The sequence below is a fragment of the Rattus norvegicus genome, chromosome 5 (genome assembly GCF_036323735.1).
Source record: "Rattus norvegicus strain BN/NHsdMcwi chromosome 5, GRCr8, whole genome shotgun sequence".
Lineage (NCBI taxonomy): Eukaryota > Metazoa > Chordata > Mammalia > Rodentia > Muridae > Rattus > Rattus norvegicus.
This window is the reverse complement of record NC_086023.1, coordinates 94,277,448-94,349,536: the sequence shown is the minus strand read 5'-3', so window position 1 is coordinate 94,349,536 and position 72,089 is coordinate 94,277,448. Positions and strand designations below refer to the sequence as shown.

Here is a 72,089-nt window from a genome sequence, read left to right as displayed (position 1 = left end):
CTCTCTTCTCTCATTGAACCTTTCCATGTGGAACCCCATTGTGTGGATGTCTTCTGGCTCCATAACGGATAACTTACAACTTTCTTCTTTGTTCTTATAAAATCCAGTTTGAACCAATGTCTTTTAGGTCAGTTCAGTGGCAACCTGACACTTTTGGTGTCCATTGTTTTCCTCACCTGGGTACTCAATTGTCCTGCTCAGCACGTTATTTGTTGTGCTCAGCCAGCCAGAAGCAACTTTGCCTTTGGTCTTCACAGTATCTTACACCTCAGTCTGCTGTGTGGCTAAAAATCCACACTGTCCTACACACTGGAGGCGTGAGTTCAGCATATATACCCACTGCAAGTATCTTATTGTTTTGTCTACTTAGATGATGGCGCTCCCCATGCCACTTTTCTCTTTTTTTTTAACCAGTGTTTTCTTTTTTGTTTGTTTGTTTTTGTTTTTATTTTTGTTTTTTCTCTATAAAACAGAAAGTGAAAGGAGAGTGGAAAATTATAATATCCAAGTTGAAAGGTTATACAGACATTCCTGAAACATTACCGTTTAGCAAGTAGCAAGTTGCCCTAAAAAGTTAGAATCCTCCCTCTCAAAGATATTTACTGTTCAAGTAGATACTCAGAGGAAGAAGAATGAGTTTTATTTGATTTTAATTGGTGCTTTGATAGCAGTCCCCTAAGAAGTTAAGTGAGGAAAGATCAATCAGTTTGACTATGAAGTTCACAAGCAAACTTTAAAATAAAACATGAGTGTTTTAGAAGACCACTTCAGCATAAATAAAGGTAAGACCTTCACTGTTCAATAATTTACTATTGATTGCTTCTGAGAGTACGGGCAAGCATGCTGGAAAATGTTCTTAAGGATGTATGAAGTGCCTCTCCAGAAATCTTCAGTGTTCTTCAGGGAGCTGAGAACCACCTGATGACACAACATATATAGGCACAACAACTTATAATATGTCAGTTGCCATGAAATGGACATTTTCTATAAGTAGGTGTGGAGAAATCTAAGTCTGTGTGTTACCATAAATACTGACTTCTTAGCACAATTGTTGAGCTTGTTTAGTTACATTTAGAAACCAAAAATGAAATTACAAATAAGTTACTAATGCCACTTTTAGCTAATTTCAAATTATTGAGATTTACACTATAGTTCATAGATCTTAAATCACAATATTTAATTAAGTTATAGTTACTCATACTAACTGCCTCTTAAATGAAAATTAAATGCTACCATGTGGCATATTAAAAGATTATCACTTTTCCTATTAGATCACTTTATTGTTGTAATTTATCCTTATTGCTGGCAAGAGTATTTATCGTGTCAGGAGATATGGTAATTTGTAGAACACTTAAAAATAACTATATAACAGTTATATTGTTTTATTTTCTAAAACCTGGTCTCTGCATTTGTTTGGTATTTTACCATCCAACTATCTTCAGAGTCCATTTATCACCAATTTAAAAATATTGTTATGATTTTCCTTGGGTTGCACATGTGTGCACATACACATTTATGCATATATACGTGAATGCATATATGTATGTATGTAATATTTGCATATACTCCCCTCATGAAGCTTGTGGGAGGGTAGCTAAATTTTTTTTTGAAATCTGAGACTTAAGAGTTTACCAACATTCCAAAGAATACTATTATTTCTTTAATCCCCTCCTCCATTCTTACATCTTCTTTTATGTTGGATTGTGGAGACTGGGCCTCAGAATGTAGAGTTATCGCTCCATCTCCCTTTATTTTTCTCCTGGAAACGGGTCTGGGATGACCAGGATGATGTAGAATTGATGTAGGAATAATGAGGTAATATAATTAATACTCTAAATGGTTTATCAATAGGGGTGCTTAAGAAGTATAACATTGCATAAAGTAAAGTTTAGCTAAAGGAAACTGTCTGCAAAAGTCTGGAAGATAAATAGGATATCGGTCACCTTGTTAGAAACTATAGAAATGAAAATTATGTATTATAATTGAATCTTGGAGTTGAAGATGAACTTTCTGCTTATGTTTGTACAGCAAGATTTAATTCTGCTTAGGCTTCATTCCTATATGGACAGGAAAGAAAGAAAGAAAGAAAGAAAGAAAGAAAGAAAGAAAGAAAGAAAGAAAGAAAGAAAGAAAGAAAGAAAGAGAAGAAAAGAAAAGAAAAGAAAAAAAGAGGGAGGGGAAAAGAGGAAGGAAGGAAGGAAAAAAGAAAGAAAACTTCACCAAAAAAGGACAAAACAAAACAAACATACAAACAAATTCAGACATTACACCTATCCTCATATTAAAGAACTTTCTCTCAATAGTGTCACAATTCACAACCACCCTTAAGTCCGGATGTGCTGTTAAGTCACCTGCATTCTCTCTTATCAGAAGAAGCATAACTCTGTTAGCTAAACAATATGTTTTCTGATTAAAACTTACATCTGCCAAGTAGCCAGACTTACAGTCTCCCATCCCTGTTGAAATTATTCAAAGTGTAACTTGAGACAGGACCTGAAAGATATAGGGATAACAGCAAATGTAAAATGCATAAGCCTAAGATATATGTAAGTTAGTAAAAAGTCTTCTATTCATGAATGACTCCTCTTTTAAGTATTATTCAGAGACAGAAGAGTGCCACCATTAATGAGCTTTCTCCTGATTTTCCTGAGTGTGTGGAGTAGATTCTCCCTGGATGTGAGAAGTGAGGCATATTTCTGTATCAGAACTACATATAGAGTCAAGCTTCTTATTCTCATGCCTCCATTTTACAAGTGCAATGATTATGGAGTTCACGAGAGTACTGGGCTTACAAACTGCCTTGTTACTGCTCACACTTCCCACGGATTCAAATGATACCACTTCTCACAAACCATCAAGACACTGGTATTCTGTGGTGAACAGGTGGAACCCAGGTGTGACTGGTTAAAGCAGATCAGGACATATGTTGTGATTTAGTTCAAATATCCAACCATAGGAGGGCTACAAATTTTCTTGCAGACCTCAGGGTGCCACCATAGAGATAAGTGTTTCAATGCTGTAAGTGGGATGATAGCTCTATGGACTAGAATGCATAATCAACTATCTACAATGGCAGAACTCACAAGGAAGGGGCCGGCTGGTTTAGAAAATTAGAAAAGCATCCTAATCATCTTAAAACTTTCTGTGAGGGATAGAAGCCATTTTTATGTCTTTGATATCTTCCATATTGCCTATCTCTGTAGCTGGCCAGTGAAATGCAATCATCTATAACTAAATTTGCTATATTACAAGGAATGATAGTGACATTTAAAAGGAAAGTTGGTTAGATTCAGTATAATGCTATTTTAGTGTAGGATCAAGTTCCACTTAAGAAAACTCAATTCTTGGGCACGACTAAGAGCATGTGCTGTTCTTCCAAAGGACCTGAATTCAGTTTCCAGTATCCATGGTGGTATAGACTCCAACCACTGATAACTCCAGCTACAGGGGATTCTATACTATTTTATGGCACCCTCACGTACATAACACACACACACACACACACACACACACACACACACACACACACACACACAATGAAAATAAATATAAAATAAATTTATTAAAGATAACTGAATTCAGAGACATCAGTAAAAATAGGAGATCCCAAAGAAATGCTGTAGTGTGCAGGAGGGAAAATCAAGTCAAACCCACTAGAATGGACACACAACTGACTTCTAACACAGTGTCCATTTCTGGAGATGTGGCTGATATAGATGTACAAAAGAAGTTGTCACACTATGTATACTCCAGTGTTGCAGAGACAAGAGGGAATGCTAGAGACTTTGATGACCATATGTATGCAAATTTGTTCTACAGGAAGTAATTATTATTAACCATGAGTAACTGTATGCAACAGTTTTCTTATTTTTAATAAAATCACACAAGTTGATATATTTTCATTGAATATAACAAAATGGCAAATAATCTGAAATTTTAAAAGCACTTATACGATCTAATACTGGCAAACAACATGAAGTACAATCCTGCATTACTCTTGCTCTGTGAATAGCCAGCTAGCAGCTTCCATTCTGTCATGTCTAATGTATCACTTTTCTTCATTCCCCAAAGCTATGCAATAGATCTTCAAGTCTACTACTGATCTTTATCCATCATTTCTCTGTATTGCTTCTAGGTCAATGGCTTAATTTCCTTGAGTATTTCATTCCTATCCAGAATACCAAGAATCCATGGAGAATTTGATTGAAAACCTATTCTTACAATACCAAAGCCTAGAGTAACTCCATATGACTCATATTTTCCAAGTACTTCCACACCAGTTGATCACTCACGTTACTCTATTTACATAGAAAATTTTCCTATTCTTATCTTCATCTGGTAAATTTTTAATTGGTTTCCTGGTGTCCTCACCATTAAAGATACCATAAAGATTTCACCAAATGCTCCATTAGCATGTCCCTTTTCTTTCTTCCCATAGCTTTACTAGTTATCACTACATCAGAGTATAAATAAGTATTTATGTATCTTCTTCTATCAGACTGTTGATTCCTTAAGAGTATAGCTTTGTCTTTATCATTACACTCTTAGGCCTAACAGATTGTCTGGAATTTATGCTATTTTATGAATAAGCAGATAAATCCAATATTAAGAACTTGATATTTTCTTGACAAAGCACAGATCTTATAAAATATGAACTATAACTTTGTAATATACATGAGATATATTTTTATGTAATAAGTGATCTATGCACTATGAGAAGGTTTACATCAGCTAAGAGATAGCAGATGGGCTACAAGAAATGCATGCCAGGAACTGGACATTACAGACATATGCTGAAACAATTTTGAAGTGGAGCTGAAGAGGAATGTGAAACAATCTTGGCTTTATGGCAGAAAAAAGAGCCAAAAGAAAAATGCACATACAACATTTTGAGAGTTCAAAAAGCTTGTGGAGTTTTATTAATGAAAGCATCTACAGCCTGTGAAGTGGTACTAGAAATGCTTGTGAATTTTTAAATGTATTAATATAATTCTACTTAGCCTTCCTATTTGTTTCTTTTAATTAAAAAGGCATAATATTGATACAATATTTTGTTGGTGTCTATTCTTTGTTTAAGAGATGCTGGCAGGCAAAATACAAAAGGTTATATAATAGAAGAGAATTACCAACTTTAAAAGCTAAAGGCCACCACAACAGCAAGATGTCCTAGGATTCTGAGAAAGTCAGTAATTGGCAAGCGCTTAAGAGCACAAGACCTTGAAGGCTTCAACATATCTTGTGTAGTGATTTGAATAGAATGGCCCTCATATAGTCAAACTATATACACATGTATGTAGTACATATAAATGTATATAGACACACTAGAAAGTAGCACTAGTAGGAGGTGTGGCCTTGTAGCTTTCTAAGGACTTTGTATGTGTTTGTCCACTAACTTCTCATAATAATCCTATGATTTATGCATTATTATTAGTCTCACTGTTCAGAAACAGAGGAACTAAAATACCAGAAAACTTATAAAAATCTATCCACTACTAGTTACAGACAAAATTAAGATTCAAGAGAGGGCTCATTAGTTCTTGAACACATACACTAAACCCACTTCATTATGAGACAAGAAAAGCATCAAAGATCAGCATTTTCTTGCTGGCTTTAGAGTAGGTTTGGATCCTGGGCATGTTTCCAGAAACCATTCATGATTTTCCTTGGTGGATAGGACTTTTACCAAAAATGAGAACCATATGTGCTCAGACATGTTAGAACTACATTTGCTCCATTTTCCTTGGAATGAGTCCCATAGAATTCCTGCGTGGTTTAGTATTTGAGTGTAGTTTCCTATACTTTGGACTTAAAAGCTCAATCTACAATTTAATCAAGATGAGGAGAGAACTTTGTCTGTATACCCAACTCCCCATGACCTTTTGAAAAAAAAACAAATATTCATGTTCCTTACACCTGATGTCGAATAATAATGAGCTCTAAATACCCACGGGGCTTGTGATAATGCTCCCAGACCCTGGCTGGTTATATCTCTCCTGTTGGGTCTTAAAGTCCTGTCTCCATGCTTCTGTAAACAATTGGCTCTAATTCTTCTATTAAATTTTGTGTCTGGACTTCTGTTTACATTGCTTTTTGGCTTTTCATAAGCCAGTGGACTCAGATTTGCTGTTCTCAGCCAGGTATTTTCCTGACAGAATTCACTTTTAGTCTTTCTACTTTAGAACACATGAAGTTTGTTATTCCTGCCTGCAATTCAATCCTTTATAGTATTCTTTGATCTTCTCTTTATTGCAGTCCTAGGTTAGGAATATGTGAGGTCATAAGAAAGGAAGTTCCTAGCTTCCATGAGTCATCTCTAGCATGATTGGATTGTGACAGTGAGACCCAGCCAGTGTTTTAGCAACCATAAAAACAAAAAACAAAAACTCAAAATGTCAACAACAATAACAACAACAAAACCAAATGGGTATACAGTTTCCAAAGAACCAAAGGAAAAAATTGGATTACCTCACTTCTAAACTGAGACAACAGTAAGGAAGCATTTAAGAATTGTTTAAAAACCAGCAATCAGACAGACAGAATTGAAAGGTAAATCTATGTAATGTGAAAGCAATCCTGGCCTTGCAGGATGGGGCACAGGAGACAGGTGCCCTAAATATTAACAGTTGGTTTTTCTAACTTAATACTATAGAGTTTTCCAAAGTAAATATTATATTGGGGATAGCTGTCTCCTAAACCATGAGACTGTATTTTTGGTACAATGGTAACTGCTATGCCTAGTGTGTTCATTTAAAGAATAGCAAACTACAATTTGCATGTAATCTTTCAATAGTCAATGAATTAGAGTGTAAGCTCCACAAAGGCCTTTCCTAGTAATAATTTACTTTATCTTTCCCTTTCCCCTCCTGTATTATTAAAAACTAGTGGAAGTATATTGATATTCATTTTTAACTCAGATGCTTATGATTCACCTGATAACTACTAATTCTCAACTATTTAGCTAGAGAAGACAGATGAATCTAGAAAACACCTTGAATAGATGTTGCTAAATACAGAATCCCAGAAGTTGTGACTATTCTTTACCTGTAATAGTCATTCGTTTGTCACACAACTTTTTACTCTAAACTCCTCTCATTAATTATGAAAATTTTAAAAATTGAATGAAACACCCAATGTTTAATACATTTATATACCAAAATTCTGAGAGTCAAAACATTGAAGATCAAAGTCTTGAAGGATAATAGTGTCAGATATTGATATCCTTGAAGCTACAGTTTCTCAAACACAAAGTCTATAGAAGAAAAACTAGGTTATGTCAGAGATTGGACGTTGAATTCTGAAAATAGCTCAAGACGAAAAGTATGTCAATGATAAAAACCTGAGTTTAGAAATGTATAGTCTGACTTCACGAGTATCCTTTTTACTTGGTGAAATTTCTAGGATCATTTAATGAATTAAAAGCTTATTTGCCTGAAGAATCCGATGAAGTAACTATTTTAAAAAATAATTGTGCATTCCATAAAGTAAGAAGATACTATGGTATTGCTGACATTTATGATTATTTTTACCATTTTTAGAGTCTATGTATTTATTCTGCATTCTCTACAGAATAAGGACTGACAGTTTATAAATAATTGTAAAGAGGTTTCATTAGAATGACTTGCAAGGTTGGCATGCAGTTAGCAGAGTAATGACCCTTTATGGACTGGGGAACCAGAGAACCAGTAGCTTCCTAGTCCATGAACAGGATATCTCAAGATGCAGCATGGTAGTCTTAATAAGAATGGACCCCATAAAGTTCATACATTTGAATGCTTAATTACTAGGGAGAAAACTGTTTGCAATGATTAAAAGGAATAGGAGGTGTGGTATTATTAAAGTAGTCCTGGCCTTGTTTGAAAAAGTATCTGCTGGTAGGCTTTGGCATTTTAAAAGCACATGATAGTTTTAGGCTCTCTTTCTCTCCCTATGGATCAGGAAGTAGCTCTCAGGTTCTTCTCTAGTACCATGCCCACCTGACACCATACTTCCCTCCATGATAATGGATTATGTCTCTGAAACTGGAAGTAAGCCCCCAATTAAATGCTTTCTTATTATGAGTTGCCTAGGTTATTATGTCTCTTCACCTTAATAAACCAGTGCCTCAGACACATGGGGTCAATAATTCAGTCCCAGTCTTCTAAATCTGAGAGGCTGGAAGTTCCATAGAGAGTCACTAGAGTGAAAATACAAAGAAACTAGAATCTGCCGTGATGCTGGAAATATTGGCATGGCCTGGCCTGCAAATTTTTCTGTTTTCCAGTTGTATTTCATTTCGACTTTCAGACTATTATATAGTGCTACTTAGATCCAGGTCTCTCCTCCACAGTTACTGTTTTACATATAAGTTTTCTCTGGAAATTCGTTGAAAGGCACACCACAAAGTATGCAGAACTAAGCTTTCACATACCTCAGTAAAATCATTTTGAAAAGATTAACCATCATGCATGGTATGTGTGTTAATACATGTGAAATAGAATTCTATATAACTTAAACAACACCATAACATATCACAGAAATGAGGCTTTCAGTAAAGAGTGCCCACAAAATGGTGTCAAAGTCAAAAAAAGACTTCCAAAATGAGAAACACCATATGAACTGTGTTGTAAATATATTCTGCAAGAACAATTAATGACTCCCACTCAAGCAGTTATCATGATTCATATTTGGAAAGTATAGTTCTTGATTACAGAAGCTTACCAGCTCTTACAGACTCTCTAGTTTCTACATTCTAGCACAATAGGCTTTTTCATAGTCTTTGCATTTTCGCTTCTAACTTTGGTTTAGTTTTTTTTTCCTACTTCAGATTATCAGTTAGAATTTTTTTTGCGAGTGTGTGCACATATTTTTTATCTTTACATCATTGACATAGAGAAATGAAAAGAATTGAATTTTATTTTGCTAAGTGTAGTTTCACAAATTTGGCTTTAGAAAGGTATATCATTTGTAATATTGAGTTGGTATTTAAGTATGCTACGAAAATAAAAATATTAAGAGTTTCTCAATAAATAACAAGATTTCTTCTTCATATATCTGCATTTGTAAAAGAAAATTTCTTTAGATCTCAGGTTTTTTTTTAATTACTCTCTATACAGTAATTGGATATGACAGCTTTGGATTAAAATCAAAAGTCTTAAACTTTCAATAATATTGGTTATGAAGATGTTTGCATAGACCACAAATAACAGTGATGTGTTGATGGTTCTCATTATGTGACCTATCTTATGTTTACTGTAATATTTATAACTATTCTACCCCTGTGACTATTGTTGATGGTCCTCGGTGTCACCTCTATAAAACACGTGTGTTTACTTGATAATTTTGTGTAATAACCTTGGAAATCTATTGTGTTGATATTTGTTTCTTAAATTCTCTTTAAATATAAAAATTTTATTTAAGATAATTTTCAAGACCATATTTCCAATATTTCTTCTTCTTTTTAGTTTTAATTTTTACTTATTTACTTTATTTCCTGTTCACTGCCACCTCCCAATCACCCCCTCCCACAATCATTCCCCCATTCCCCCATTCCCCAATTCCCTTTGCTTCTGAGTGGGTGGGGGTCTGCTGGGTATCCCCTCACCCTGGCACTAAAAGTGTCTGCAGGGATAGGCACATCGTCTCCCACTGAACCCAGGCAAAGTAACTGCACTAGAAGAATCCATCCCAAATACAGACAACATGTATTAAGATAGTCCCCATTTCAGTTGTTTGGAACTCACATAAAGAACAAGGTATACATCTGTTACATATGGACAGGGAGGCCTAAGTCCAGCCTGTGTCTATTCTTTTGTTGGTGGTTCAGTTTCTGAAAGCCTCAAGGTTTCAGCCTCTGTTGGTCTTCCTATGGAATTCCTATGCTTTTTGGAGGCTGCAATCCTTCCTCCTCTTCTTCTGTAAAAGTCCCCATGCTCCATCCACTCTTTGACTATGGGTGTCTGCATCTGTCTAAGTCAGCTGTTAGGTGGAGCTTCTCAGTTGACAGCCATGCTAGATTCCTTTCTGTCAGCATAACAGAGTAACATTAATAGTGTCAGGGATCGGTGCTTGTCTATGGGATGGCTATCAAGTTGGGCCAATTATTTATTGGCCATTCTCTCAGTTTCTGTTCCATCTCCTGTCCTTGCCTTTCTTGGAGACAGCATACATTTTGGGTTTTGTGTGTGGGTTGTATCTCTATTGTTCTACTATGGTTCCTGCCTGGCTACAGGAGGTGGCCTCTTCAGGTTCTATATGGCCAAAGTTGTGATTCACAGATAAGGTCACCCCATAGATTCTTGGGTACCTCCCTTATTCCAGCTATCTCTCATGTCCTAGAGATAACCACCCCCCACCTCCTGACTCCTATCATTTGCAGATTTCTATTCATTTTCATGGCAATTTGGTTATCTCCTTTGTCTGTCCTCACATCTGATCCTGAAATGTCCCCCATTCCTCTCCTCATTCCCTCTCAATATTTATTCTTAGAGATATTTCTCTTTTGAGATGTCAATATTCAATACTATAATGAATTTTCTGAATTATATCTTAGAGAATTATTTGTAACCCTTGATAAAAATCCCATGAAATGGTTTATCATAAAAGATTTATATAAAATAAATCTTGCATTTTTAAAATAAGAAAACCTGTTAAAGTTTCCAAAATAAATACATTGTTTTTTCTTAGCAGTGATGTCCAGAGGTAGATTTTTAAGCATTGCTTTGCCTAAGAATTAATTCAATGTTATCACGACTTGGTTTCTGCTCATCTTGTAATATAAAAGCTCTCTTCTTGTTCTTATAGTGACTTCATATACATATGTATATATATATATATATTCATAACTTTATTGATGAGAGCTTCTATCTTCCACATAATATCAGAAACCATGCATATTATTTTCATTGACCTGAGTCAGGTTCACGAATTGTAAACACTTGTGGCAAGGTGAATGGGACACAGACTACACAGTTTTATGATAAGAATCTACTGCAAAAGTAGAAATAGGATCAGTTCTGCATAGCTACATGGACTAAAACAATGGAATATCTTGTTTTGTTAATAGTACAACAGACACTATTCTTTAGCAAGGGAACATTTTATGCACATGTTGTATTGACCACAATAATAATTACATAATAGAAAATGGAAGCCAATGAATTACCCTAGATGCTTAGAACACATGAAACTCAAGACGGATGATCAAAATGTGAATGCTTCACTCCTTCTTTAAAAGGGGAACAAGAATACCCTTGGCAGGTAATAGAGAGGCAAAGATTAAAACAGACACAGAAGGAACACCCATTCAGAGCCTGCCCCACATGTGGCCCATACATATACAGCCACCCAATTAGACAAGATGGATGAAGCAAAGAAGTGCAGGCAGACAGGAGTCGGATGTAGATCTCTCCTGAGAGACACAGCCAGAATACAGCAAATACAGAGGCGAATGCCAGCATCAAACCACTCTACTGAGAACAGGACCCCCGTTGAAGGAATCAGAGAAAGAACTGGAAAGCTTGAAGGGGTTCAAGACCCCGTATGAACAACAATGCCAAGCAACCAGAGCTTCCAGGGACTAAGCCACTACCTAAAGAATATACATGGACTGACCCTGGACTCTGACCTCATAGGAAGCAATGAATATCCTAGTAAGAGCACCAGTGGAAGGGGAAGCCCTGGGTCCTGCTAAGACTGAACCCCCAGTGAACTAGACTATTGGGGGGAGGGCGGCAATGGGGGGAGGATGGGGAGGGGAACACCCATAAAGAAGGGGAGGGGGAGGGATTAGAGGGATGTTTGCCCGGAAACCGGGAAAGGGAATAACACTCGAAATGTAAATAAGAAATACTCAAGTTAATAAAAAAAAGGAAAATGGAAGCCAAGAAATGTTACAGCATTTGCAGAAAGCAATGGTTCTTTATAGTTTTGTCTTTCTCATCAATGATTTATGTTTTAGTAAATCTGTAGTGAGAAACTCCCCTAGTTAAGGGAAAAGTCTAACTTGTCTGGATATGTCCTCCTAGCTTGGTGTAAAATGACAGATTCCCTTTTTCTAGCAGGGCTTCCCCTTCTTTGACCTGGTCTGGGGAGACAGATCCATGACACCCTCTACCTGACTGAGGAAGATAGTGTTTTGCAAATCTACAAGTTCAACTTCCTCTTTTCCTATAAGTTCACTGTATTTTAAGCTCCAGCAAGAAGATTTTACATTCACCCTGAAAGTTCCTTCCCACTCTCCATGTTTCATATATAGCCCTTGTCTACCCTGAATAAATTGTTTATTTATTCACACCAGCTGTTTCACTGAAGATCATCTAAGAGAGTCATTTCATTGCATATCATCTAAAAGAGCTGCAACACTAAAATCCTTGGGGAGAGCCTTCTTTAGAGAACCTCCTCCCAGCCAAAACGGATTCTGCAGACCCCACCTATTCCAGACTCTTCTTCATTCTTCCAGCCTGCTATTTAGTGGTACCTGGACATCCTGAGGAAGAAAAAGGAGGACACAGACCAGCAGAACCACACCTGGACCCCAACACACATAGCACAAATTTGAAATAACCTGAGAATTCACATTTTTAGTAGATTTCTGGGTGATACTGATGTTCATCTCTTCGTGGTCCTGACACTTTGATCACTTCCCACTCTAAATAATGTGTTAACTCTTTAAGTTTCACTAAGTTTCTGGTATGTTTCTAAGATTTAAATATATTTTATTTACTCTGCTTCATAATGTTAGGGCTTAGTAACTATTTTTTTCCTGTTGTAAACTTTGAAAAAGCTAACAATTATGAAAACTGTTGTACCAAAGATACATGTATTTAGACAATATTAAAGTTAGAATTGATATTGAAATGTCTCCCTGAGTACACGTTACTAGACAAAGATCTAGAAAGATGGCAATGGCCTAGGTAAAACAGATATCCACTGGCATGACACTATCAGGCTACCTATTCACTATGTATTTTGTATGTATTTGTATTCAAAAATTGCCAGTTGTACATGTGTTAGCACATACACTTGAGAGGCTGAAACAGGAGGGTTTCCATAAAATACAGACCTTCCCTATAGCTCATAAAGAGATTTATGAACAACTCTGAACTACATACAGAGATCTTATCTTATCCTGTCAAATCTGTTACCATTTCTCCAAGATGATCTGTGTTATATATTCTAAGTACTTAGAAGCAAATAAAGTGGTTATCAAAATTAAATCACTTCATGCTACTTTGTATCCAAGACTGGAATTGAGACTATACTAACTGCAAGGAAGGATGCCCTTCAGACATTTCTTATCCTTTAGCCCCTGTTGGAGTACATATTTTTAATATCCTATCAAGTATATACTAGTCATAAGCCTCACTGTCTTTTAAAGCTAGTTTTAATACAAACAGTACATTCTTAACAAGAAGCTAATACACACATTTACATAAAATTTTGTAATATGAAATAATGCTCAGGAGCAATGAACCTTAAATCATTGATTAAGTTTCCTTTATTTGACTCAACTTTCCTGGGCACTTTTTTACTATCTCCTTAATTTCTGTAAAAAAAAATGATTGATATTACTACTTGTAATATAAGCTATTCACCTAGCATAGGGGAATCCTAGTTTCCTTAGGTTATTTGATTTCAAAGAAGAAATTATAATGTCATATCATGGCAGATTCTTGCTGCAAGCACAACTGTATGATTATAAAAAGAGTCATGTAGTCTGTAATTCTAGCCTCCACAAAGCATGCAGTTTAAGAAGGATAATGATAAAAGCCAGATATGAGAAAAAGAGAAAAAGAAAAGAAGTACCATTGGGAATTTCAAATGAACTGTGATTCAATTTCAAGAACTCCAGTCATTCAACAAAGAACTGTTTCCAAATGTTTCATTCAAAAGTCTCTGTGATAAACCTTGTAGGGGAAGAAAAGAATTGTGAAGTCTAAATATTTTCCTCAAAGGAAGACTGAGCTGGTTAGAAAATTAATGAATATATTGTAGGTAGGTTTAAATGCCCATAAGTAGTGAAATCTCACCTTACCTTCCTAGTTAAGGTGATAGCTATAATATACTTACAATGATATTTAAGAAGAGAAACAAGTTAATAAAAACAAATTTACTCCTTATGCAAATAGTTATGAGGGAGAGCATGTAGGTTTTAGTGTAATCCAGGCTACAGAAACTTACCTGCCATTTCCAAAGCCTCTAGAAACTTATATTGGGCAAGAGGTAAGGACAAATCAGAAAGTTATTCTATGCCCAGGGTCTACTTAAAAGGAAGAAAACGCAAACTATAAAGGTAGCAGGTACATTGTCTTAATTCTAATGACCAGAAAAAATACATATTATTCCTGTTCATCGTCATTGAAAGCAATTTCATTTTGCAGTCTTAAGTAGCAAAAAAGAATATACATAATGGGGTTTGTAAGGAGGCCAAAAGAAAGTGGACAATGGATATTGTGAACAGATAACAATGTGTTAGTAGTAATATTTTTATGTTATTTCTTTTACATGATCACCACAACTACCCAATGACATAGATATTTTATATCCACTTTTTATTTTACAGAACTTGAGGTTAGAGAGGTTAAGCAACTTGTCTGAAGTAATTTGACTTACTAAGTAGCAGAGGTGGTATTCAAACTTCAATTTTAGTCATGACAGGGCTTTCAACAGTGCATAATTTTTATCATTTTAAACATACAAATGGTTATATTATGTAGGATGTTGGAATAAATTCATCTTTTAAAACATATTGGTATTTTTTAATTATTTTATTTTTTTACATGCCGAAAGTCGCTCCATCTTTCCTGGTCTCCCATGAGTTCTTCACTTCTCCCCCCACTTTGCTTCTGAGAGGGAGCTCATCCATCTACCCATCCACCTATGCCCGCTTTATCCCAGTAGCATCCCCTTCCCTGGGGCATCAAGTTTCTACAAGACTAAGAACATCCTTTGCAACTGAGGCGAAACAAGGCAATCTTCTGCTATATATATGGTGAGAGCCAGAGACAAGCCCCTCTATGTCTCTGCATGGTCTTTCCTTCAATCTCTGCTTTATTTTTGTCCCCGAATTTCCTTTAGACAGGAACAATTCTGGGTAAAGAATTTTGAGGACAGGTGGATGGTCCCATATTCCAAATGGGGACCATATCTATCTCCTGGAGATGGTCTTCTTAGGTTGCATCTCCCAACTATTGGGCATTGCTGCTAAGGACATCTCCATTGAGTCCTGAGATTCTCTCTTATCCCTCATGTCTGGGACTGTCTAGAGGTTCCCCTTGCCCCCCACCCCAAACTGCTGCATATTTCTATTCATTCTCCTGGCCCTCTGGGCTTCTCTCCTGTCTCCCACCACACCTGATTCTGTCTCCCCATTCCCCTTCCCTTCTCCCACCCAGATCGCTCACTTTTTCTACCTCTGGGAATTATTTTGTTTCCTCTTTTCAGTGGGATTGAAGTATCCACAGTTGGGTCTTCCTATTTGTTAAGCTTCATATGGTCTGTAAGTTGTTTCAAGGGTATTCTGAACTTTTTGGCTAATATCAACTTATTAGTGAGTACATACCATGTATGTCCTTTTGGGTCTGGGTTATTTCACTCAGGATAATATTTTCTAGTTCCATACATTCATCTGAAATATTAATGATGAATTCTATCATATCATTGCTAGCTAAAGCTGGTCTTCAATAAAAACCAAACACAACTGAAAGCCCACTTATGGAAACTGAACAATTCTTTATTCAATGATAACTTGGTTATGGAAGAAATAAAGAAAGAAATTCAAAAACCTTCTAGAAGGTTATGGGACACAGTCAAAGCAGTGCTAAGAGGAAAATTCATAGCACTAAGTGCCTTCATATTGGTATTTTTTAATGGTAAAAGTGTGTGCATAAAAGCTGCAAAAAGGCAAAAGTGTATCTCATGACCCTTATACCTTGAACAGAGAATCCTTTACTTTGTGATATCTTGCTTCCTCAAAGATTTTTATCCACTTTTCTATTAAATTTTGAATTAAAATGCAATTGCATTGTTTCTCTTTCCATTTCTGTGCTCCACTCTTCCATGTCCCCTCTTGCAAACTTTTTTTTCCATTCTCACTTCCTCTCAAACTGACAGCTTCTTTTTGATTGTTACTGCTATACTATATTAATAAGGCGCGCATGCATGCACAGACACACACACAGACACACACACACACACACACACACACACACGAATTCATTAACACACCTGCTGATACCATTTAGTGTACCTTTATGTGTATGATTTCAAGGCTTTGCACTCTGTATTGTTTAAGGAATTAAGATATTCAGAGGCTTATCCATGGAGAAGTTAACTGTTCTTCTCTCAGCAGCCACTGATGTCCTAATGATTCTTTGACAAAAGATGGGACCCCATGAAATTTTTTCTCCCACATTAGCATGTATACTGATATTACCTTTTATTGTTGTGGTTGTTGTTGAGGTAGCCACAATTTGGGAGTGCTACGAGTGTAACTTCTCTATCATTTCTAGAAGACATAATTTCATAGCAGACTTCTTGGTATTTTGGCTCTTAACTCTTTCCATATCCTCTTCCACTATGTTCATTGAGCATTAAGTACAAGAGTTGTGAAATACATTTATGTATGTTGGGTCTGGGCTCACCATGGCCTATCAATCTTTGCATTATTGTAATTGATTTGTGACAACAAGACCAGATGATAAAACATTTGTTTCTGACATTCTGACTATCAGGTTGCTGAAAAGTTAACCCCAAAGACATGAGAATATTTCTAGGAATTTCATGATGGAAGAAAATCAGTAAAGTAGTTGTAGGGAAATTTTTCTTCTGAATGGAAGTTTTCACACAGTTCTAATAACTTATATTCTCAGTTTACCAGACAAGACTGAAGGCCAGACAGTAATGTGTCAGTTGGGGCTGAGACCACACCTTAACTGAAACTGCTTAGGTGTGCATTTCAATTTTCATCTCATGTCATAACCAGAGACAGACTCAAAAGGTATGTTGGATCTCTTTGTCTCCCTACACAATTATAATTCTACTGTTTTTGCTTTCCATTATCAATTTGGCCCTTTCAATAATTAATTTCCTTATTGAGAATTGGTGGCCAGACCTGACCTAGAGCATAACCTCATAGGCTAAAAACATTATAGTCAAATGTGTTTTTCTGTAATGGTCTCCATTTGTTGCAAAGGAGAATCCTCTTTGATAAGAGTGAGAGCCACACTTATCTCTTATAATGCAGTTTGTTGTCTAAGATCCATGACTTCACTTGCCTTGCCTTGGATAGATAGTTAACTAGGTTTCCCAAATGAAGCATGATTTTCCTCCTATTAAGTGAGCCTTACATTCAATAACACAGCTGCTATTTACTGTTAAGATATGAGTACTACTATTGTACATTTATGGACATAATGCTGGGCTGGTCATTTTTATATTACCTGGATAGGACTGGGCTACTGTTTTCCTCCCTTACCAGATTCCACAGTAATTTCTTATTCTATGAAAGCTACAGCCCCAGTCCTATGCCCAAAGTAGCCCAAATCCAGCAATATGAAATTTCTTTTAACATCTGTGAAGCATTCAAGAACACCAGCAATATATATATATATATATAGTTTTGTGAGTCACTCTGACTACAGGATTCTCGGATTCTCCTGGCTGGTACTGGGGTTTTGTTACTGTCTTTTCTTGTGGGAATCACTTTTAGCCCAAGGGCCATAGTTAATGTAAGCTATATACTTATGTGTACCTTCTCCCTACAACCCTTTCTGTATTGACCTCTCTCTCCAGACAGAGCAGCCTCCCCCATTTTAAAGTTTTATTGACTGCAAATGAAGTGATACTATCATAATTTGCAAGTTTCTAAGTTGACAGTTACTTGATCACCACAAAGAGGAACTGCAGTTAAGGAAAAACCTAGCTGTCAGCAAGAGTTGAAACTGTAGCTGAGCCATGGATATTTACAAAGATTATGGAGTTGTTTTTATTGTCTTTTTATTTCACAAATACAATTTGATTGCTACTGCCTTTGTTATACACCCTCTCTTAAATACTTGCCACCATGTGATAAAACTAACAAATATATATATATAGCCCACACAAATATGGGGTGGTGGACCATGAGAGGAAGCCAAATAAAGTTGAGCTAGGACTTGAAGCCCCAAAGACCCAGAACTGAGGTAGGAGCTTCACCCACTCTATATATTGGAACTCTTGAATCCAGGCTTCTGTCAGGTAGCCAAAGCCCACCCCCCATAGAGAGAATTGTGGCCATCAGTCATGTAGGGGCAATGCCCACAAATCCTGCCTCGTGTAGATGAGGCATCTCAGTCCAAGCTAATAGGAAGCACTTAATGTCAGACCCAACCCACTCCAAAACTGTAATAAGATCCTATCCAGAAGCAATAAAGATATATAAGAATTACTCCACAGTCTGAGAGCCTCTGTCACAACAGAGCTGTAGAACTGCCTGGGAAGAGACCACTCTCCTGAAGCTTTCATCACCAGATGCTCACCTGAACTCCACTTGCTGGCCAGCCTGCTCAGCACAGCCACTACAAGGTCACGGAGCAACAGCGGCTGCCAGAGCTGTGGCACCAGACCAGTTGAGGCGGCAGCAGCAGCAGCAGCAGGAGAGGCAGAGGAGACACTTCCCCCCTCCCTGATCATCCCTTTCCCCTTTGCTTGAACTCTTCCACCAACTGGGCCAGAGGTCTGTCTCCATGGATAGCCTCCCGTACACAGACTGACACAAGAGGACTTTTCTGCTGCCTTCTATTTAGAGATTGAAGACATGACAAGAACCATTTTAAGCCTAAAGGATACTGAACACTTTCTAAGGTTTACACATGACAGTTAAACTCAAGGGCTCATGACATAGCAATAGGTAGAAAAACTCAGTACACAATGGGAAGGAGTCATTGTCAAAACAGATACAAAAGAAAGATTATTGTATATATGTTGGTTTTATATATGTTGGTTTTATATGTGTTAGTTTTGGGAGTCCTTAAAATAATGCAAAATGCAGAAAATGGCTTATTTTTTAAACTAGGGAACTCATGCTTCAGCTTGAGAATGAAGCTAAACAGCTTGCATTCAGGACTAGAAGCAGTGATTAGCTTGGACTCCCAGTGTTCACAGCCTGTCCACAGCTGGCAAAATACCAATCCGTGGAACAGCAGCTGCATACACTAGCAGCTCTGTCATCTCACTGAGGAAGGAGGGGCATCAATGTCTAGTAGGTGACAGTAAGCCTGACATCTGGTCATTTATCATTTGAAAAATTTTAACAAACAAAAGAAACTATAGTGGATGTTTAATTTTATAACTGTTTAGCTGAAAGAGACCATCAGTTTTTCATCTCCACAATTTATACTTCCAGAACAGTGGCCAGTGATCTGGAATGATAGTCTCTGTGACAATGATACTGTTTTAATACTAATATATTAGTAGATATGTGCATAAATTTTCACTTTCCTCTCCCAATTTCTTCCCACAGATACTACTCTAAGTAAGAAAAATAAGCAACATTATTTACTACATGACTTTCTTCAAAGATCTCAAATGTCATAAATGTGATTTTTTCTGGGAAGTTATATATAGGAAAAAAAATCACATGTTGTCAGTGACTGTGGGGACTTCTCTGAAAGTCAAACAGTTTTATCAATAATTGTATCCTGATTTTTCTCTTCCATTTAATGCTCCATCCTAACTCCAGGGTCTACCTTACCTCTACTATGAAATTACTGGATGGTCCTCCTACAGATACATTACAGGTTGGAACTTTTAGTTTAGACTGACTGACCTAAAATAGTTCTCCTTAAATAAAGATCAGAAACACTTAGATTTAAATGAAACTTCATACTGAACAGTTACCCAGGAAGCCATGTTAGAGCCATTCTCAACTTGTGTCCCTTCTGAGATTTGTCCTACTTGAGATATGGGACACAAATATTAGAAACAACATTTTCTATGGTATTATAATTCTTTTCCTGGGGATATATGAAAAGGTATCTATTCACAACATAGAGAGAACCAGTGACAACTCGAAGTATTGGTGCAACCAGATACCAACTTTCAAAATCAATGAGGTTATTGGGGTTACTTATAGGAGTCTATGAGAAAGGTTACTTAGAGGTATTTTCATAACCCAAAGCTGTTTCACTAAAAAGCCCAACTCTGAAGAAAAAGCTGTACAATATCTCACAGGTAGCCTGTGTGGTTTTGGGAACTTGTCTTAGCTACTGTGCTATTACTATGAAAAAATACCATGGGGAGAATAGCAGCAGGCAGGCATGCTGATAGAGCAGTAGCTGAGAGATTATATTTTAGCAAAAAGTTGAAGGCAGATAAAAGGAACTACTGGGGTTGGTGTAGGCTTTTGAAATCTCAAAATACATGCTCCAGTGACATATCTCTTCCAAACCTCATAATTCTTCCTAAATAGTCCAATCGGAAACCAAATATTGAATATATAGACCATTCTCATTTAAACCACCTTCTGCTTTTTAAGTGGAAGTAAGGCATTAACTTAATTTCATCTGAAAATACAATAACTTTTACATTGCATCTATAGAAGACATTCACATTACAACCTTGCAAGATCTTCAGGATATGTTCAGTTGCCTAGACCATTATGAGTGATAGAACTCCTCTAGGGAGAAATAGATGTCAAAGGATAGAGAGACTATTTTATATTTGTTATATTTCCTTTCTTTTTAGATCTTTAAGATAAAACAAACTGTATCATCTTCCTCATTTAGGGATAAGTAAATGTGCTCTGATAACCTTGGGAGGAAGGAACATCCTCTTGCATTGAATATTTCAATTTGAAACTTCCTATAAAGATATACTGGGAACTTCTAGGTGGAAAATCCTCAGAATGTCACATCCTAAAGGAGCAGCATCCTGTGGGGACAGTGCTGTGAGATCATTGGACCTCTGCTGCTTTCCTAGGACAGTCTTTTTTTTTTACTTTCAGTAAATAGGAGCTTGGATTCAGGCCCCCATACCCCACTTCTCTATCTAGATTTTTTCCTTTCTCTGGTCTCCAAACACCTCAAGAACTGACCACACCAGTTATAAGGAGAGAGAAAAAACTAACAGTGTACATGCCTAGGAGATGCTCCAGCATGGGGCCAAGTCTGCTTGTCAACATTCCTTATTCTCCCATTAGGCACATGTCTACTGTGGCCTTGGGGAAGCTCAGGTCCTAGGCTGCTTTCTTACTTGGGGAGTCACAGGTCCAGACTACATGCTTTCTTGGGGAGCTACGCTGGCAAATACAGGTTTCTGTGGAGGAGATATTGGAGATTCTAGGTCTGAAAATACAGCAGGGAGGCTTAGATCAGAGTATCTAATGACCTGTCAGTGGTTCTCAACCTTCCTAATGCTGCAACCCTTTAATAGGCTTATTGTGTTGTGGAGACCCAAACAATAAAATTATTTTCCTTGCTACTTCATAAAGAAAAGAAACCTCCTCTTTAAATAGCTTTCATCCAAAATGGAGAGTTTCAATTCAGAATCTCCTGGATCTTAATGATGTCCCATCCAGACTTAATGGTTCATGTCTATAATTTCACTACTCTTGCTTGCTACTCTTACGGTTTTTCACCCCCTTTCCTCAATGGTTTTCAGACTTAGAAGTTTGTTATAGAAATCCAGTGATGGCTGATCATTAAGGAACAATGCCGTAAGAATCTCCCATTTTCTGGATCTACACAAGTAGATATCAGTTGCTGTGACACATTATCTATTGCAAAAAGGAAGTTCTCTTCCTTGGCCAATTTCAGCTGACAGCAACAATGATCTGTGGACATAAATAAAAATGTTTACATTGCATTTTGACAGGCACAAATAGGATTCCCCAGAAATAGGATCATTCTGGCATTTAGCTAACAGCAGCAGTAGCATAGCCTTTATAGTTTAAGCAGCCTCCAGGGCCTCCCTGAACAAAAGGTTCTACAGAGAAATCAGAACTTTCACCTAGTAGTCTGTGGTCTTTGGGAATATCCTTTTCCACTAATTTATGGTGTCTTTTTCAGTTAGTATTTTAATAACCTATTCCTTCTTTAAATTAGTCCAACCTCAGCAAGGTAGCAATAAAGTAGACTGAAGTACCACTCTATCCAGTAGTCTTCAAACAAATTCTGCAAATACGCATTTGTGAAAGGACTACCTCTGTTACTGTTAGTTCTCTAGGGATTCTTGTTTAGGACCCCTTGGTGATGGCTTTCTTTGCTGCTTACTTGCATGGGAACAATTGTAAGAGGCCTCTGAAATTATTCACACAGTCACAGGCTTATTAAGATCCCTCACTGAAAGGCATAGTCCTTGAACATTCTATTTCCTAGTATCTGTGGCACAAGTTGACTTGTATACATGTTTTGCCATAACACCTGTTATATTTAAAACAAAACAGGCTCATAACCAATCCCTGACCTCACATGACTTAGAAACATGTACAATACCATACAGGAATATTGGTAGGATTTGGTATTTTCCAACTTTGCTTTTCTGTGCTTTGAGTTTATATAAACCTTGAGGTAAGCAGTCTTTAGGGTAACTGATGGGTAGATGGCCTATATTCTAGCACCTGTATAATAAATCCATTTTACAGAAGACAGGTAAAATAACACATAAATGTCTCAGACTTCTATACCACGACAAACAATGAGACTGTGCAATTATCTTTGGGGGAATACACTGAATGTATACTATTAATCATTCTAAGTAAAAGAAAGTTATTCCTTGGATTTCTGCAGATAGCCAATCATAAAACTGCATTTTAAAAAAGCCTAATAAAATATGATATAACTTGTAACATGTTAACAAAAAAGGTCGTGTTGGGCACAGTGACATGGACATAGTAACTATATTATTTAGATATTTAAAATTTATGGCCACTCTTCAGGAGGCATCTGTCTTTTCCATACTGGGTTGTTGAAAGTGCTTTGGGCTAAGCAAATAAGCTTTATGCTTTATAACTACTTAATATTTTCTTTAATTTGTTATTATTTATTTATTTATTTATTTGTTATTTTACACTCCAGATTTTATTCCCCTCCACGTCAAACCTCTGACTGTTCCATAACCCATACCTCTTCCTTAAACCCCTTGATTCCACGAGAATGGTCCAACCCCTTCCACCCCTACTCCCCCAGACCTCTAAAATTCCTGCGGCTTCCGATCTCTTGAGTGTTAGGTGCATCTTCTTTGATTGAACCCAGACACGAAGGTCCTCTGCAGTAAAAGTATTGGGGCCTCATACCAGCTGGTATATTCTGCCTGGTTGGTGGTCCAGTGTCTGAGAGATCCCAGGGTCCAGGTTAATTGAGACTGCTGGTCCTCCTATAGGGTGGCCCTTCTCCCAAGCTTCTTCCAGCTTTTCCCTAATTCAAGCAAAGGGGTCAGCAGCTTCTATTCGTTGGTTAGGTGCAAATTTCTGCATCTGACTCTTTCAGCTCTTTTGTTGAGTCTTTCGCAGGGCACTTATAGTAGAGTCCTTTTTGGGAGTGCTCCATAACCTCAGTGATAGTGTCAGACCTTGGAGTCTCCCCTTGAGCTAGATCCCACTTTGGGCCTATTGCTGGACCTTCTTTTCCTTGGGCTCTTCTTCATTTCCATCCCTGCATTTCTTTTAGACAAGAAGAATTATGGGTCAAAGTTTTGAATGGGATAGCAATATCATACCTTACTAGATGCCCCATCTTTCTGCTGGAGGTGGGCACTACAAGTTCCCTCTCCCCTCTGTAGGGTATTTCATTTAGGGTCTCTCCCTTGAATCCTGAGAGTCTCTCACTTCCCAGGTCTCTGGTACATTCTGGAGGGTCCTCCCAACCTCCTACACCTCAAGGCTGCATGTTTCCCTTCTTTGTGCTGGGCCTTGGGGCTTCAGTCCTCTTCCCCCACTCAATACCAGATCATGTTCCCCTCTCCCCAGACACCTATCCCCTTTCCCTACCAGGTCCTTCCGTCCCTCCTTGTGCTTGCTTTCTTCTCCCTCGCAAGTGGGACTGAGGTGTCCTCACTTGGGCACTTTAGCTTTTTAACCTTTTGAATTCTGTGTACTGTATTTTGGGTATTCTATGCTTTTTTTGGCGGGGGTGGTTGATATCCCCTTAGCGTGAGAACATAACGTTCACTTCCTTTTGGGTCTGAGTTACCTCACTCAGGATGATATTTTCTAGTTCCATCCATTTGCCTGCCAAACTCAGGATGTCCTCATTCTTAATAGCCGAGTAGGATTTCACTGTGTAAGTGAACCACACTTTCTGGCAATGAAACACTCAACCTCATTGTATCCTATGTCTTTTTTCCATTGTAATAACCCATTTATTTAGACAAGGTCTCTTTAGATAGTAACCTTGGCTTCATGTGATTTTCTTACTTCACATAGAATTTTTGAGGCAATCTCTAGAGCAGCTTTCTGATATTCTTTTCCTTTATGTAATACACTCTGATACTTTAAATTTTCTTCTTAACGTTCAACTGTTCTAAAAACATCTTTATAATAGTAAAGTGGATATGACTCATCAAAGAAGTGTACTACTTTATTTCACACAAAAGGATACCACCCAGGAACTACCATCACCCAACAATTTATCCAATAACTTAGCCTTAGTTGCATTTTAATACATGTATCAAGGGTCAGGAAATTGCTGACATAGGAAGAGGAAAAATACTAAACACCACATGGAGGAAGGGTGGTCTATTAGAATTTCCCCAATAAATATTCCCATCCTTTCATGTCTCAGCATCCATTGCATAGACCAACTAATAGGTTGACAAATATTATATGAGATAAATAAGAATAAATATCATAGAAGATTAATCAGCCGAATGCTTTATAGGAATACTCTATGAGATAAATTAAAATCAGGTTTTCCTTGGGTCTCTGCATCTGTTTACATCATTTGGTGGATAAAGTCCCTCTCATGACAGTTCTGCTAGGCTCATGTCTGCAAGTATAGCAGAATATCATTAATTAGTGCCAGTGGTGGGCTCCCTCTGATGGCATGGGTTTCAAATGGCCAGGTATTGATTGGCCCTTCCCTCATTTTGCTCCATCTTTTATCACTGCACATCTTGTAGGCAGAACGAATTGTGGGTATAAGCTTTTGTGGTTGGTGTTCTAACCCCTCCATTGAATGACTTACATAATTATAGGAGATAAACTGGTAATAGAAGTTGAGGCTTCATATCTCATACTGCTAGGAGTCACACCTAGGGTCACCCTCATAGATAGATTCCTGAGAGTTTTCATTGTCTTACATTTGTAGCTCATCCCAGCAATGTGCCTAACCTGTGTCTGACTACATTGCCTGCCTTTAGATCCCATTCTGTCATCTGGGATGACTCTGACTTCAACAGAAGATGTTCCTAGACTTACTGCAGCTTGACATACTAAAGTGGTAGATATCTGTGGGAGCCCTCCCCGTTTTTGAGAAAGGGGAAAGGAGGATGGGGTATCATGAGAGAGAGACTGGGAAGAGAAGATGGAGGGAAAGCTACAATGGGGATGAAAAGTAAATAAATAATTAATGAATAAAAAATGTTGGGGCAAAAAAGTCTATTTATCTCATTTTCTGTATGTAAAATTAATTTATCTCTCTCTCTCTCTCTTTCACACACACACACACATACACACACACACACACACACACACACACACACACACACACATATATATATATATATATATATATATATATATATATATATATATAATACAGTACAGGACAAAATAATATAACAGTAATGAGTAGATATCATTGGATGGCAGGTCCCCATGGAGTTCCTTCATTTCTACATGTCATCTAAGTGAAGTCAAGGTAGCTTCTGTCTCAGACAAGCCTTCCAAGGACTATATATGGAAGCCTTGGGAAGCAGAGGTGATTATCTTTCTGATGCAGATATCAGGTGTTTCTGATCAAATTTAAGGCAGATAATGTTACTGTTGATCAGAGACTGGGAAAGCTTGCCCGTGGCCTATTATAAAGCTTCTATCTCACTAAACCTAGAGTTACTCACTCCATACTGATTTAAGTCACATTGTGTTGCCTCAACCTCTCTGAAATGCCACTGTAGGACTGGAAGAAAACCCAGGAAATCACAGGAAAACTGCAAATCCATGAATAATGCATTTCTGTGTCAGGTACTGGCACTTGTTTAGGTGGTCTGTAAAGTAAAACCACTGTTACATTACCCTATTCCTGGTGAGATATAAAGAAATATCTAATCACCCCAGACACGCCATGAACAACTGAACAAAGCAAGGATACCAGTGGGAGTTGACTTGTGAGGCAATGAATTTTGCAGAGGTTAGGTTAGGCGAGGTAAGGTTAGTTAGAGGAGAAGAAGTGATTCAAAGACAGTTTCATCACCAAAAGTACACTCCGACATGGCGGTAGCCCACGGACCTGGGACAAGGAGCACACACACTGTACAGTGTGCATGCTGCTAAACAGTTTGGAGGCTGTATATTTCAGAAAAGCAGGTAGTCTTAGCCTCTTCAGGGTAACTTACTGATCTCTGCTTCTTCTGGGAAGCAGACTTGGTCTTGACTTCTTTGAGGAGACTTTTGCAGTCAAGCTTCTTCTGGGTAGCTCAGCTTATCTGAGACCATCTAGCATATGTTCTCACTGAGTTAATTTACTTTGAGAGAAGGGCCTAGTGAATCATGTCAGTTTAAAGAACTTTCTGAAGCCTTTGAGTTGTTGAGTTCCCAATATCCTTGCAGAGTAGAATATTCAACATTATTTTAGAGCACCCTGTGTTCTAATGAATTTCCTTCCATGGTAAATGGTTTGATCCTTATGGACACTACTGCACAAAAATTGCCTATCATTCACAACCTTAACCACATCTTTGCTGTAGTTTTTTCCTGCTATGTTATATTCATCTCTTCTTCAGAAAATATGTAGTATTAGTCTTATTTAGAATCACAGAACTTATGGAATGTCTGTATTACAGGAATTTATTGTAATGATTTGCAGTCTCCCATCTAACTGATCCAACAATGGGCAGCTGTGAAGAGAGAGTCCAAGAATATTGTAGTTGATCAGTCCCACAGGGCTAGCTGTTTAAGCTGGTCTTCTATATAAGCTGGAATCCTGAGGAAGTAGGTTCCAACAAATGTGCTGACAAGTATGTGCAGGTGAAGATGGGGGAGTCGTCCTCTTCCAATGTCCTTCTATAGGTCTCAAGTAGAAGCTGTGACCCAAATTAAAAGGTGTGTGCCCCCACAACTGGATTTGGTACTTGCTTTGTCCCAATCTGACTTTGAACTCAGAGATCTAGTTGCCCCAGTGTACTAGGATTAAAGGTATGTACTATCTTTTCTGGACCTATGCTTTCCATGGCCACTATGCATCAATATCTCCATGTTAAGGTCCAGGTCAGAAGCCTTAGTCTCCGAACCTCAAGATCTGGATCACTGGTGTACCCTCCATTCCTGGATTGTAGTTTATTCTAGATGTTGTCAAGTTCACAACCAGGTATAGCCTTCGCATGTGTTTCCACTCATTCTTTTTCTGATCTTATATAAATACTACTTTAGTACTTACTAAAAAAGTCATTGTCTGATTGTCCCATGCCTTACTCATCTTTGAAATATTACCTCATAGTATTAGATACATGATTCATAGACAGACTCTGGTGTATTTCGTATAGCCAAGAGAAGCTCTAAATGATGCTGACTTTTGCATGTGACAAATACTCTATCAACTTCTTATCAATGGATGGCACTACAAACTATATTTGTCTAAGCATGGTTTCAGCCATCATGACACTCTTGTACAACTTCTTTTGTTTCTTTTTTTTTTTTTTTCGGAGATGGGGACCGAACCCAGGGCCTTGCGCTTGCTAGACAAGCGCTCTACCACTGAGCTAAATCCCCAACCCCTTTGTACAACTTCTTATCTGTGCATTGTTCCCGGCAACATCATATGGAATGACCCAAAATTGAAAAGTAGTAAGAGATGAAAGCAGTGTGTCTGATTGTTGACACTTCAGGAAAAAAGTCCTGATACATTTCAGTGAGTTTTCAAATGTCTTTGCCTATACTTCAGGAGAAATACAGACCTGAAATCAGCTATTCTTACAAAAACTGCATCACTATTCCCAAGACTTGCATGTTCCTACATTGAGAAGATGGGTACATTATAATTTCTAAGACTAATTATGATTTTCCTGCAACTTTCAAAAAAAAAGTTTTTTTTCTTCCCATGATCCTTGGTTCAGTCAGTACCCTCTCCTCTTTGTATTAATGGGTAGACTTAAATGATGGATGCTTGATGATCCATCCATGGTTTATACCAGTGGAATGTGTTCTAGAAAGGTTTTAGGTAAAATCTCTGTTGGAAGGGATTTACAGATAGAATAAAATAGCAAAGTCTTCCTGTTTAATAAAAGGAAAAATTTCCTCTATGCTACCATAGATTAAACATAGCTAATGTATTTGACACACATTAAAAAGTCATTTCCATCAAAATAAAAAATATAATTGAAATGGCTTCCCAATATCACTCAAATACTTCTAAACAAAAGCAGATGGTTCAGGGGTAAGAGCACTTGGCTGCTCTCCCAAAGGTTATGAGTTCAAGTCGCAGCAGGCACAAGGTGGCTCTCAACCATCTATAGTAAGATCTAATGTCCTCTTATGGTATGTCAGTGAGAATATACATACATACACACACACATACACACACACACACACACACATATATATATATATATATAATATTTTTTAAAGAAGGAAGAGAGGAAGAGAGAAAAGAAAAAAACATAGCATATGAATTTCTAAAGATTCTATAATTCCTTACTTTAAATAGGCCTCATGTATACATGAAACAGATTTTTGAACTCATGGAAATTGTTTTTAATGAAATGAAATCAGGATATTCTCACATTCTATAACAGATGTTTATAGGCACTGATAAAAGTGGATATACAGCACTATATGGGAAGGAATCATAGCCTCAGCTCTACAAGCTGACTCCACAGAATCATCTGGAATGGAAATCATACTTTCTGCCTGCTCCTTTGCCTGGTCATAAAGCCCAGGATGGTGAAAAGGTGTTGATGTACAGGCTACATGGGCTATATACCATATTGAAGTTTCTGGAGCCTCAATGCTTTTTCTGACCTCACATCAGGATCTGGAATGTGGATGGAGTCTTTGTTCTCTCTTGATGTCACATTATGATCTAGGCTAGAGTCTTCGTGATATTATATCTTGTCAGGCTTTTGGATATGGGATGGAATCTCAGTGTTTCTCTTAGTCTCACATCATAATCCTGCTTGAAGGGTGGAGTTTTGGGGCTTTTCCTAAAAAGATGATCTAGGATGGGGGTAAAGTCTTAGCATGCAGGTTCACCTACCTGATAAAGTACAATCTTATCCCGATATTGCTGAGTACTTTTTTACTTCTATTTCCTATCAATGGATGACTAAATTGGGATGCTTCATCATATTCCCAATAATAATTTTCTTTTGTGAAAAATTTTCTTTACAGTTAATGTTGCATATTTTCATACTTACCACTTACTTAGTTATTTTGAAGTATAGTCATGAAATGATGGAAGATAAATGATTCTTTCTCTTTACAAGTTGTAACTAAAAAAAAATTAATGCCCGAAAGTCATCAGTGAGTTACTTTGGGTACCATGAAAACATAATGTTTGCTTTAGCCACATATCAGCATATCTTCTTTAGTATATGGTCTTTGGCAGAAATTTCAATTATGTTTCTATTGATTTGTTTTAATTGTTTTTATAATTCTTTTACACTAACAATAACTATAAGACCATTATCTGCTATATAGTTTGCAAAGGGCTTCTCCAAGTCGATGCTGGCCTTTCATACATATCATACATGCTTGACTGCTCATCCCCCCCCCTAAGTTTTTTCTATTGTTTGTTTCTTTGCTGTTATTGTTTCTTTGCTTTTGTTTACTTGGTCCTATTTTTATGTATGTTTGTTGTACTTCCAATTTGGCTTTATGTTCTTCGCTGATAAATTTTCATATTTTATCATTTTCTACATTGTTCATACATTAAAAAGTAACCCTCCCCAAATACAAATTAGTCTTTGAAATGTAGCTTTGATAATGTCAACTACTAGTTCTCTTAAGTTTCTTAAAGTTACAGTTTCATGATACTGTTCTTCCTTTATATATAACATGTTTCTTTATCTTACCTGATTGTATTGGCTTAAAACTAAACTTTGAGTGATAACAGTAGACATCTTTGCTTTTTTCCTGATTTTAAAAACTTGTTTATTTTATATTTTCTGTGTATGTGTGTTTTGCCTGAATGTATGTGTGTTCATTATTTCTGTGCCTGGTGTTTATTAAGATCAGAAGACCCAACTGTATTACTGGGAAAATGCCATAATCATTTTTGGTATTTTGTTGGTATCATTTTTTCTAAACCGTGTTTTTGGCATTTGTTTGTGAAAGATATTGACATGAAGCATACTGCCTTCTGTATTTGGGGCAAGGGGGCAATGGCACTAGTATCAAATGATGGAAGCCTTATAGAGTAAGAAATGCCTCCTCTTCCTAACTTTTCTTTAAAAAAATTATACAAAGACATAATTTCTTCATTACACACTTGGGAAAGTTCTCTATTAAAGTCATCTAAGCTGCTGACTGTTTCTATGTTAAGAGTGGATGATCCTTAACAGATTTGTCCTATCCATAATTTTTCTGTCCACTAGAAAGAATTTTGGTAACTGTGCCTTTCAGAAAGTTGTGCCTCAGATTTGATTTTCCCCATCACTGAAGAAAACTCTCTGAAGACTCGTGTGTGTGTGTGTGTGTGTGTGTGTGTGTGTGTGTGTGTGTGTTGTGTTGAAGGTAGTGTTATGACTTCTGAGAACAGAAACTATCAGTTCTATTCTAGGCTCAGAAGATAACTCTCCTCTACTCTCATTGGAAGTGGTCACTAGTTTTTCCATACATATTTGTTGTCTCTATTCAAGATAGAGGCTCTGCCTTTGTGCATTAAGACTTTCTGCTTCTGTAGCTATCCGGCCCATGTTCTCTACCCAGAAATCTCACTCTGCACAGTGAGATTGAGAAACACAGAACTTATTTTGCTGCTCATCTCTTGCAGTCATTTCTCCTTGAGATTCAAAGACTTGAAATTTTTATCTTTGGCACTTTCATTTTGTTTTAATTTTTCCACTTGAATGAGTAAATAGGATTCCTTTTGCTTCATCATGGTTAACAGAACATATTCAAGGCTGAATATATTTAAGATAGAGTGCTATTTGTATTTCTTTCAATAGAAAAATACTCTCTCCCTTAAGTCACGCTGTGTTACTCTGCTCTGAATTGATCAACATAATAAAACACTTATTTAACCTCCAGTTTCAGATTTGCTAATCATAGTTAGGCCCATCTGTTGCTCTAAAAGAAGTGGAAGGGTTATGGTTCCTCTAGCCTTTAAAACGCATAAACGCTACTTAGTGCAAGACCTCCTACTAGACCCATCCTGTGAAATTCCTATGACCTTCCTATAGTGGCCAATATGATTTCAACATATGGGCTTCTGGAGGACAGTTAAAAGTCAAACTACAAGAGGGACCGTCATTAATACATTTAGACATATATTTTTCAGTTATGCACATTTTCCTATTTTGTTTCTATCCTGTACATGTCTACATTTAGCAGCAAAAAATTTGTTGGAATCCATTTATTTGTACTGATGACTTTTCATGGTACTCCTAGATATCATAGGATACTGTGATAGCTAATTCTAATTTTTATTGGATATTTTAATTTACATTTCAAATGTTATTCCCTTTCCAACTTTCCTGTCCATAAACTTCCTATCCCATCTCCCTTCCCCCTGCTTCAAGGAGGGCGTTCCCCGCCCACCCCTTCCCTCTTCCCCACTCTGATATTCCCCTACACTGGTGAGTTGAGCCCAAAAGCTCAGATTACCCAAATACAATCCACAGACCACATGAAGCTCAAGAAGAAGGACGACCAAAGTGCGGGTGTTTCAGTCCTTCTTAGAGCGGGAACAAAAATATTCACAGGAGGAAATACAGAGACAAAGTTTAGAGCTAATTCTATTTTAACTTGACACAAGGTATAGTCATCTGAGAAGCAGGAACCACAATGGAGAAAATGCCTCTACAATATTGGGCTGCAGGCAAGTATATGGAGTATTTTCTTAATTGGTTGTGGATGGAGGAAAGCTCAGTGTACTACAGGTGGGCTACCCTTGGGATGGTGGTCATGGGATCTATATGACAGGATGTTGAAAAAGCCATAAGAAACAAGCCATATATAGCTCTACTCCTTAGTATCTGTATCAGCTCCTGCCTCCAGGTTAAGTTTAAGTTCCTTTCCTTATTACACTAAAGAATGAACAGTGATGTGAAATTACAAGCTAAGTTAACACTTTCCTCCCCACCAGTTGCTTCTGCCATTGTGTTTCCTCACAATGATGATAACCCTAACTAAGACAGATACCCTTTGCAAATCAGGTAAGAGGTAGAATGAGATGGAACACAGGTATCAGTATTATTTCTGCATCTTTCCGAACACTCATGTCTAGATTTACATGTCTAGATTTTATATATTTCCAAAATAGGATATCATCTCCTTTCTTGATAATCTCTGTGTTATTACTGCTTAGACTAACTCATCCCTTTCTTTAAAGTTCTGGCCAAAAGATGAACCCTCTGTTTGTTTGAATTGAAAAATAGAATCTTTGGAAATAAGCCTCCAATGTCTTGCTTTCATTGGATCCCCAACTATTTTCCCTATTTGACAAAGTTTAATAAGATGATTTTTTGAAACAATTTATATTTCTTATAAAATTATTGAGAAGAGAGTTGTTTTTATCCTTGCGAACATTTTAAAGTCCCTTTTCCTATTGTTTACAATACATATTAAATATGTATACCATTATTGTCTTTTTCATGTGTTAAGTCTAGTCACATAGATGCAATCATTATAAACATAGAAAAGCACTGTTTGATAATGAGAACAAATGTGTATAATGTGAAAGGGAACTTTAGAGATTTCTGAGAAATTTTAGAAAGAACTCACTTTTATAAGCTATATTGTCAAGTATCTCTATGCATAAGTTTTCCAAAATGCTACCCCCCTACATCTTTAGGAAATATGATTCACTATAATATAATGAGTATGAGACAGCTAACTTGGAATTTAGCTTACAACATAAGTCTTCACCATTATTTGTCAATATCTTAAATTATATGAAGTATAATACTACATTATACTTCAGGTATACAGTCCCTCAATCCAAATAAGAAATCTTTTAAAATTGGTGGGGTTGGGATTATATCAAGCTTCAAATATGCCATGAAAACATTAATTTATATTGGTAATATTAACATTGTCAAAAATCCCATGCTCATTTTAAAAATTTCCAAAGCTAATCTTGGAAAACCATAGTATTTTGGAAATGTATTAAACATGTTTAGTTATATTTATAATTAAGAGAAACTGAAATTTTAATTTGTTTTACCTTATTTGTTCTTTTAATGATTCCATAAGTGAGGAGTACTAATGTTTTGCTTTCTAGTAAAGAATTAAGCTGTGATGAAAAGTCACCATCTAGTAAATGATGCCTCTTTACTTTCTTATGTAAGTTCTTTCTTACTCTGAGGTTAAGCATGTCGGGCAATGTGAGTCATTTTCTGAAAAGAAAAATCATATGAATAATGCAGAGACTAAAGTGTATCTGAAGTTGAGCAAGAGTTCTCATAGTTTTAAAATGAGATGTTCAAAGAAAACTTAGGAATGGAGATAAAACCAAAGACTTTTGGTTAATGTCCTCATTTTCCAAGACGTTACACCTGTACTGTTTATTCCTAAATGGTTTCTTCCAATTATATAGGCTCTTTTAATGTCAGTGACATCATAAAGCATTATTGCTTTGTTCAAGAACAGCCAAATATAATATGACAACATAAGTGATCAGAGTGTGTGAAATTTCTAAATCACAGGTATTAAATAATACTAACATATATCAACAATATTTACAGGCTAATATACTAAACATCTTGGTACAAAGAGTCAATTGCTGATACATTTTTCAAATAAAAGTGTTTTCATTTTTTAAAACTGTACTGTGTAAGAATTCATGTTGATTTGTTAAGTGTGTGGTTCATGGAGAAGGTAGAGGACAACTTTTCAGAGTTCTCGCCTTCCAGCTTCATGTGTGTCCAGCAAATTCCAAGGATCAGTCTCACATTCCAAGGCTCATTCACCAAAGGCTTTTACCCACTGAGCCATCTTCCTGGTTCCACAAAGCTGTTTGAACTGTCGCTCTATCCACACACAAGGGATTGGAATTTTCAAATCTGTTTCTTATTTTCATTAGAATGATTTATAAACACTGTCTCCAAAAGAAACAACAGGAATCTTTGTTACCTACCTGACATTCAGTAAATATGTTCTTCACAAAGAACTCCTTGATCACCTTATTAGACACAAGCACCTATTGATTCGTATTTTATTAAATTTAACTTTACACCCTCCATGAGTTTGTGGCAAACCTTCTAAATAAGTGAACCTCTGACTCCATTTCTTTCAATCAAAAATTAAAAACTTGGCCAGCCATTATGAGAAAAGTAAGATGCAACTGTTATCACCATTTTAATTTTAATATAATTGGTAAAATATGGTATGTAATTTCCTTTAAAAGTTATTTATACAGTTTATACATGTAAAAATCTGCAAACTTGAGCAAAAGGCTTACCAAGCATTCTAGATAATTCTTCCTTAAACCACACATAATTTAAAATGATGCCAAGAATGATGTAGGGCTAAATAGAAGTGTACCGAGTGGACCTTTTCAGATTTCAGTATTAGGTTTTCCAAAATTATCTTTCCCCCATCATCTTAGTTATTTTCTAAATGACATAATAATATATATTGACAAAGTAAGTTTAAGGAAGGAACTCCCTGTTTATTGTGACTCACAGAAAAAAATATGGCAGCAGGCATGAAATGCACTTTAAAGAGAAGGAATTGTCTAGTTACAAAGCATTCCACCCACTCAAGGACCACCCCAAGTGAAGCACTTCCTCCATATCCATTCAAAATAGTTCTGCCAGCTGTGGAACAAATGTTAAGGCAAGTGAGTCCATGAGCTCAGTTCACATTTAATACTACATCCTTAAATTTCATAATGATGCCTTGAGATTGTCTACTGCATTTCATTTTCAAATATTGGTGGCTCATGACTATTAGAAATAGACTGGAATCTTAACACAAATATGAGGTAGTGATATGGAATGAATGAACACCAAGTTTAAAATCAGCAAATCTATTCTTGATGGGCTCCTCTAAGTCCAAGTTGGATAAACCAAATTATTTAGTTAACTTTGTTTCTTATTTTTTCCCATAAACTAGGGAAAATAATATCTAATTTGTACCAAGGCACAAATGAATGCAATTGAACTTATTGGATAACTTCAAAGGCAGAGGTGAAGGTATAGCTCAGGCTTAGAGTTGTTGTCTCACAGAGGTGAGTGCCTGGGTTCTATTTTTAGCATTGATGAAAACATTGTATAAAAAAATTAAAAATTGAAAAACAAACAACAAGCAAACTGTGAAGCCTTTAAAAATGATACTGTGAACTCACAAGGAAAGGAATAATGTAGCATGTGGGGTCCAGCACAGGATGAATGGTCTTTCACGCCCTCTTGCCAATCTCACCTACACTGATAATGTATCCAATTAAAAGAGTAAGTTTGTTGTTGAAATCTGGACTTCTTAGCCACAACCTGAGAAGCTATCTTTCTTTCATGTTGAAATCTATGATGAATTTAAAATTTTAATACTAAAATAGGTATAAAAATTCTAAAATCTTTGTAATGAAAGGAATATGTTGCTACACCATTGCCATATGTAGCATCTACCAATTCTGGGACATTTTCATGGGCCAGGAAGTGTGCAGTGCATGTTGTGGATATCATTTCAACATAGAACATAGCCAGAACTCTCATATTGCAGGCAGAATATAGCACAGTGAGACAGGCTGTACCGCAATTGGGAGGTCAAAGAAGGTAGGTTCTGAATTCTGGATTCAAATCAAGCCTTTAACTTCTCATTTAAGTAATTTCTTATACCTGAATCCTTATATATTTATTTTTAAAAAATGGGGCAAGTGTGTTTTTCTGCTTCATAACGTTGTTGTGAGGCATTAATTTGATAATATGCAAAACTCATATTCAGTTTCTGGATGAATGGTAGATTAGGTTTTGTTTTGTTATATTTTGTTCTGTTTTAGTTTATTCTTCAGCTGACAAAAACCCTGGACAGATTACCTAACCATTTCTAGACCTTGACCTACTAAGTTTAGCAGGGCTGATAATACCTATTGCCATTCCACTCTTGTAATAAATCAGATAATACATAAACTGGAAGACATTACAGATGTTTTAATTCATATCACTATTTCAATTTCTTTCATTTTCAGTTTATTTTTCACTCAAATCTAAGCAATTTACCAGGACATGCTCTGGAAGGAAATTTGGAATAAATTACAATTGAAGGAATATTGTGCATTTTTATCACTAAGCACAGTTATCTCCCTTGGGCTGTTTATGCTTTACATCAGCAGCTTCCCTGGAGTCATCAGACTTGACAGCATGGTGCTATGTGGATTAGTGTCAGCAATCTTTAAGGTGCAGTGGACTGCAAGGCACCTGGGGCCCATCTTCTCATCCTCTGACTCATGAGACAGCATAGAACAGCATCCCCAGACGTTCAGTCATGCAATACCCACCAGGCCTGAAAAGATTACAAAAGGGATCGATTTAAGGTCCTTTCTCATGGCAGTTAATAAGGGGCAAGGGAATAGCAAGGCATATCCTTTTGAAATAAGTGAGCATTATGGGAAAACCTGAAATAATTAATCTATTTTTAGCTGAGAGCTTCTAAAGCCAGTGTTCACTAATATGCCTTTGAACAGGTTCTCTTTTTCCTTGCCTGTGTGCACCATAGATGTCTATGGTTTAAAAACATTCAAGGAATTATGTAGTATCACTTCTTAAAGATACACTTCAAGAATTTATTCCACACAATTAAGTTAAATCCTCTGACCAAAGGGAATATAAACTTAGTATACAGACTTAATACACACAAAAGTTAGTGCAAGCATTAGTATTTAGACATAAGGATACTTGATTTCTTAACATCATGTTTTACTCAAAAACGCATTAAGTGATACTTTTAGACTTTGGTTCTCATTGAACTGAGATACTACAGTCAGTTGAGTTTAAGGACCAACGTGTTGTGACTATTCAAAGATATCAGGTACTTTACATGGCATAGAAATACCAGACTGATATATACTGAAACCATAAACTGAGTGAAACTCAGTTGGCAATGATAGTAAGAATTTTCAGTATGCAAGAATTTTTAAAATTCTGGTTGCATAAAACATCAATTTGTCATACTGTTGCTACAATATTAATGCATATAGAAGCTTTATTTAATGTCAAACTATTTTACTGGTATAAATTCCTTATATATCTTAACCTTGCCCTTAAGGTAAGCAACTCGGTGTCATTTTCATGTTGTTCAGTTATCCATTCATTGCCTTTCTTAATGAATATCCTAGTAAGAGCACCAGTGGAAGGAGAAGCCCTGGGTCCTACTAAGACTGAACCCCCAGTGAACTAGACTGGTGGGGGGAGGGCGGCAATGGGGGGAGGGTCGGGAGGGGAACACCATAAGGAAGGGGAGGGAGGAGGGGGATGTTTGCCCGGATACTGGGAAAGGGAATAACACTCAAAATGTATATAAGAAATACTCAAGTTAATAAAAAAAATTAAAATTAAAAAAAAAAAAACTCCAAACACTCCTCCCAAATTCAGATCATAAACTTCCAATCAACTATGAAACACACACATGCACATGCACATGCACCTTTCTATCTTCTTAGGAATTTTCTTAAAACCTCTATTGTTCTAAATACTAGACATCTTTATAGATATGCTGTTTCCTAATAAGATGTTGTGAACAGGAATTCTTAGAAAGAAGCTGTATATTCAATGACAGATGTAAACTATGTGTACAAACAATGACTGGATGATTAGAACTTCAATGATATGGAAAGGATGGAATGGGTCTAGGAGAGGTAGTCATTCCTGGCCCAATTCTGGTTTGGATCTGAAACTAGCAGATAACAACTTTGAAATATATTAACGTAAGGAACTCTGATTTGCACCAACCAAAAAGCCATTAATACTATTAGATAACATTGGAGACCTACAGATGAGTTTCCTCTGCCTGGATATAACTTACTTTTCTAATAAAGTATTTGGAAAGTATCACGATTTATGACTTTGTTTTGTTCTGATTCTATTAAAACCTCATGAAACTACTTTTGCATTTGAACATGGAATTTTGAGGTACTCTGATTCTGTGTTCCTTGGCCATGGCCATTTATTCCACAATAAACTACCATCTCGTCTTCCCTTTTATGTGGGAGCTGCTTTAGAAAACCATAACCTGGACATTGTACAACTACCCTACTTCACATCCTTTCCTCCACTAGATGTAGGTTTAGATTTTTTGATACCTACTTTATTCATGATTTTAATGTTTCACCCTTCTTTTAGCCCACTGACCAGAGGCAAGGGAAGAAGGAGGTTTATAGGAAAAACCCTTGGTGGACCTGTTTAGAAGTAGTTTTTTGGAGCAGTTCCACTCTTCATTGGTAGGATACTAGCAGTCTAGTCCTACAGGAAACACTAAAGAAGAATGAATATTAATGGCTTGATCTAGCAGAAACAGCAAGGTTCTGCTGAATCTGCACTAGTCATTGGAAGAGGTGAGAATCCGTAGGAATGCCGCGAGAAGCTTTTTGACATTTTTCTCTACGAAGTGAAGATCAGTGAAGAGTTGCACAGCTAGCAAAGATTAGCGAAGCATTGCACTGCTTACCAATGCAAGAGCGACCTTTCACTGTCTGTGGGGTTCTACTTATACTCTTTGCAAACATCACATGCCCTCTCAAGCATCTGCTCCAACAAAACATCACAGGCTTTTTCATATGTCTGCCTCAGCAACACATCCTCTCACAAGACAGCTTCCAGAAAAACAACTGAGTTTCTGCAGAAACCAGAAATTTCCACTTCAATTAGGTGTTTGTATTTATTACGTTGTTGTGGGTTTCTTTCGTTCTTCCTTCTTTCATTTCTTCCCTCCCTCCTTCCTTCCTTGCTTCCTTCCTCCCTTTCTTTCTATCTAAGGATACTTCTTTATTGCTGCTGGTTATATTGGTTTGATTTTTAACTGCTGTGTATTATTTCTTATAGTAAGATGATTGTGATGTCTACATACAACTTTCATTTTTTTAAAAATGTGATTATCAGTAAAAAGCTGGATTTGTGTCTTTCTGGAAGTTGAACAAGGTATTCCCTCCTGCAGTTTTCAGGGTTATCCTTTTTCTCTTGGCTGTCTGTGGTAAGTGGCATGCAGTGCTTTTCCCTAGTGAGAGGGAAGTCAATAGGCTGTATTTTACTGTGACAGCTCAGCCATTTGACTTGAGCCTTATTACACTTGATGGTTACCTTCAGGAATGCCATTTTCAATTGTTTATTTTTCAAGCCTCTTGTCAGTTCAAACTACAGAAAGGAAAAAGGAGAACCATGAATTTACTAATGTGTATCCAGAACGTGAAAAACACTATATTAAATACAGATTGAACACTTATGTATCATTAATGAAGTACACATATATTTATTGAGTGCTAATTAGGTAAAAGATAAAGCATCATGCCAAACAGTATGAGCATTCTTCAAATATTAATATAAATGAATATACACTAATTGTACATGCATCAGCCTTATCTAGAGGGACAAAGTAACCCATATGGGAATTCCATGAAGTGCTTTTAGAAAGAGACAGTAAAGGATACCCTCATTATAGAGCATTGGTAAGGTTTAATGATCTTCAATCCTTTCAGGAAGACAATTCTCCTGCACTCGTAAAACACTTGTTGACTTTGTAATCAGGGCTACTCCTAACCCTTTAAGTAAAGAGATGAATACTGAGTAGTTATTTATTGCTGCGCTAAGACATCATAATCAAGAAAAAATTTATAAGAAAGTGTTTATTGGGACTTACAATGTCAAGGGTAAGTCTCTGACTGTCATGGCAGGGAGAATCACAGTAGACAGACAGGTATAACACTGGAGAAGTAGCTGAGAACTCATATCTTGAGGCAACAACCATAGGCCTGAGAGAGCTCCCTATGAATGGCATGGGCCTTTAAAACTTCAAATTTGCCCTTTCTTTGCGGAATCACCATGGTGGATGGGATCCTGTACACATACCTTGAAAACTGGAGGGCCTTCAAGGCCCTCATCGCTGCTCAATACCGCGGAGCTCAGGTCTGCGTGCTTTCCGCACCACCCCACTCCCACTTCGGCCAAACCAACCACATCCCCGAATTTCTCAGAAAATTTCCTGCCGGCAAGGTTCCAGCCTTTGAAGGCAATGACAGATTCTGTGTATTTGAGAGCAATGCCATCACCTATTATGTAAGCAATGAGGAATTGCGGGGAAGTACGCCAGAGGCAGCAGCTCAGGTGGTGTAGTGGGTGAGCTTTGCTGACAGTGACATCGTCCCTCCAGCTAGCACCTGGGTGTTCCCCACCTTAGGCATTATACACCACAACACGTAGGCCACTGAAAATGCCAAAGAGGAGGTGAAGCGAATCTTAGGGCTACTGGACACTCATCTGAAGACATGGACATTTCTGGTTGGTGAAAGAGTGACACTGGCTGACATCATAGTGGTCTGTACCTTGTTGTGGCTCTATAAACAGGTCTTAGAGCCTTCTTTGTGCCAGGTCTTCCCAAATACCAACCGATGGTTCCTTACTTGCATTAACCAGTCCCAGTCCAGGGGCATCTTGAGGGAGGTGAAGCAGTGTGAAAAGATGGCTCAGTTTGATGCTAAGAAATTTGCAGAGAGCCTGTCAAAAAAGGATATCCCGAGAAAAGAAAAGGGCTCACGAGAAGAGAAGCAGAAACCCCAGACTGAGCGGAAAGAGGAAATAAAGGCAGCTGTCCCAGCTCCTGAGGAAGAGATGGATGGGTGTGAGCAGGCATTGGCTGCTGAGCCTAAGGCCAAAGACCCTTTCACTCACCTGCCCAAGAGTACCTTTGTGGTGGATGAGTTTAAGTGAAAGTATTCCAATGCGGACAGTCTCTCTGTGGCGCTGCCATATTTTTGGGAACACTTTGATAAGGATGGCTGGTCCCTGTGGTATGCTGAGTACCGCTTCCCTGAAGAGCTCTCCCAGACCTTCATGACTTGTAACCTCATCACTGGAATGTTCCAGTGATTGGACAAACTGAGAAAGAATGCCTTTGCTTGAGTTATCATGTTTGGAACCAACAACAGCAGCTCCATTTCTGGGGTTTGGGTCTTCCGAGGCCAAGATCTTACCTTTCCACTGAGTCCAGATTGGCAGGTGGACTATGAGTCATATACATGTCGGAAACTGGATCCTGATAACAAGGAGACCCAGACCTTCGTTCAAGAGTACTTTTCCTGGGAGGGGACTTCCGGCACATGGGCAAAGCCGTCAATCAAGGCAAGATCTTCAAGTGAACATGTCTTGCTAGTCGCCTAGCTGCCTGCACTTACCCTTCAAGGGAGATGGGGGTCATTAAAGGAAACTGCACATTGGGGAAATTCATTCAAATTTTACCCACAGGGACATAATCCTCCAAAATGGCCTCACTTCTCTATCCTTCCCAAACAGTTCCACCAATTTTGGACCAACCATCCCAATATAGGTGCATATCGAATGGAGGCTAATCTCAAATAAACTACCACATTCTGTTCTATGACACCGTGCATCAGCTTATGACCATACCGTTTCACAGTAAAATTAGTCCAATTTTAGGGTTCCCCATATTCATTCACAAACACAGTTTCAAAGTCTCTTCCGAGACTCAAAACAACCTCGTAATTGTATTTCCATGTAAAATATAAGAACAAGTTATATTCTGCCAACATACAGTGGCAGAGAATATGCATTACCATTTTAAAAGGAAGGCACTGGGCATCAGGAGAAAATACTGAACCAAAGCAAAACTGAAAGCTAGCACAGCAAACTGCAAATCTTGTAGCGCTGTTACTGTAAGCCAAATAACCCCTTTTCTCCCCAACTTGCTTTCTTGGTTGTGAGTTTACTGGGCTCAGCACAGTCGGGTAATGCTGTTACAGACCTGTTTTGGGGTATAATTGTAAAGAACTTAGGGTCTTTGAGCTAGAAAAACCATTGCATTTTGAGACCTCAGTGGGATGTTCCTTAGGAGCTTGGAAGACAAGACTGTTGAGAAAAGTGCAAAGGATGGAGGCCTGGCTGGCAAAGTTTCAGGGAAAAATTCTTAAGACTATACTGTTCCTTATCTTTCTATTTTGGATTGAGATTCTGTAATTCTGGTTAGCTGGAGCCGAAATGTCAGCCATGATTAATAAAACACGGGCATCAATGATGTGAAATATTTACATTGTTGGGATAATTAATGCTGGTTAGATAGAGATAAGAAATTAGCAGTCATTAAGAAGAGACCAGCATTACTGAAATAAAGACTTCGAGGAAGTGCTTTCTGAGAGCACAGAGAAGCTATTTTCCAGAAGTAGACATGGTTTTACCTCGTGTTGGCAGCAGGGCTTGGTAATACATCTGCATTACCCAGAAAGTACTGGTTAGAAGGCATGAAGGGATCATGGAGAGCAGCAGAGATTTGGTGTTGTAAGACACCGGGGGATGCCTTTGGAGAAGGAGCAGACTCAGTGGCAGTTAAAGGCCAGGATGGAAGGGATAAAGCAAACAACTTGAGGCTTGGCACCAGGTACTGGAAACAAGCTTTTGGTGAAAGTACAACCCAGTTGTAGCAAGGAACCCCATCATTTTTGGAAATGCCAGTACCATCAAGAATAGAGAAAACTGTAGAGTGGAGCTATCTGGAACCTAAATGACAATCATTGAGTGCTGCAGAAAGGAGAGCTGGAGAAGTGACTCAGGATCCTTGAAGTAGCCAGAAGGATCATGAGTGAATCCGAGATGGTTGGACATTGAGTTATTGATACTGTTAGAGTTTGGTTTTACTTGGTTCAAATTGAGACTGTGCCCTGGTTTTTCTTTCTTGAAGAAGGTATTTAACTTAATGTTGATTTTTAAAATTTCTACAAATGAAATACTTTGAACTTTTAAAAGAGATTTTATATTTTTTAACAGACTGGAATTTTAATATGTTTGAATTTGTAAAGACTATGGGACTTTTAAAGTTGTTTATGTTTTTAATGTGAGATATTGGGCTTGAATTAGAAAAGAAGAGTTTGTGACTAAATACTGATGTGTTCGTATGTCAAGGTAACAAGGTGTTAGTTGTAGTGGCTGGTTCTGTGTGATACCTTGACACAATCTAGAATCTTCAGTTGATGAAATTCACCTATGAGATCAAACTTTATGATATTTCCTCATTTGGTGATCAATGGGGGAGGGCTCAGCCTTTTTTCCAACGAATATTTTTGTTCTGACTTTTAAGAAGGACTAAAGAATCTGCACTTTGTTCATCCTTCTTAAGCTTCCTGTGGTCTGTGGGTTGTATTTTGGGTAATCTGAGCTTTTGGGCTAATATCCACTTATCAGTGAGTACATACAATGTGTATGTTTTTGTGATTGGGCTACCTCACTCAGGATGATATTTTCTAGCTCCATTCATTTGCCTAAGAATTTCATGAAGTCATTGTTTTTGAAGCTGAGTAGTACTTCACTGTATAAATGTACCACATTTTCGGTATTCATTGCTGTTGAGGGACATCTGGGTTCTTTCCAGCTTCTGGCTATTATAAATAAGGCTGATATGAACATAGTGGAGCATGTGTCCTTGTTATATGTTGGAACATCTTTTGGGTATATGCCCAGGAGTGGTATAGCTGTGTCCTCAGGTAGTACTATGTTCAATTTTCTGAGGAACCTCTAGACTTATTTCCAGAGTGTTTTTACCAGCTTGCAATCCAACCAACAATGGAGGAGTGTTCCCCTTTCTCCACATCCTCACAACTATCTGTTGTCACCTGAGTTTTTGATCTTGGCTATTCTGATTGGTGTGAGGTGGAATGTCAGGGTTGTTTTGATATGCTGCTTTGATTGCTGATAACTAAGGATGTTCAACATTTCTTTAGGTGCTTCTCATCATTCGATATTCCTCAGCTGAGAATTCTTTGTTTAGCTTAGTAGTCCATTTTTAATAGGGCTATTTGATTCTCTGAATTCTAACTTCTTCAGTTCTTTGTATATCTTGCATATTAGCCTTCTAATGGATGTGGTATTAGTAAAGATCTTTTCCTAATGCATTGGTTGCTGGTTTGTCCTGACGGTGTTCTTTGCCTTTCAGAAGATTTGCAATTTCATATAGTCCTATTTGTTGATTCTTGATCTTACAGCGTAAGACATTGGTGTTCTGTTCAGGAAACTTTCCTCAGTGCCCATGTGTTTGAGGTTCTTCTCCACTGTTTCTTCTATTAGTTTGAATGTATCTGGTTTTATGTGGTGGTTCTTGATACACTTGGATGATAAAAATGAATCAATTTGCATTCTTCACCATTTGGTGAAAAATGCTATCTTTTTTCTACTGGATGGTTTAGTTCCTTTGTCAAAGATCAAGTGACCATAGGTATGTGGTCATTCCTGGGTCTTTGATTCTATTCAACTGATCTACTTTCCTGTCTCTGTGCCAATACCATACAGTTTTTTCACTATTGATATGTAATACAATATGTCAGGGACAGTGATTCCCCCAGAAGTTCTTTTATTGTTGAGGAAAATTTTTGATATCCTGGGCTTTTTGTTTTTCCAAATGAAGTTGCAAATTGCTCTTTCTAACTCTATGAAGAATTGAGTTGATATTTTGATGGGGATTGCATTGGATCTGTACGTTGCTTTTGGCAAGACGCCATTTTTACAATATTAAACCAGCCAGTCGTGAGCATGGGAGGTACTTCCATCTACTGAGATCCTGTTCAATTGCTTTCTTTAGAGACTTGAAGTCTTCGTCATACAGATCTTTCAGTTGGTTGGTAAGAGTCATACGGAAGTAATTTGTATTATGTGTGACTACTGTGAAGACTGTCCTTTTCCTAGTTCCTCAGCCTGTTTATCCTTTGAATAGAGAAAGGCTACTGCATTTTTTAGTTAATTTTATATCCAGCCACCCTGTTGAAGGTGTTTTCAGGATTAGGAGTCCTCTGGTGGAATTTTTGGGGTCACTAAAGCATAGTATTTTATCATTTGTAAATAGTAAGATTTTTATTTCTTCTTTTCTAATTTGTATCTCCTTGATGAGCTTTTGTTGTCTGATTGCTCTGGCTAGTATTTTAAGTACGATATTGTATAAGTATGGAGAGTGGGCAGCCTTGTCTAATCTGATTTTAGTGGAATTGCTTCACGTTTCTCTTCAGTTACATGATGTTAGCTACTGGTTTACTGTATATTGCTTTGACTATGTTTAGGTATGGGCCTTGTGTTCCTGATATTTCCAAGACTTTTATCATATAGGGGTGTTGAATTCTGTCAAATGCTTTCTCAGAATCTAATGAGATGATCATGTGTTTTTTTCCCTTTGAGTTTCTTTATATAGCCAATTATGTTGATGAATTTCCACATATTGAACCATCCCTGCATCCCTGGGATGAAGCCCACTTGATCATGATAGATGATAATTTTGATGTGTTCTTTAATTTGGTTTATGAGAATTTTATTGAGTATTTTTGCATCAATATTCATAAGGGAAATTGGTCTGAAGTTCTCTTTCTTTGTTGGGTGTTTGTGTGGTTTTGGTCTAAGCGTAATTGTGGCTTCACAGAAGGAATTGGGTAGTGTTACTTCTGTTTCTATTTTGTAGAATAGTTTGGACTGTATTGATATTAGGTCTTCTATGAAGGTCTGAGAGAATTCTGCTCTATACTCATATGGTCCCTGGATTTTTATGGTTGGAAGATTTTTAATGATTGTTTTTATATATTTAGGCATTATGGGGTTGTTTAGATGGTTTATCTGATCCTGATTTACTTTGGTACCTGGTATCTGCCAAGGAAATTGCCCATTTCCTCCAGATTTTCTAACTTCTGTTGAATATAGGATTTGTAGCAAGATCTGATGATATTTTGAATTTCCTCAGTTTCAGTTGTTATTTCTCCTGTTTCATTTCTGATTTTTTAATTTGGATGCTCTCGCGTACCCTCTAGTTAGTCTGGCTAAGGGTTTATCTATCTTGTTGATTTTCTCAAAGAACCAGCTCCCTATTTTGTTGATTCTTTGTATAGTTCCTTTGGTTGATTTCTTGATTATTTCCTGCCATGTATTCCTCTTTGGTATAGTTGCTTCTTTTTTTCTTTATGCTTTTAGGAATGCTGTCAAACTGCTAGGGTATGCTCTCTCCACTTTCTTTTTGCAGGCACTCAGAGTTATGAATTTTCCTCTTAGCATTGCTTTCATTTTCATTGTGTCCCATATGTTGGGTATTGTGTCTGAATATTAAATTCTAAAAAAGTATTTCTTTGTTGTTTTTTCCTTGACCAAGTTATTATTGAGAAGATCATTGTTCACCTTTCATGTGTATATGGGCTTTCTGCTCTGTTGTTGTTGTTGTTGTTGTTGTTGCTGCTGCTGTTTTTGTTGTTATTGAAAACCAGCCTTAGTCTGTGGTGATCTGATAGGGTGCATGACATTATTTCAATCTTCATGTATCTGTTGAGAAGTGTTTTATGACCAATTATATGGTCAATGTTGGAGAAGATACCATGAGGTGTTGAGAAGAAGGCATATTCTTTTGTTTTAGGATGAAATGTTCTATAGATATCTGTTAAATCCATTTGGTTCATAACTTACGTTAGTTGTCTATGTCTCTGTTTTCTGTTTAGTTTCATTTTCCATGGTCAGTCCACTGATGAGAGTGGAATATGTAAGTCTCCCCCTATTATCGTATGAGGTTCAATGTGTACTTTGAGCTTTAGTGGGTTTCTTTTGTGTATGTAGGTGCCCTTTTTATTTGGAGCATAGATATTACACATTGAGAGTTCATCTTGGTGGATTTCTCCTTTGATGAATATGAAGTGTCCTTCCTTATCTTTTTTGCTAACTTTTGGTTGAAAGTCGATTTTATTCAATGTTAGAATTGCTTTTCCAGCTTGTTTCTTTGAGACCATTTGCTTAGAAAATTGTTTTCAAGTCTTTCACTCTGAGGTAGTGTCTGTCTTTGTCACTGAAGTGTCTTTCCTGTATGCAGCATAACACTGGGTCCTCTTTATGTACCCAGCCTGTTAGTCCATGTCTTTTTATTGAGGGAATTGAGTCCAAATATATTGAGAAATATTAGGGATGAATGTTTGCTGTTTCCTGTTGTTTATGTTGTTAGAGATGGAATTATGTTTGTGTGTCTCTCTTCTTTTATGTTAACTTTAATTAGATTACTTTCTTGCTTTTTCTAGGGTGCAGTTTCCCTCCTTCTGTTGGAGTTTTCCATCTATTATCCTTTTTAGGGCCGGATTTGTGGAAAAATATTGGGGAAATTTGTATTTTTCCATGGAATATCTTGGTTTCTCATCTATGTTAATTGAGAGTTTTGCTGGATATAGTACCCTGGGCTTGCATTTTTGTTCTCTTAGGGTCTATATGACATCTTCCCAAGATCTTCTGGCTTTCAAAGTGTCTGGTGAGATATCTGGGGTAATTCTGATATGTCTGCCTTTATATGTTACATGATCTTTTTCTCTTACTGCTTTTAATATTCTTTCTTTGTTTTGTGCATTTAGTGTTTTATTATGTGACAGGAGGAATTTCTTTTCTGATCCAATCTATTTGGAATGCTGTAGGCTTCTTGTATGCTTATGGGCATCTCTTTCTTTAGGTTAGGGAAATTTTCTTCTATAATTTTGTTAAAGATATTTATTGCCCCTTTAAGTTGGGAATCTTTGCTGTCTTCTATACCTAATATCCTCAGGATTGATCTTCTCATTGTGTCTTGGGTTTCCTGGATATTTTGGTTGAGGAGCTTTTTGTGTTTTGCATTTTCTTTGATGGTTGTGTTAATGTTTTCTATGGTATCTTTTCCTCTAAGATTCTCTCCTCTCTCTCTTGTATGTCTGGTAATGCTTATGTCTTTGACTCCTGATTTCTTTCCTAGGTTTTCTGTCTCCAGGGTTGTCTCACTGTATGATTTCTTTATTGTTTCTCTTTGCATTTTTAGTTCTTCGATGATTTTGTTCAATTCATTCACCTGATTGCTTGTGTTTTTCTGTAAGTCTTTCATGGATTTTTGTGTTTCCTCTTTAAGGGCTTCTACTTGTGTACCTGTGTTGTCCTGTATTTCTTTAAGGGAATTATTTATGTCCTTAAGGTCCTCTAACAGCATCATGAGTTGAGATTTTAAATCAAAATCTTACTTTTCTGGTGTTTTGGGGTATGCAGGGCTTGCTGTGGTAGGGACTGGATTCTTATGATGCCAAGTGGCATTTTTTTCTGTCACTTAGGTTCTTGACCTAGCCTCTTGCCATCTGTTTATCTCTGGTGTTCACCGGTCTTGCTTTCTCTGACAGTGGTTTGACCTTCCTGTAAGCATGTGTGTCAGTACTCCCGGAGACCAGCCTTCATCCAGTAGGATCTGGGTACAGAGAGCTGTGTCACAGGTTCAGCAACAGGCACAAACAGAAACCAGAAGGATCCTGTCCCAGACTGCTCCTTGGTTGTTGTGTCTAGATGGCTCTAGGCCTGTTACTCTTGGGACAGGAATTTGAATAGAATGGTGGTCTCACCTTTGCTCTCAGGATTGTCTACACTTCTGAGAATCCAGCTCCACAAGGGATCTGGGTACAGAGAGCTGTGTCACAGGGTTAGCTCTGAGTGCAAGCAGAGACTAGAAAGATCCTGTCCCAAACTATTCCACAGTTCCTGTGTACTGAGATCTCTGGGTTTGTCCCTTGAAATAGAAGTGGTGGTCTTACCTTGCTCTCAGGTTTGTCAGCACTCCTGGAAATCAGTTATCTCCCAGAAATATCTTAAAACCCATGCCCACAATGATACACTTACTCTACCAAGGCCACACCTACTGAAACACTTTCCTATCAATTGATAGGAAAGTGAATATTTTGAATGTGAAGGCACACTTCAAGATATAAAACTAGATCACTAAATCCCATTTTGTATCATGAAAGAAAGGAAGATATCAAAAGGGAAACACAGGATCAACATGCCCAGAAGAATAGTATCAAAATACTAAATCATAAAGCTTCTTCAATGATACCCATGTTGCCTACTGATAAGACAAGGAATATATATGAATTTACAGACCACTCCCTGACTCCTGGAGATACCCTTGGTTGGTTTGGGACTAAATTGTAACTCAATTCTAATAGCTGTATCTACGTATTTGCTACAGAGAGCGTCTTTTAAATGATACTTAATGTTAAAAAGGGATCAAAGATTCCTTTTAGACAAGATACTAAATGAAAATGGAAATATGTTTAAAGTATAAAAAGAAAATTTTAAATGAAAAATGGAACAAATTTAAAAGTGAATAGTTGATTCCAATGAGTCTTCAGAGAATTTATTGCCAAAAACTTCTCCCTTAACTTAAAAAAATAATTAGAACAATAATGATTTTTAAGCAAGACTAAAAACATAAATAAAATAATTGAGGAATGATACTTATTAGACAGAAAGAAAAGATCATATATCAGTGGTCACTTTGAATAGAAACCATTTGGAGAAATATCAAGTTTGGGTTATATCTCTGAGAGGTATTTGTTGACAAGGTTAAAGAGACCCCAAAATATTACAAGATAATGTCATGATCTTGGTTATCTTCCATAACATTATGATTAACTCCTACACAAGCTGAGGACAGTACATACCTGAGATAACGAACATGAAAAAAACCAATCTAATACTGACTGTTAATCATTATTCTTACTGGCAAGCTTTCATAATCTTGGAAGGAGTTGTGGATGCTACGACAAGAGATAAGCAATCAATCTTACTGAGCTATGAACATTGTGAGCTGTAACACTACCTTGCAATTCTTGCCCACTGGTGCAATAAAGGGATGGCACAAATGTTAGGGTAGTAACCATTCACTTTCTAATTGAATTTAAAGTCTGTTCTATAAAACCAAACACATAATTATCATAATTAATGGGCCAAAAACATATAGCTAGATAATTCATAGACCTCAGTGGAAAAACCTACTTATTATTCCACTAAATGGGTATAATATTTACAATTTCCCATTATTTCTTTTATACCCACAGACTATTGCATCTTTAAATCCTCATTAGAGAAGTTTTTATTTTTATTAGACAATGATGAATGGAGACACCCACGATTGACCAAAGTGCAGAGAATAAGACAATGTAGAACACTTAGTCCTAAATAGAACATATAAACCACATTCCTCCTCCAAATTCTTTGAAATATTTGGGGAAGAGGGGTGGAAAGAATATAAAAACCAGAGATGGAGGTTGACTACAAGGTAATATGTCTTTTGGATGCAGGAGTGAAGAAGCATATATAAACTCATAGTGATTGTGACAGTATCCAAGAATCTGAGAAAGTCAGTGCCACACTAAATCCCAGCATGGAGAGGTGAGCTGTGCACACAATCTCACTTTTAGATGAAAAGATGCTGACAATTGTTGGCTACAGGATGAAGAGACAGTTTTCTTTAAGTATGTAGTTCTTGATAAATCATCCATGGTCCAGATGAAGGCCATTACAACTAAAAATATTTGGGAAGTAAACTTAGCCTTGATAAATAAAAGGGGAGGCATAAAAGTTAGATGAGTAGGAATGAAGAAAATATAGGCGAATCTTAGAAAGTTTGAGAGAGGGAAAGTGAATATGATCAAAACACACTGTAGATTTTCCAATAGCTATATATATACATATACACACATACTCATATATGCATATACATGTACATGTATATATGTGTATATATATATATGTTTGTGTGTGTAAGTGTACATATATGCATTTTGATTTCTAAAAGCAATAGGAGACAAATGAAGTCATCACAGGTTTAAGGATTATGATGAAAATAAGCATATCCATACATCAATTAGGAAAGACTAAAAATGAGAAGGATTAGTAGAAAATTGCAGAATATATAAATCAGTGGATATGTTTGGAGGAAGAAGAAAGGAATTGAAGAGGAGGCTTACTTTGGCAAAAGAAGAAGAATCATGACATCCTTGAGGCTTTTGTTCTCTTGCATCATTATTATTCCAGGCTCCTATGTCACAGTAGAGAATTCCCATTATGTTATTCCTCTTAAGTATTGATGATGTTACAGTCCACCGCATTGGACATTGGCCAGCCCAATAGATTAGGTAATAATGAAGATTGTCTCAACATTCTCATTAACAAAAGAGAAGAACAGAATATTTGCTGCAGGATGATATGGAAAATACACATGCTATTTTCTCTTAAGAAAATAGAAACATACTTTTCTATTGCTATGGGTTGACACTGTCTAGATTTATCTTATCACTGGAATCACATACAGATCCTCATGTAGAGCAACTCCAGTACACTATGCAAGAATAGGACAGAGGAAATTGTTTAAACAGATGAAAGTTCAAAATGAATAGAAAAAAGTTATTATCTATAGCATCTTTTGAATCTCATTTATGAAAGTCAAAAATCTGCCATATTTTTTTCTCTTAGCTATGGAGGCACACCACAAATACAATTGTAGAAATTTGGGTTGGGGTATTTTATATAAATTTTATTTTCACATTTTTTATTGAAAAAAAGTTTTTCTTCCTCTGTTCCCCCAGATCCAATTCCTTAGTTTCATCTCCTGCTCAACAGCAGAACATCCAAGGATGGTTTCACTGCCCAGTTCTTTCCATTTACTGTGAGTAGCAGATCCTCCACTTCTATCTATCTATCTATCTATCTATCTATCTATCTATCTATCTATCTATCTTCTATCTATCTATCTATTCATCCATGCATCCATCCATCTATTTATTTATTTTTACACTCAGATTTCACTCCCCTCCCAATCCATCCTGAGAGTCCTCAAACAATTCCATAAATTGTGGTGGTCTCATCTTTGCTCTCAGGATTGTCTACACTTCTGAGAATCCAGCTTGCTCCACAAGGGATCTGGGTACAGAGAGCTGTGTCACAGAGACTAGAAAGATCCTGTCCCAAATTATTCTACGGTTCCTGTGCCCTGAGATCTCTGGGTGGGTCCCTTGGAACAGAAGTGGTGGTCTTCTGAAATGGAAGGAACACTACCCAATTCATTCTGTGAAGCCACAATTACTCTGATACCTAAAATACACAAGGACCCTACCAAAAAAGAGAACTTCAGATCAATCTTGCCTATGAATATCCATGCAAAAATACTCAATAAAATTCTCACAAACAGAATCCAAGAACACATCATCATCACCATGATCAAGTAGGCTTCATCCCATGAATGCAAGGTTGGTTCAATATATGAAAATCCATTAACTTAATCTACCATTTAATCAAACTCAAAGAAAAAATCACATGATCAGATGCAGAAAACACATTTGATTAAATACAACACCTCTTCATGTTAAAAGTACTGGAGAGATCAGGAGTTCAAGACCCATACCTAAACATAAAAAAGCAAATACTGAAAGCCTATACTGCAAATCAACAGCCAATATCAAGTTAAATGGAGAGATTCTTGAAGCAATCCCACTAAAATCTAGGACAAGACAGGATGCCCACTTGCCCCATATCTATTCAATATAGTATTCAATGTGCTAGCTAGAACAATAAGGCAACAAAAAGAGATCAAGGGAATACACTTTGGAAAGAAGAATTAAAGGTGTAACTATTAGCAGATGATATGATAGTATACATAAGTGACTTCAAAAATTCTACAACAGAACTTCTCCAGCTGATTAACAACTTCAGTTAAGTGGTTGAGTATAAAATTAAATCAAATAAGTCAGTAGCCTTCCTTTACACAAATGATAAACAGGCCAAGAAAGGAATTAGGGAAACAATTCTCATTACAATAGCCCCAGATAATATAAAATATCTTGGTGTAATCTAACCAAACAAGCGACAGATATTTATTATAAGAACTTCAAGTTTCTCAAGAAAGAAATCGAAGATCTCAGAAAATGGAGAGATTTCACATGCTCTTGAATTGGCGGAATTAACATAGTAAAAATGGCCATCTTACAAAAAGGGAATCTATAGATTCAATGTAATCCCCATCAAAATCCCAATTCTTCAAAGACATGGAAAGAGCAATTCTCAAATTCATCTGGAAAGGCAAAAACCCCAGAATAACAAAAACAATTCTTAAGAGATCTTCCATTTCTAACTCTTCCCTTACCACCTAATTGTGCCTTTGTCCCAGCCTCAACCAAGGCAACCCTATCTAACACAAGGGCTGGTGATCCTCTAAATGGATGTGATTTAAATAAGCATTTCTGAAATACAATGTATCTTATAGAGAAAATATTTGGCTTTTGCTTGAGAAAACTGAAAAAGAGCCATTTAAACAATCATTACAGAACTTCATTGTATTTATTTAGAAGGAGAATTATTTGGATATTCAAGCACAAAGATTTAATCCTTTGCATTAGAGAATAAATTAGTCAAACCATTGAATGTGCCATAATATCAATCTGTCTAAAAATATAATCTTGTCATAAAACAATCTTATAAAAATTTAGGTATTTATATAAACACAGGACCTTAATCTTGGTATACAAGTGTTCTCCCACTTAGCATTTGGTCTTCATGGTTGCAGCCTGCTGTTACGGAGTACAAAGATTGAGAAAAAAATTTCATTATGTACATGCAGCTATTGAAAATGCTTTTTTATAATGGTTTCCCATGCAAATTAGATTTCCAAAATGCAAATGTGTCAGAGACTCTCTCTACCCAAAACCACAATTTTGGGATCATTTCATAGGAAAATTTCTAGGAAAACTTTTCAACAGTAGCTCATTATTAGGGTATTTAAGGAGTTCTAGGGTCCAGAGAAAGAAGAAATGCTATAAATTTTGTGTGTGTGTGTGTGTGTGTGTGTGTGTGTGTGTGTGTGTGTGATGCACACAACCAATCACTGAACTGAGGATGGGGTACCCGATGGAGGAGTTAGAGAAAGGATTGAAGGAGCTGAATGGGTTTGCAACCCCATAGGAACAGCAATACTAACCAAACAGAGTTCCCAGGGACTAAAGCACCATCCAAAGAGTACATATGGACAAACCCATGGCTCCAGCTGCATATGTAACAGAGGATGACCTTTGTTGGGCATCAATGGGAAGAAAAGCCCTTTTTCCTGCCAAGGCTCAATGCCCCAGTATAGGGGAATGTCAGGGCAGAGAGGCAGTAAGGAGTGGGTAGGTGGGTGGGGGAACACCCTCATAGAAGCAAGGGAGGATGAAAGGGATAGGGGATTTATGGACAGGAAACCAGGACAAGGGATAACATTTGAAATGTAAAATTTTAAATATCTAATAAAAAAGAAAATAAATCATGTTAGACCAAAAGAAAAAATTATATTGTATGTCTAGACTGTTGCTCAGTGGAAGAAGTATTGGCCAGCATGAGTAAGGTCCTGTGCTATGAACCACCCAAAAAATACATTAAGTCCCTTAACCAAAGAATGAAAGATTATGTCTGAATCATTCTGTTTTTTGAGAGAAGGTATTCCTGGACTTGTTGCTTAGAATATAAATTAGTTGATACCACTTCTATGAAAAAGTTCTGTAGAGTTCACATGTATATAGATTCTATACCATAGTGCGCATGTTTGTGATGTGATACATGTAGTAATTTGCAGAGCACTATACAAAACAGTAAAACCATAGAAGGATAGTAAATACAAATCAGTATTGTGGGGTCAGTTTACTATAGGAAAACACATCCTCATATTGGAACTGGTAAGACTGATACCAAAGGTGAAATTTCAATACCGATTAGCGTACAATGGCTCTTAAAATTATAGGAGAGTCTACACGTGTAGATCTAAAACATCACTGAAAAGATATACAAGACACTGACACCCCTTATTTCTTATGAAAAAGCGGATCTTGCCAGCAGGTATACAAGTATATGAGGAGTACTTTGGATAATGGATTTCATAATACATTTGAATATTTTACATATATTAATAGGAAAATTTACATGGCTTTGTGATTCATAACACCAAATGAAACATAGTGAGCAAGTTTATCTAAAAAAATGAATATGAACGAAAATTGAGGTAAAACCAGCCTTCAGTCCCCTTTTCTTCTTTCTCAGTAAACATACTCCTCCTTTAATGACAGCCTCATATGCTTCTATATCTCTGGATTTTTCCTCAAACTCTCAGTTTTTACTTATTTCAAAATCTATCTCTATCCTTCCAATAATTTCTAGTCACAATGATTTTGGTCCATCTCAATTTGCCACGTGTTTCTTTCAATTTTAAGAAATTTAAGTTTAAAGACATGGAAGGAAGAACAACAATATCAACCATCCAGAGCTCCAGAGCTCCTAGAGAGTACACATGGGGGGAGTCATGGCTCCAGCTGCGTATGTAGCAGAGGATGGCATTGCATGGTATCTATAGGAGGAGAAAGAAGCCCTTGGTCTTGTGAAAGTTCATTTCCCCAGTGTAGGGGAACGCTAGGGTGTTGAGGTAAGGGTGGGTGGGCGGGAGGGGGAGCATCCTCATAGAAGCAGGGAGAGGATGGGAAAGGGGGAACATTTGAAATGTAAATACATATACTATCCAATAAAAAACATAAACATAAAAAAGAAAGAAATTTAAGTTTAAGTTCTGTAGAAGCCACTATTAAATTTTAAAACAATATCAGAGTAAAATGTTGTGGACAGAATGTATAAAATCATGCATTTGAGTCAATTATAAGAAACATATATCTTATAAAAGTTACATTAAATAAACAGATCAAAGTATCTGGTAATTTTAATGTGTGTTAAAGTGTATTTTTCTTCATATTAAGGTTTATTTAGCATAGTATCAACTTGAACAAATTCGTGGGTGCAAAGACATTTTTTCTCATTGTTTTTCATAAATTTCTAAACTTTTCATACATGGGAAGAGTATTTACATAATTTCCCCTCCCTCTGCATCCTCCAACACTTCTCATGTTATCCACTCTGTTCCCTCCTAAATTAATGGTCTGTCTTCATTGTTACATATATACGCTTATATATACAAGAATATATCTATATCTATATAGATATAGGTATGGATATGGATATGGGTATGGATATAGATATACACCTAGTATGTATATGTTATTACGGCTGACCACTTGCTATTGGAGAAGGAAGTAGGAGGCTCTCCCCCAGGAAATACTAATTCTCTTTCTGTCTGAAATCAATAATTATCTGTGTCTGTTTCTCTAGGGTAAAGATGAAATTGTTTTCCCCATGAAAGTTGGACTTTTGACTGGTATCATTGTCCAGGTCTGGTTTGGGCAATCATAATGCTGAAGCCTCCCTGTCATCTTTAGAAAACACAACTTTTCAGCAGACTTCCTTTTCCTCCGGCTCTTTCAATTTTCCTGCCCCCTCAAGCCCTAAGTATAGAGGTTGTGTTTTAGATATATCATTTCAGGCACAACAGTCACTGGTTCTATGTATTCTGATCAGTTGTGTCTTTCTGTTATATATATATATATATATATATATATATATATATATATATGGTGTGTTCTTCAATGAATGAACTAAAAAAGCTAACCTTAAACATACAATATTAATAACTAATTTCAAAGTACACACTATGCAAAGTCCAATGTACTGTAATAATTAGATACTGAAGTTTCTTTTTCTATTATTTGCTTTATTCCTTTGTTAACATATTACATATGCATAAATAATAATCATGCATAATGCTAGTATGTATATGGTTTTTACTCAAGAATGTATCATTTAAACATTTCTTAGCCACTATGTATGTGAAAAGGAAAAATTAAATGTAGTATACAAGACAGAATGAAAAGCAGCAGCACAAAACATGAATTTCTTATGAAATTCTGTTGAATCATCTGGTTAAATTATGTAGCCAGAGGTAAATTGAAGAGAGATTCTTAATAGTAAGATTTTTCAGTCAGAAAAGTTAGCACCTGGTCCCAAACTCATTTTTACATATGAGGAATTGAGAGGTCCAGCAGCTATAAGAAATAGTCTCTGTTTCATGGCTGGTGTGTAGATATACAGCACAAAGGTATAAAATCAAAACATTTTTAACATATGCTTTTCTATGATATAATACATGGAGACATTTGAAAAAATATATAAGTAGTTATCTACAGAAAACATGCACAATTTATCTCTATCTGCACAAATACACACACACACACACACACACACACACACACACACACACACGCCCATATTTATCAGGTTACCCCAGTTTTCTTACAATTTTGTTTGACCCATTTATCCATGTCTTTGTATTTTTCCTTTCTCAACCTTTACAAATCTCACATTATATTTGAGAAAGTTAAATATTAAAATCCTCTTCAACAGATACATTTTAAATGCTAACCAGAATGAGAAAATCTTTTGAAACCTGTTGCTCTATTTTTATCTATTTTCTCTGAAAGAAACCACCGGAACTCTAAAATACATTTTCTCATATGGCTTTTTCTGAAAAGACAAGAACAAACATGTACTCAGACAGGGCACTGATGGGCAAACTACTAACACTGAAATGATTCTAAGCTTAGTTTAGCAAACCAGTAAATTTACTTAGTTGCTTTCCAAAGCATGGGTGACTAAAAGTAACTGTGTTGCTGAAAGGGATTACTTAGGAAAGCTGAATCTCTGGTTGGCCTGGTGAGTGTTGTTTTAGGAAATGGTGGATTTTTTTATTTTTTTTTTGAACCTTCTATGTTTTGTTTATTTCCTGAGTCTTTAGGAGCTCCCATCTGGTGAGAAGGTGTCATTTTAGAGGTAACTGCTACTTAAAAATTTATTTTTTACCAATGTCTTCCTAAGATCAACTAGCAGGAGAAATATATAGCTCACTGGAAGCAGATGAAATGAAGAGCCTGATGAGACAGGAGTTGGTGATACCTGTTGATTTGCAAAGACGCACTCAGAAACAAGCAGTCATTCTTTTTTCATGTGTGTAGTGTGCATGTATATGTGTTTGCATGTGTGGGTACAGATTTGTATGTGGTCCCAGGTGCCTGTGTGCCTGTCTATAGTCTCTCTCTAATGCTTTCCACGTTATATGCTAAGGCAAACATTCCACCTGAATCCAGATCTTGGCTAATATAGTTAGACAGCTTCTTTTGTAGATCAGCTCTGTGTTCTGATTGGTAGCATTATAGATGCCCTGCCGTGCCCACTCAACATTCTGTGGGTTCTGAGCATCCGAACTTATCTTACATTTCCTAACTGCAGAGCAAACACTTTAACGACAGAACCAACTCCTCAGCCCTTTAAAGTTCATTCTCAGGAGATAAAAATATAAAAGTGTCCCCAATAGAGGAGTTAGAGAATGGACTGAATTAGATGAAGGGGTTTGCAACCCCATAGGAAGAACAACATCAGCCATCCAGACACCCCAGTGCTCCCGGGCCTAAACCACAAAGCAAAGAGTACACATGGAGCAACCCAAATCTCCAGTCACATATGTAGCAGAGGATGGCCTTGTCGGGCATCAATGGGAGGAGAGGCTCTTAGTCATATGAAGGCTCAATGTCCTGATGTTGGGGAATGTTAGATCAGGGAGGCAGAAGGGAATGGGTGGGTGAGTGGGGTAGCACCTTCATAGAAGCAGGGGAAGTGGAAATGGGATAGGGAGTTTTGGGACGGGAAATGAAGAAAAGGGATAACACTTGAAATGTAAATAAAGAAAATATCCAATAAAAATGCAAAAGTGTAAAAACAAGTCATTAACCTGAGTTTGATAAGAACTAAAATCATAAATATGACATAAATAAGAGCACATTCTTAATAAACAAAGAAAAATCGAAATTATCCAGGTAATTCAAACACATTTTTAACATCTTGATTATATCTATATATTTTTCAAAATAAGTACAGTGTGAAAACTTTAAGCCTGTACTGATCTAGCTTTCACTAGGAAACTAGTATGTTGAGAAACGGCAGAATACACAGAATTGCACTAGGAAAGCACTTGGATAAGAACATATATTACTTGGAATGTAATCTTCGTTGCTTGGACTTACTTCATGCCAGGACCTAAGTTTGTGTTAGTCGGGAAGCTTAGAGATCCATATTTTTCCTCTAAGGAGACTGAAATCTAGTCTTTTAGAAAGTAGTCTAAAACGGTTCCTAAAATACCAGGCTGAAGCAACCTTGCTTTTGAACTGGGTTACACAAATCTTTCAAACGCTCTGAGACAGCTGAAGCTCCGCCCTGTTCCGCCCATCTACTTAGCAGGCCTCAACTACATTTCCCAGAAGGGCCGCGGCTTTTACGTCAGCGTGCTGCTTTCCGGCAGCATTTTACAGCATTTCAAAGCGAACGATCGGAAGGTTGTGCCCTCTTTTGATATGGGTTCCTCGTTTTCGAGTAGCAGTGAGTTTCCTGCTCAGGACTCCACAGCTGCGCTCACAGCTTCTTCCTCAAACCCACCCGCGAAAGCCGCCGTGTCGGCCTCTTCCGCACAGGACCCCGTGTTAAAGAACTGCTGGAGTTGTCGCGTGCTGTCTGGCTCTACGCTCTTAGGGGCGGGTACCTACGTCTACTTTGTTGCCAGGCGGCCCTTGAAGCAAGGATTCCCTCCTGGCCCAGGCACTGTGGTGCAGATGGTCACCGGCATCAGTGAGCGGGAGCGGGCGGGGGAGAGGATGGAGTGGGGAGGGTGTGGGAGGGTGCAGGTGGGTGGTTAGTGGGACAGCGGCGTCTTTCCCCTCACTGGCCTGTAAGAAAGGTTACCGAAGGATCGATCGATCTTTTTCAGCAATGCAAGGATTAAATAAAATGCCTTAATCGGAGCACTGGCAAAACTAAGACGTAATATACAAAAGTTATTTTTCTTTTTTTCAGGTATTGCCTGTTGGGGTGTAATTGTTCTGATAGACCCCAAAGGGAAGGACCACCAAGATGTTTGAAAATACCAGCAGTTCATTGTTGTCTCCTATCACTGGCTGCGCGGCAGACGGAACAAGCATTGGGTTGGTGGATATTCTTTGCACACACTGCCAAGGATGCGCTTAACCATAGGACATACCGAGAAGACCGTGAAAATATGAGCTGTCATTCTTTGGCCATGGATCCTTACGGTTTACCCCCTCTCAGGTTATAAAGGGACAAAAAAATCCCTTGGAAGAAAACATGATTCTCTGTCTTGTCCAGGGAGGTTATGTGTAGTTCAATTTATACTCAAAGATAACGTTTTGAGAACATATTAAAATGGGATGAATGGTAGGCCAATAATGAAATAAACTATTTTTTTAAAATAATAAGTAGTTCTTTTAATTTTTCTTATCATATCAACAGCTCTTGGCAACCTAACCTTGAATAATTACATGGAAGTTGTTCATGCTTTCCAAAGTTTCTTCAAGTCCATCACTGAATGAGAGCTGCTTATTTGTTATTTCAGCTGTAAGCCTTGGACCTAGCTATTGGGTTTGATTTGGTGGCTGTTCAGCTCAGTGATGGAGTGAGGTTTTCTTCGTAGTTCTGTCTTCACAGCGGGGTTACTGTCAAAAAGGCAGGAGTTCTTTATACGTTAAATGTTAATACATAGTTAAAGATGTAAATGACAAAATATTTGAGAAAAATTCCATAAGAAATCTGTTGACGGCTTTTTTAATAGATATTTAGGATGGATTCATAAGGGCTTAAAATTATAAGAGAAAGGTGTGCTTAGGCTTCTCTGCAAGTGTATGTTTAAGTGGTTCTTCAAAGCAGAAAGGCACTATTAAGTACCGATCAATAAGCTTTGAGTACTGTTTTAAGCAGTTATATTTTTCCACTGGAACCTGTACATGCTGGGAAACCCCATCTGCCGTCCTTCCCCCAACGCTGCCTGCACTGGGAAAACTGACAAAGAATGGCACCCAAGGCCCAGTTGTATGTGTCTGGCAGCCAGTGCAACCTGCCTTTCTGACACGGTGATCCCACTCAAGTGCCCAGTAGCCATCCATGGGCACAGCCCCAGCTCCTGACTGATACATCATCCCCTGAGGTCTAAAACCTCACTGCCTTACCTCTGACTGCAAATCCTAAAAGTCTGGTCTTTGGGACTAAAGAACCCACAGGAACGAGTGCCCTGCACTTACTTGCTTTTAATCGGGTCTAATCTGGCCTATATTTGTATCACCAAGAGAGAAAATACTTAGTGATATTTTTTTTATTTCTACAGATGAATGTGAATTATTTTGATCGTACCTCTCCTGTTATTCTTCTGACTGCATTACTATATTACTACTTCTTTTCAACATATTCCCCTCTTGTCTTTTTTTGTGGGGTTTTTGTTGTTGTTTTGTTTTTATGAGACTGAATTTAGTTAGGATTACTTGCATAAGTGTAGGTGGTAGTGTTAACAAAATAACGAAGTGAGTTTTAGGTTTTGGCTTTTTTGGTTGTTTCTGGGTGCATCTAAAAACTGACTATAATGGTACCATTTATTCATTTATCTATTTGTGGTTTTGTTTTGTTTTTCAACCTGAGGGTAGAGTTTTCTGGGAAGAAGAACCTCAATTTAAAAAAAAAAAAAATGTCCCCTTGTAGATTGCCTAGGGGTAAATCTGGGGCATTTTCTTGATTAATGATTCTGTGGGAAGGGCCAGCCCACTGTGGATAGTACCACCCCTCACAGGTAGTCCTGGACAGTATTAAAAAGCAGGCTGAGCAAGCTAAGGGAAGCAACACAGCAACATTCTCCAAGGTTAGGGATTCAGTTCCTGCTTTCAGGTCCCTGCCTGAGTTCATACTTTGGTTTTCCTGATGATGGGCTGTAGTCTGTAAACCAAATAAACCCTTTTCTTCACAAGTTGATTGTCATGATGTTTCTCACAGCACTAGAAACCATTATTGAGATAAGTAAATTTGAAAATAACATATATACCTTAGTCTACAATGCTACTAATAAAAATGGTTATATTCATCATGTGTTTAGGGGTTTTGTTTTTTATTTATTTTCCTTAGAAGGGTCTTCAGCTCTAGTGCTGATTCCTAACTGCCTAGAGTGTTTTTTATTGAAAGCTGGCTGACTGTGGCATTTTTTCAAAATGAAAGCAAAGTTTAGGAATTTGATGGGTCTTTACATCAAATATTTCTCTGCTCCAATGCTGTTTGATTCCTTTTTCACCCAGAAGACTACTTTAAGATTGGAAATTATTCTCACAAACCCTACAGTTGTTTCATCAACTAAGTTTTGTAAGAGTTTCAATTACTGACATTTCAACCAAGTTCATATGTCTTTATTAGTACGTAGTAATTAGTAATTTCTATTAATAATTCCCCCCATCTTGAGGAAACCCTCTCTTTGGTCAGTTACAGAGAGTCTTCATCCATTAAAATTTTTATCATGAGATCACAAGTTCTGCTTTGAATATTATTTGCTATTTTCAACATATATTCACTTACTCTTGCTATTGAAATCTTGAAAGTCACAAAGAAGAGAAAGAAAATTTCCTGTACGCTCAAATTAATGTCGATATTTTGGCCTCATGAGTCACAAAATTCTTAATGGTGTTTAGAAACTATGAATTGTTTTCAGTTTACTTTGCTGAGATCCATCAGAGGAATTCCTGTAACATCTATAGCTGTAAATAAAATTATGCATCTTTATCGGAGTTCATAGGTTACCCCCGTATGTTGTGAACTCTTGTCAGTAGACCTTAACAGTGAACTTAAAATATCTAATAAGCTGTGATACAAACAGATGCGCTGTTATCCAGGTGTGTTTTGTTTATAGGAGTAGGTGTAGCACTGCAATGTTCATAAATTGAGTATCGCTTTCACTCTGAAATTGCCAGCTTTATCAACCCCTAATGAAAATCAGCCTGTGCTTTCAAGCTTTCATGCCTTAAATGTGGGCATTATCTCCTCTCCAGCCATGAACATATTAGATAGTGTCATTTTTTTGATATAAGCATATATCGAATGAAAGTGGGCATTGTCCTCTCTTCAGCTATGAACATACTAGATAGCATCATTTTTCAATATAAGGATATATATAGAGTGCATTGTTTTGTGCAGCTCTTGTCATCATCTACCCCAGTTAGGTTTTAGGAACCTGCTTTTGCTACTACACCAGCACTTGCTACTTCACTTTGCACTTTTATATTATGGTTATGACTTTCACTAAACCATGGTCTCCTAACTTCAATTTTTCCTTCTGGAACTTGTTCATCCATCAAGGTTCATTGACTTGAAGAGATGGGTAAGGACTTGCTCTGGCTTAGGTTGTGTTTTAGAGAAATGTGGCTGGCTTGGTCATCTATCCGAATGATAAAACATTTTTCACATCAGCCACAAAGCTGTTTTACTTCGTTAAGTTTACAGTAGTGTCACTTTCTTTTCCTTTAAGAACTTTTCTGTTGCATTTACAATTTTTGGTGAGTTGATCTAATTCTGACTATCGTGGCTTTCTTCATTAAGATTGGGCATTGCTTATCATTAATGTGCAAGTTGTGCAACTCTTAAACTTGACAGTTAAAAAGTTCTTAGGGTTATTGTAGTAATTTCAATATTGTGTTTCAGAATAAGCAGGCTGGGAGCGGGGTGGGTTAGAAAGAGATGTACAATGACTGAGTGGTGGAGCAATCTACACACTTTTCAAATTCAAGCTGCCTCAAATACTGAGATCACAAATCACCATGCAAATGTAATAAGAACAACTTTAACATTTCTTTCTTGTAAGTAGTATTTATTGATTCTTATCTCATACATTATATACCAGCCATAGTATCCCTCCCTCCATGCTTACCACCCTTCCCTGCTCTTCACCATCAATACACTCCTCCATTTCCCTTCAGAAAAGAGCAGGCCTCCCCAGGATATCAACCAAATATGACAAAACAAATTTCAGTAAGATTAGGCACTAGGCAAGCCAGTAGGAGGAAAAGCAGGCAAAAGAGAGAGAGATGTGCCCTACTCCTACTATTGGGACTCCCACAAGAACACCAAGCTATACAACCATAGCATGCAGAGAACTCAGTTCAGACCCATACAGGCTATATGATTGTTGCTTTCATCTCTGTGAGCTTTATAAAATATGCTTAGTTGATTCTGTGGGCCATGTTCTGGTATGCTTTACCTCTCTGGTTCCTACAATCTTTCCTCTCTCCCATGGGATTTACTAAGCTCTGCCTAATGTTGGGCTTTGGGTCTGTGCTCTGCTCCCTTCAGGTGCTGGGGATGAAAGTCAGTTCATCAAAACAGTAAAGAGAGTGCCTATCACCAACAGTCAACTTGGAAGAGCACCTCTTGAGAATCAACCACAGCTCAGCCAAAATCCTAGTCCTGGTTTAGTGAGACTTCCTGCAAAACTGTCAAAATCAATTATTTCTTAAATGTGTATGGTTATTTTGCTTGTGTATACATCTGTGCATCATGTTTGATGCCTACAGAGGCCAAAAGAAGGAATCATGTCATGAGGAACTGGAGTTTCAGATGGCTGTGAACCATGAGGTGGGTGCTATGAATCAAACCTGGGTCTGTTTAAGAGTGCCCAGTGCTTTTAATAGCTGAGCCATCTTTCCAGCACCAACAGATTCAATTTCCTAATTTGTGGTAGTTTGTTCCACAGCAACAGAAAATGAATACAGGGAATCAGAAATAATTTTTTTATCATAAATCAATGTTTCATAGAGATCTCTAGGAACAGTATAGTCAGAACCCAACAGTAGATAAAAAAAAGTCAGGGATATAATTAGAACAAGTACTGAAGCAAGAACACACCCTTTAAAAATGAAAAGTAGACCATGTTGAGAAACAACAGGACCAATTTTAGAAGGTATGGAGGGTATAATCCTCTCCCCTACTGTGCTAACTCAGGGTAGATATCTTCGGGGTAGAGATATATTCTTCTTGGAAGGCATTTTACTCTAAATTCAGTCTGTCATAAAACTAGGTGTATTAGATGCAGGAATCTATGTAGGAATTAAAATACTCAAATTGAAAAAAATGGCTGCCTGAAAGAGTAATACCTTTTTGTACATGTTATCCCTGAAACTGTTCTGATTTAGCTGACTTCCTCTCCCATTACCTTGTTCTTCACATCCTGTTTTTGAAGCCATCAGCCCATTCAATCATCCATGCTTCTTTAGGGTTGTGAGAAGACCTTTTTTGTTCTTTATGTTCTACTTTTGGGAGGCCTATAAAACAGTCCCTGAGGAGTTACCCTCCTACCTACCAGTAATAGAGGGCATGCTAGATCAAATCTGTTATCCATGCTAAGTATCAGAATGTAGTGACAGTGACAGCATGTTTGGACAGTGTCATATTTGATTATTTTGTATGTTTAGAATACTGGTGATTACACCATGCCTGGCTCTCAGATAACTGCTTTTTTCCTCCTTTCTTCCAGCCCGGATCTGCTTCTGCCCTGGGGTGTCCAGGCACATTTGCACACCAGGTAGGGCTGGAAGGAATGAAACTTGTCCAGGCAGGTGGTTTCACAGGATGATGGCTGGCTTGAGTGCTAGGGAGAAAAAAACCTTCTCCAGATGGTTTTCAATGAAACAGGGACAAGGAAATTTTCAAGGTTTTCAATATTGAATAATGTACACTATTATTGGCTGGTACTGAGGTACTGGGAATGATTCACTTGCATGAAGAGGAATTTCAGGTGCTTGCTAGACATATCCTTATAGGAAACAAGGAAGTTAAATCTATAGTTACCCACCAGGCTTCATGACTACCTCAAGGGTGGCAGAGCTGAGGGTTATACAGATGAAATGCAGTGTCATGCAGTCATTGCCTACCCAAAGCAAGCAGGGAATATTCCTAACTCCTGCTGGTCTCAGGACAAGATCTTTGTGGTTTGAACATCACAATTGTTCTGGACTGGTTTCCTTAGTCACATGGCCATCTGGCCCCACTACTTTCTATATCAACCTTTACTCTATAAAATAAAAATTAAAAATGTTACAATTCTTTCCTTTTGCAAAGTGTTATGCCAATGCTTCCAGGAGCTGAATCAGTTTATCCTCTTACAGATGAGATCATCACCGAGTCCTGGAGTATGAAACTCTATGTCCAAGGAACTTCTCAAGTGATACCTCAACTTGCCTGAGGTGCTAAGTGACGGTGTTGACATGATGGGTTTCTTAGCATCTACTATAATTTGGATCTTCGATGTCCACTAAAGGTCTGTGTGCTAGGATTGGTCACCAGTGGGGCCTACTGGTGTCATTGCAGAATGTTTTCTCAAAAGAAATGATAAGATTTTTTTCTTCTATCATGTTGTTCTTTGGCTGTGAGATAACAGTCCTCCTCAGCAGCTGCACTCTCACATGGTGATACACTAAGCTTCCACAGCCTCAGAACCGCAGAGCCAATTAGGCCTCTTACTGAGGAGCTATTAGCAGTGGTAATTGCTGGAAGCAGGGTAACTTTTTTATTGAGGCTGTGACCACTAGTGGGCTTCTTATGCTCCAGGGGGTGGCACCACGCCCATAAACGTATGGGCAATTTTAACTGTTCCTAGTGGGTTATCAAAAACAAAAAGTATGAGGTTGAGAGGCGAGATGTTGGAGAGACATGGCTGTTGAAAGGCAAAATGAGACATATATACCTTATTTTATTGTATACACGTATACAATTAGCAAAAAATTAAATAGACCATGTATACAATTACCAAAAAATTAAAAAGACCAGTATTTCACACACACTGGCAGAGTGGGAAATGCCTTTCATTTATGGACACAGTATTTGTTTATCTTCAGCAGCTTCTGTTTACTGACTTTTCTTTTAGACACTACTATTTCTTATTAAAAGGGGAGCCCTCTGAATCCTTTTGCATTGCTTATTTTTTTTACAATAGAATTTAGTCTTTCTTGTCCTTCAATACCTCAATCAAATAGCAAACCTCTGTTTTGAAACATCCTCTAAAGAGTCTTCTCTCTTACTCGTATCCAACCATTGATTTTGTATCATGTCATTGAAACTGTTGCCTGGTAACACATCTGCTCCTCCCCATTTACTGTGAAATCCTGGAGAAAATGACTGACATAGAGTTTGCCACTCTCAGCTTGTCAGGAAAGAGGGTTCTGTTTAATAAGTATTTTGAGTGAGTACATGAAGGACTGAACAGCTGAGGGAGAACAGAGAGAAATTGCTTGTTTCTTTTGGTAATTTTAGTATATGTCCATGGTTCTCAAGTGGCAGAACTACCTCAGACAGAACTGCATGGGAAGTAGAAATCCTCAGACTTGGCCACATTGAGAACTATATCAGAAGTCCCGAGAGGGAAGCCTACATATCTGTTGTTCAGTTAGCTTTTATCTGTAGCTGATCCTGACCTATCTTTGAACATTGCACTTCACTCAACATAATATGTTGAAAGGATCATCTGACTGAAGCCACAGACCATTCTTCTTTAATATGTTCTTGGGAAAGTCAGATACAATTTTAGAAAATAAATTTTATCCAATTAAAGTTAGGTCATCAGATGATGCAATTGCTTGATTTCCTTTTCAACACTGATTCTTTGTCCCTGTAATATTTGTTTAAAAACAACAACAACAACATCATCAACAACAACAAGAACAACAACAACAAAGATCTAATCCTCGGTTGCAGAGACAAGTGGAGCTGGGAGAAACATGAGACACAAATCTGCCAATTAGCACTTCAGAGATCAATGAAAACTTCAATGAAAAACAAGAAACTGTTGACCTATCACCCACACTGGTTACCCTGCAACTACATGCACCAGTGCTTTACTGGAACTCAGTAGTGCACTTAGCCAACCAACTAATAATAATTCTTGGTCTGATTAAGGTTTACCAATCAAACATGACTGACTATATGTTCCATGCCTGCAGATGCTCCCACGCATTCATCAATATGAGAAGTTGGAATTAGTGGTGATGATGAGTGTGTATACATTTGCACATCGATACAGGCATGTCTGTAGGGTACCCTTTATATTTCCAAGGAGTACTTTCTTCAGTTTCACATTGTATAATAATAGCTTAGCTTAGTGATGCAAATTAATTTAAATATTTTATGTTATGCAAGCACTGTCTAGAATAACAGCAAGTGTCAATGAAGAAAAACATGCTGTCAGTGAGTAGAAACAGCAGACTAGAGAAAATATAGATTCTTGCTTGTGATGGAGATGTGTGGTATTACCTATAGGTATTTTAACAGCAATGTGTGGTTGGATGTAAAGCACAACACAAGATTGACTTTATCATTATGATGGCCACTGCTTGCAGAACACATCCAAAAATTAGGAGAAATTCAACATCACTCACTTGAGGGAAACAACCATCTCCAAGTATAAAAATACATTTTATTACCATTTATTCCATTACATATTTGTTAGCAACTATTAAATTCCAGTGTTAAAATGTTTTATTATAATGCTATTTGGCTAAGACAACTCAAACATCTTTGGCTCACACATAAACAAACTGAAATTTAAATTAGTGCAAATGTTCATATCATAAGAAAGGAAATGTTTCCTATTAGCTAGGGCCAACCAGTCTCTAATGAGGATATTTCTTTGTTAATCAAGCATTTTGCTTGTCTTGCTTTTGTGAGCAAGTCATGAAACACACACACACACACACACACACACACACAGAGACACACACACATGCCCACCCACTCTTGGGTACTTCAGTGAGGGCAAGCCATGAGTGCCCTGTTGCCTGGTTCATCTGGTTCTCTGGCTAAGTACCCTCATTAGGCGGCAATGGGGGGAGGGTTGGGAAGGGAACACCCATAAGGAAGGGGAGGGGGGAGGGGGATGTTTGCCCGGAAACCGGGAAAGGGAATAACACTTGAAATGTATATAAGAAATACTCAAGTTAATAAAAAAAAAATAAAATAAAATAAAATAAAATAAAAAAAAAGTTTCATGTGGCTCTAATGCTGATCTTGGTTTCTCTTTGAAGTGAATGGCAATTGATGTAGACATTCTTGATTTGTCAAAACACTGTGAACAAGTCAGTGCTGAGTGCTCTGTCTTAAGCAATTTACCTGTATCACCCACCTCTGCCAAGCCTACAGATCATTGGGAAAGAAGCAAAAGAAGACAGTATGGAAGCCATGTGATTGGGAAGGAGGGCTGTAAAATACTGGTTTAATGAAAGAATGCCAGAATAGCATTCATGCACTCACAGCAGCTATAGTTCTCTCTCTCTGGCCCACACATGTCTGAACCATAAACATTCTGTCATGGAGGAAGCTAACCATAGTTGGTTGCAATTGCAGAAAAGAAAGTCATTGTTTGAAGTGATGTAGGTACAGGTGGGGTACTCTTGCTCCAGTGGATTTCTTCATACTTGTGTTCAAACTATGACCCGGTTTAAAATGTGGTTACAGAAATAAAATGAGAGCAAAATAAAAGACATGAAAATAGGATGACTTGGTGGGATGAATGGGTGTCAGAGGAGGAGAGAAGAAGAAAGGAAGAAGCAATGAGTAGAGACAAGAATATATTACACACATGTGAAGTTATCAAAGAATGAGGTAATTTATAAAATGTTTTGTATGTGTAAATTTACTTCTCAACCAAAGGCCCTCTAGTATATTGGATTGTCGTTTGGTGGCCCGTCCAAGAAGGTAAAAGTTAGAAACACAGACTAAAATACAACAGTGATGTAGAAAAGAATTTTTAATACATATGATTTGTGGGAACAAAGAAGGGAATGATTTAATCATTAAATGGGGATGAAAATCTAAGATGAACACTGAATCAACATCAAAGTGTAATTTCCAGTGGACGAATTTTTGAATTTAATGTCCAGGCACCGGAAGTGGGACATGTGCTCAGGGGAAGGGCTACCAGCGCCTCAGGCATGCCATCAAATAAAAATCCAGAGATGGCATTCTCAGAGTTCTTTGACTTGGGTTGCTTTAAGCAGTGTATTGTGAAGCCATGCTTAGAAATGTATGACAGAGAACTGCAAAATGCCTGTCAAAACTCTTGACAAGTGAAAGACAGGCAAATCGGGAGGGAGAAGCTCACTCTCCAATTTGCCAGCCTGCAAACACCTGTTACTGAGGGAGCAAGCTGAGACACATTGGCACATGTTGGCAGCACTCACATATTAGCGAAAGCAGGTGCCCTGCAGCTTCTGCTCCCAAATCTAGTTCTTCCTTTTTCCCTAGAATGCTTTTAGAAGTGAGAAGGTAAGGTAATGAAAATCTTTATAGAATTTACAGTGTTACTGAATTTAGGGCAGCATTCCTTTTTAGATGATAAAATGCATGCCAACCATTTTTCTTACTTCTTTGTTTACTTATGTTCTTTACCATATAATACCCACATTTAAGCATAGTTATCATACAACAGGTGAAAACAGGAGAGTAATTTCAGATGTCTCAGGGATTGGATGGCTACCATAGCTGCCACAGATGCGATCACATGAACTCAAAACATCTGGCGTCATGTGGCATGTTCTTTTTTACATTGGTTTTCAAAGAAATAAAGAGGTGTGTTTGTTCTAAATGGCAATCAGACTAGGCTTCCTTTTCCTAAAGCTGAATAAAATCTATGACAAACAAACATACAAAATGAATTCATGGAGGGGAGCATATCATCTGTTTTCAGAAGATTAGAGGAACTGTAGCAACAGAGGCAAAAAGCTGTATGGCAGGAATTGGCCAGTGAGAGCCACCTTTCCCTAAGCAAGTTAGTTATTTGAGTCTTGGCTTTCTAACTTGTGAAGTATGAAAGAATGTACCCACCAGACTTTATTGGGGGAATAATGTATATTTTGTGATATAGAAGAAGGCCAATAGATAGGATACTACCTCTGCCCTTGTTGATTGCGTGAAGATACAGAGTCGACCATATGAAGAAGTGTGGTCCATATGTCTGTGAATTGAAAGCTTTGTATATGCCTGAGTAACAGAAGTTTGAAATTTTTAAAAGCTGTAAATTGTCCAAGTCATGTTTTGTTAGCAATTTTGTTCATCCCATTCCAATGTTTTACTTAGAAATGCAACTTTAAAATAAACAACAAATGAAAAATTTAAAAAAGAATTTAAAACTCTGTCTAGAAAAAAAGTTTTCTTGTGAGGGGGTTCAAGTTGGCACTGTAAAAGTGCCAGCTGCCAGTGTGTTTCATTATTACTTGGTTTAAATATATCCTCAGCTGAGGGGGAGGAGGGCGATTGACAGCAGCTTTGGCTTCCTGTGATGCTTGTGCTTATTTCTCTAAGTTGATCGCAGGACTGACATGCTTTGCCTTAGTATGAGCTCTAAATAAAACTCTGGGTTCAGTGCTGTCTTCACCAGACCTCATCTGAGAAAGAAGAGTGGCCCTCTCGCTCAAGTCTCACAGCTTTTATATATAGATCAAGTAAGAAAGGAGAGAATGTGGTTCTGTGAAACTGCACAACACACTTCCAGTACTGCTTCCTTCTCTCATTTAGTTTCCCCTTTTCAGAAGCATGCAATATAAGTTTGTACAGTGACCTTCTGGAGGGGTCACTGTGTAATCCTGAGCCAAGATGGCCTGTGTATTTCTAGGTACCCTTTCTCCGTTGTAAGCAGTTTAGGGTCTCAAAAATCACCACTATGATACTAACCCTCAAACAACCATAGTGATCTCTTAATGCTTTCTTTCTATTAAACAATCCTTTTAGCTTTGAATGTCTTGGCTTATCATAAGACATCCATTCTACCTTTCCATTCCTACTATTCTGGATATTGTTCTACCGTGACTCTATGTCCATGTCCCCTGATCTTTGACTTGAAACACAACAGTTCTTTCCACGCCTATTCTACCCTGAGCCCTTAATGTTCAGAGAAATAGCCTCCAGCCCCTTTTTATTAAAACTGAAGTCATATGGCATGCCCCATTTGGGGGCAGAAGGATATGATATGTTCTAGGTACAATCTGGTGACATTTTATTAACTCTGTAAAGACATTTTGTGTTCT

The 72,089-nt window shown here is 37.4% G+C and overlaps 1 protein-coding gene, 1 long non-coding RNA gene and 1 pseudogene across 4 annotated transcripts; 2 read left to right on the top strand and 1 right to left on the bottom strand.

Moving 5' to 3' along the window:
• Window positions 1–36,400: 36,400 nt before the first annotated feature.
• LOC134486942 (uncharacterized) lies at window positions 36,401–51,726 on the bottom strand. Of its 2 annotated transcripts, XR_010066535.1 has the most exons (3): window positions 51,228–51,726; window positions 39,556–39,609; window positions 36,401–36,766 (listed from the first exon to the last, which is right to left on the bottom strand). It is a non-coding gene; the product is annotated as an uncharacterized LOC134486942 (long non-coding RNA). The 2 variants fall into 2 exon arrangements; XR_010066536.1 differs by lacking the exon at window positions 51,228–51,726 and having other exon boundaries at window positions 39,556–39,626.
• On the top strand, window positions 40,294–41,670 carry Eef1g-ps16 (eukaryotic translation elongation factor 1 gamma, pseudogene 16; annotated as a pseudogene).
• A 7,757-nt stretch (window positions 51,727–59,483) lies between the features above and the next one.
• Dmac1 (distal membrane arm assembly component 1) lies at window positions 59,484–60,637 on the top strand. Of its 2 annotated transcripts, none has more exons than XM_039109504.2 (2): window positions 59,484–59,742; window positions 60,058–60,473. In XM_039109504.2, exons 1-2 carry the CDS (start codon window positions 59,562–59,564, stop codon window positions 60,120–60,122), a joined length of 246 nt encoding a protein of 81 aa, XP_038965432.1. In that variant the 5' UTR covers window positions 59,484–59,561; the 3' UTR covers window positions 60,123–60,473. The 2 variants fall into 2 exon arrangements, with proteins under 2 accessions (XP_038965432.1, NP_001193604.1); NM_001206675.1 differs by having other exon boundaries at window positions 59,541–59,832; window positions 60,058–60,637.
• The last annotated feature ends 11,452 nt before the right edge of the window (window positions 60,638–72,089 follow it).

Excerpts from the sequence above, each read along its gene's own strand:
- Dmac1 (NM_001206675.1), top strand. The coding sequence starts at position 59,562 with ATGGGTTCCTCGTTTTCGAGTAGCAGTGAGTTTCCTGCTCAGGACTCC. Across the intron at positions 59,833-60,057 it reads GCAGATGGTCACCGGCATCA|GTATTGCCTGTTGGGGTGTA; the intron begins GTGAGCGGGAGC and ends TCTTTTTTTCAG.